Here is a 72,089-nt window from a genome sequence, read left to right as displayed (position 1 = left end):
GCAACACTGAAACTCCAGTTATTAGTCATATTCTTAAGGAATGGCGTAGTCACTAACACAAGTGCAGGTACAATATTGTGTGCACTATGCATGCACACCTCTAACCAGCTACAAACTATTGATACGCTCTTCTAAATACCCAGTTAGTACCTATGCAGAGTAGGAATCCTCCTGTCTGTCCCATGCATTTCTCCAATTCCCCATCCAGCACTATCTACTTATCCTATTACTCGACTAATACCTAAGCACTTATAAATTCACTATACACTCTGTTTGTAATACTCTAATTTTTCTAGTTACCAGTCATGAACTTATGGAATGGCCTAGCTACTAACACAAGTACAGCTATAATATTTTGTGCACTATCCAAGCAGACCTCTAACTAGCTACATACTATTGATACACTCTTCTAAATACCCAGTTAGTGCTCATGCAGTGTAGGAATCGTCCAGTTTGTCCCATGCACTTCTTTAATCACGTATCTACCCCTATCTACTTACCCTATCACTCCACCAATACGTAACCACTTATAAATTAAGTGTTCACTCTGTTTGCAGCACTGTCATCATTCCAGTTACTAGTGGTAGTCTTATAAAATGACCTAGGCACCAACACAAGTACACATAAAATATTCTGTGCATAATCCCTACAAATCTCTAAGCAGATACATACTATTGGTCCACTCCATTAAATACTGTAGTAGTACAAATGCAATTCTTTAATCACCCATCCAGCACCTTGTGCTTATTGTATCAGTCTGCCAATACCTAAGCACTTATGGAGCAGATTTACAAGTACCCTGCGCCACCAGTACATCACGTTTAGTGATGGCGCCAGGCACTCCTTCATATTTACAAGGAGAGGAAAAGCCACCCTGCATGGTTTTTCCTCTCCTTGTAAATACGACCCCTTCATACACAGAACTTTGCATTGAAGGGGCGTTCCATAGGTGTTGCTGTGGGTGTTCCCCACGCAACACCCCTAGAACAAGACACATCTCCAGTTTTATGAGAAATCGTAAATCTGGAGATGTGTGTGAATTCTGCACCATCCTAGAGTTGGTGTAGCAAGGCGCAACGAGGAGAATTGTTTTCATTTCTCCTCATTTTTTTCTCTTTCAATGAATGCTGCATTCCACAGCATACATTGAAAGAGGAAAATGCCTTTACTGATTGTTTTTGTGCAGGAAGGTGTCCCTTCCTGCACAAAACCAATCCCCGCACCACACAGACATCCTTGCACCATGGTGCAAGGGTGCCTGTGTCACTGCATGGCTGCAGTTTGTGTAGCAGTGCAGAGGGAAGAACCTTTGCAACCTATTCATGTACATATGTCACATCACTGTGCTTCTGAAGTGCCACAGTGCAGTGCAGCTAAAGAGCTTGCAGTGTCGGGGGGGCGGAGGTAGCCGAGCTACGAGATCACGGCGTTCTGAGCAAGCTCCTCCGGGATGCCCTAATAAATCATAATTATCCTGCATGAAGGAACGAACCAATCTTTCAGACACAGCGATCTACATCAGCAAACATAGCCCCACAATGAATTTAGGGCTACCAGGCGAACCTGTGCTTAGGAACGGCTGAGAAAGACGAGGACGCGGCTGGGGCCAGCGGCGCACGACCGCCATTTGGACGCCGGCCTCGATTGCAGTGTGGGGCCTTGACGCGGGGCACATTCTCCGGCAGTGGCGAGACCGGGGATCGCGGCTGGACTGCTGGTCCGCGGCTGGTGCTCCGGACGGCCCCCATAAGGTACAGCACAGTGGCAGATAACACATTTGCAGTGCTGGAAACTTAAAAACTGCCCAGAGGAACTAAAATGCTGATGCCCCTCTTGAGCGCCGCAAAGATATAAACCCAAACATAACGCGAGCTGAGAGCAATCTGCTGGGTCCCGCCCGCGAAGGTCACCGCATGTGGCGGGACGCTATAACACCTGTGTGCAGAGTGTCGGCCAGGTGAGGGAGTGTTCTCCATGGTCGTGTAGTCACTCACCTTAAGTTTGGAAACCCCTAAGGGTGGTTGGCGCTGGGATCCCTGATCAGAAATTTTTATGGCATAACGCTGTTTTGCTGCCTATACTGCGTGGCCTGGTGTGTATAGACTGCTGCACATGGCATTGCTGCACGCCACACTGATGCACAGGAGGTACCAGGCAAATGAGCCTCGAGTACTAATTGTACGCTTCTAGCTAATACCTGAGTACACAGGTTGGTCCATTGACTGCCCATGACAGGAACTACACTGCACTGCTGTGGCGGCTCCACTGAGGCGGCGTGGACATGCGGTGGATGTGCAAACGATGTACCACAGCTCTATAGCCTGAATACACAATTTGTTGTCACAGGCAAAGAATATTATACTCGAACACCGGCGAGAGGTAGACATTGACTGACAGGTGGGAGGCGACAAAAAATCCAGACATTGCTCAAACCTAGACAAACAGAACTCGTCTTATGTGGCAAAACCCAGAGGGGCACATAAATAATCAAACTACTGCCGTCCGAGTTCCAGGCAATCCTTAAGAGTGTAGACAGACCTTGCAGATATCATGGGCAAACCCAATGAAAATCAACCGAAAATAACCTTTGACCACTCCAAGAAAGCTCCCGACTTCTCTGCTGATGGTCAATCGGTGCCACCGCCTGCATCGACGACTCCCAGCGAGGTAACGAATGATGATGTCCAGGCTATGTTCAATACCATACAGGCCGCGCTGACAAACATTGATGGGAAAATTGATTCGCTAATGCACAGAGTGGGTCGTATGTCAGAGAGGCTGGACCGCCACACAGAGAGAATAGACATGGCTGAACGGCGTATTTCAGAAGTGGATGATGCCAATAACCAAGCAACCACTAAACAAACTAAGATGGACAAGCAGCTGGTGCCGTTGACAGCCATGGCAGAAGATTTAGAAGCGAGGTCTAGGAGAAACAATTTTCGACTGATGGGTGTAGCAGAAACTACGAATACAGGTCCCATGGAGAAATATGTGGAACAGCTGTTAATAACGCTATTAGGCAGAGACACATTCTTGGACGTTTTCATAATTGAAAGAGCGCACAGATTCTTGGCCCCTAAACCACCACTAGGTACCAGGCCAAGACCTATAATAGCCAAACTACTAAACTACAGAGACCGTGACGCCATGCTCCGTAAAGCCCGAGAACTGGGTACTTTGCGTCATGAGGACATGGAAATTGCCCTGTACCCAAATTTCACACAAACAGTGCAAGAAGCGAGGAAGAAATTTGGTCCAGCGAAACAGAAACTACGAGAATTACAAATTGCCTATACTATGCTGTATCCGGCCAGACTAAAAAATCACAGACGCGGGTTCAACGAAAATATTCCATGAGCCTAAAGACATCATGAAAAATCTGCAAATGCGACGAACCCAGGGAAAACACAGGAGATCGCCAAGAGACAGATTGCCTGATCGAGAAACCATGTCAGATGTGGAATGATAACACTAAACTCGGACACAGATGACCAACTGCCCCCCGGAATGGACATAACCACCTTAAACATAGCAGACTGCAGTGATGGCGGCTGTCGTACTGCAGGTCTATATATATATACACCCGGGACAGAACACTGTGAAGAGTTACTACACATAAAGATCAAGCCCTCGCAGATATGGTGGACTGAGAACGAAGCGAGCGCATGGAACCCTGATAAGTACACTGAAGAAATAAACTGTACCATATCAGCGCTGACTTTGATGCTGTGAAACTGGTAGATACATTTATATTAGATAGCGTGATTATAGCAATGTAATTGTTTAAGGAAATATGGTAATGGTTGCTCAAAAGTGTAACATTGAGTTGATAGGTGGCATCCCCCCTTCTAGAGATTTCTTGGAGGGGAAAGGGCTTGGCGGCTCCCGCCCACTTGTGCGCACCACACTAGTTAAATTTCTTTTTCCTTTTTTTGGTTAATGAGGTGGGAAGAGGTTGAGGGATATGTCTCATTTACAAGGGATTGTCTCTGTTGAGTTGGGAGCAGCGGAGTGGGAGGGGGTGGGAAGGGGGGAACGGGAAAATTACCAAGCAGCGACAAGAATGTACATAATTATCTTTCTATGTTGATATGACAACTAGGACATCAGTTGCTACTCTTTTTAATTTGTATAATGTATGGCTACTGATTTAAGACATGTTCGCACACTGACTTTCATGACCTGGAATGTTAGAGGGTCTCCAAAATCCGCAGAACATACGTAAAGTACTAGACTATTTAGACAGACACAAGGTAGATGTAGCCTGCCTCCAGGAAACACACCTCACAGCTCACAAAGAGAGCAGAGTAGGACACAGGTGGGCGGCGTTCCGTATGGCATCCTCCTATTCTAATTATGCCAGAGGGGTTATGATATTGATTAAACGTAACACCCCGTTCACACTTATCAATGCCATCAAAGATGATCAAGACAGATACACTATCATACAGGGTAACTTTGGTGGCACCGCTCTTACGATAGTTACAGTCTACGGACCGAATGCTGATGACCCATACTTTTATGAGCAAATCTGGGCCAAACTACGAGACTTGCGCTCTACGGCCATTCTATGGGTGGAGGGGCTTTAATACCTGTCAAGACCCGACCCTAGATAGATCGACCGGTAACGATAGATATGGTAGACATTCAGCCAAACACTAAGGGAGGGATTGGCAGAATGGTCCATGGTAGACGTCTGGAGACTTAGACACCAGAGGCGAAAAGAAGGTACCTGCACCTCACTGAAACATAACACTTGGTCTAGAATAGACTACTGGCTTACCACACAGGATGTTAGCACATGGATAAAGTCAGTAGAACACTTGCCCAAAACAATGTCAGATTATTCACCTGTACGCATTGAACTAGACATCCCCACTCATACCCCAAGACAATTTTCACGGTGATTACAGTACTCCGTGCTTCAAGACCAGGTGTTCCGTAGTGATTTACACCAAGCAATAGTGGACTTTTTTCAGCTGAATACTGGCTCTGTGGAAAGCTCGAGAACGCTTTGGGAGGCTTTCAACGTCACCACAAGGAGACACTGTATCAGTAGACACGCAGGGATACTTAGAGATATCCAGCAACAACTGGTAATGGCGGAAAGGGACATTCAACGATTAGAAGTAGAATTCACCAATACATTGGATATTTCCCTCCTAGCAGATATCAGACATAAAACAGACGCACTCCATGAATTTGCCGACACTGAGATCAAATACTTATCACGCAGATACAAAGCAAGAAATTATGGAGAAGGAGGTAGACCGGGAAGGGCACTATCGCATAAAATAAAGCCAGTACGGATAAGACTGCGATGCGCCCATATACGACACTCCCTCAATACTACAGCTTCATGAATTATTGTTCAAGGTTATACACTACACAATCCACAGCCTCCATACCAGCCTCCATACCAGAGATAAATAACTACCTAGACGATATTGGTTTGGCATGGCTGCCTGATACACTTAGGGAATACTTAGGCCATCACATAACCGAAGACGAATTCAAAGAAGCGATTAACTCTTTGCCAAATAATAAAGCACCTGGTCTGGATGGCCTCCCAGGCGAATTTTATAAAGAATTTAGAGATGCACTTGTGCCCCACTTGGCAGAAATGTACGAGGAGGCTTACGAGGAAGGCAGGCTTCCGACATCGCTTCGAGAAGCCCTATTGATAGCATTCCCAAAACCTGGCAAGGACTTAACAAAATGTGATTCGTACTGCCCATTAGCGTTAATAAACATAGACGTAAATATTTTAGCAAAAATAATAGCAAACAGAATACAACCCTTGCTAGGATCTTTAGTTCTACCAGATCCGGCGGGTTTTATAACCACTAGATCCACAGCACAAAATATACGTACCATTTTTGCAATGTACCATACCCTTAACCCAGATGTGCCTGCAGCCGCTGCCCTACTAGATGCGGCTAAAGCTTTTGATTTGGTGGAATGGGGGTTTATGTTAGTAATCCTGAACAGGATGGGGTTTCCAAAACCATTTATATGTTGGATCTCATTATTGTACACTGAACCCAAGGCCAGAATAAGAATAAATGGAATCACCTCCCAGCAGATAGACATAAGTCGCGGGACGAGGCAGGGTTGCCCCCTATCACCTATTCTATTCGCACTCACATTGGAACCACTAGAATGTAAAATTAGACAAAAACACCCGGAAGTGGCCTTACAATTTAACCTTCGCCCTTTCGGAATTTCATTATATGCCAATAACATGGTTATTTACACCAGGTATCCAGACACTAACTTAAACCCACTCATAAGAGAATACATTAGTTATGAGAATGACTCCAGCCTTAGAATAAATTGGGATAAATCGTTAGAGACGCCACAGCCAAATCTAGACTATCTATTACAATGGCACACTGATCCAGTAAAATACCTAAGAATCTGGATTCACCGGAATCCAGAAATAGTGATCAGAGAAACCTATGGAAAAGCCTTGTTAAAACTAGAAGAACAAGTGGAAAGATGGATTAGGATTCCACTCTCACTAGCTGATATAATTGCACTGCAGAAAATGATAGTGCTACCTAGATTTTTATATTTGTTTTGGAATATTCTGATATGGCTCACACAAGCATTTTTCTCCAGACTGCGTTCCGCGCTCCAATAGCTCACATGGGCAGGGAAATAGGCCAGGGTAAGCTGGAAGACCTTAACAAAACCATATTATCAAGGAGGATTTGGGGCCCCAGATTTCCAGTTATATTTCTACTGTGTGCAAGTGCAACACGCGCATTACTGGATACAACCACATGCGCACATCCCGCACATTGCAGTGGAGAGAGATAGTGTCCTTCCAAATTTGCTGACGAGTTACATATTGGATCCGATCAGGTTTATTCCTAGAGATACAATTCAAATGGTTTATTGAACTGGCATACACTGGCGGATCAAGCACAGAAGCTCCCAATATATGCCCCAGCACTACCGTTGGCTAACCATCCCAAACTCTGGGTCACACAAGACAAAAAATGCGAACAATATTAGGGGACAATGGGCTTGTGACCATGGGCAAGGTATTCCCGCACAACAAACTCATCCGGCGGGACGACCCATCCCTATGCGAACATCAAACGGCGTTAAAGGTGTTTGGCTACCTACGGCTACCTTCAGTAGTTAAAGACTTGTACACATCATAACCGGACGAACCCGAAAAATTGAACGCACTACAAATACTTTTGATAGCACCCATGCGCCACCACCTCGTGACGCGTCTATACAACGCATCCCAAGATGAACAAAATCTATGACAAAATATATCGCTCCAAAGATGGGAAAAAACTGTTGGTGAAGCAATAACCGAAGAAGATTGGAGCTATAGCTGTGCCCAACTACACTTACTTACATCCAATTGTAACCTACGCATAATTCACTTCAAGTTTTTTCACCAGACTTATTACACACAGGTTAAACTACATAAATACAGCCTTAAAGCAGACAACATATGTGTGTGCTGTAATGCACCCAAGGCTGACTTCTTGCACATGGCTTGTGCATGCCCACACCTTCAAAGGTACTGGCAAAAATCACAGACGCGTTATCGACTATGCTAGTTGAGCAAATTCCATATACACCACAGGTTTGTCTACTGGGGATCTGTAAACTTAAGAAGGCCAAAAGACGGAAGTCCATTAGCTGTGACACTCTTACTTGCAAAAAGGCGTATTGCTATAAAGTGGGGTAGCAAAAGATCGCCAAAATCCAAAGACAGGATCCCTGCATGACTTACTGTAAAGAGACACTAGGGGCATATGCAGAGGGCATACCACAGGCCTCCAGACCTAGAGACTTCTGGCAACCAAGTGGATTATCTACAGGCAACGCAAAAAGACTCTTGAATACATAAAAAAAGCTGGCAAGATGCGAACAAAGGGCTGATGTTGAACGGAATGGCACACACGATTGGACAATCTTGACACTTCGCAAACACGGAACGACAGATTATACTTATTTTTACACAAGACTCTGACAGATGATCATTTGATCGGTGTCTTATGATGTAGCTTCTGTATTATATACTGATGTTGGTTTTTCTTGTGAACTATTGTAACTCTATGACAATACAAGCAATATGCTTCTTTGGTGGAAAAATAAAAATAGTTTAAAAAAAGAGCTTGCAGTGTCATGCTGCAGTACTTCCTCATAAATCATCACCAATAAATTCACCATACACTACTAATGCATTCTTTCAGTCAATCATGCTGTATACATATATTCAACCAAACTTTCACACATTACCTTGCAATTGTAGATCTTTCTTTAACCAGATAAGGTAGTTCTGATAAGAACTTTTTTTTTCTTTTGTATTTTTTTTACATTTTATTGAATAATTTTGTATTTTGTTTGGTGCTTTTTTTAAAAATGAACAAAAAAAAGAGCGAATAAAACAGGAAACGTTTGGAATTACTTATCATTCCTCCCAAAAAATTAACAACGATGATTGCGGTGCGCAGCACAAACTGCATCCACCAACTGCTCACCGGAGCATATAAGTTTCTTACACTTCATGCAGTGTTGCTTGAGAAAGGCGAATTCTGGCCTAATGTCCCTTGCAGGTGTTCCTGAGGTTGCTCATCTTTCTCGCATTTACGTTCTTCTCTCCAGGTGGAAAAGTGAAGAATTTCCACACGACAGATTCCGGCCTCTGTGGACATGGTGCCTCCTGCAAGAATTCTTCTTCAGAAGATACTTCCTCCTGCTGCTGCTGCTGTCCAGATGCCATTTTGTTTGATATTTTTTGAAAACCACAAAAAAACAAGCAAAAAGGGAGTTCTTGTAGGAAAAGAGATGTCTCTCTAAATACGCTCCAACAAGAATGATTAAAATGGGTGGGGTCCTTCAATAGTTACAGTGGGAAATATTATGAACCAATGAAACCTTTTTTTTAGGTCATATGGGATCCACGCACTCTGCGCTCATGAAGAACGCACCCAACGCGACTTTGTGAATATACATTTAAAAACAATATAAGTTTATTATAAGTACAAATATATTATTTTTATGAATATCTTAGATAATCCCTTGCCCTAATATGTATATTAAAGACACATACATATCATTTTACATCATACTTTTTTTTGCCCCGGCACGTATATGACGTCACGCGGGACCCGCCACTGCGCAAGCATTGCGTACCGTAATGCGAATGTGTCGTGAATGCACGGGAGCAAGAGTCGTGGACTGGTCGCATACCAATCGCACACATCACGTAATATTAAATGTATATGATGTAACTGAAAAACACGCAGCCGTCGCACACTGTACGCGGATCCTTCACAACTTTTCTAAAATGGCGGCTAGAATCTGCGCACCCACCATGATGTGTACGCGACTCCGAAGATTTTTGGGGAAAATAATATAAATATATTAAAATGAAATTTTTGAAAAAAACGTAAACAATATTTCAGTTTGAATTTTTTTTTACATTTTTTTGCAATTTTCTGAAAAATATATAATATTATTTAATGAATATGTCACTGATGTCATTTGAGATGTCATCAGTGATGTTATCAGTGATGTCACTGACCATGTCATGAATGATGTAATATGTGACATTATCAGCAGTGCATTGCGGGTGCACGACTTATAGTTAGCAGAACTAAACTATAATGGAGGAATTTCTATGGTTTTGTACTAGTGAATTGTCCAGCTAACTATAACACCCCTGAAACCTATGGTTTTCCTGTGAATTTCTAAGGTTTTTTAAATGCTAATTTCTAACTATAACGTCTCTGAAACCTATGGTTTTTTCAGTGAATTTCAAAGCTTTTTTAAATGCTAATTTCTAACTATAACGTCTCTGAAACCTATGTTTTTTTCAGTGAATATATATATACATATGTACATTTACACAAGCAAAAGTAACACACTTGGCAAATGCAGTTGTTGATGCATGGATAAGAATATGGAATGAAACACAAGCAGATTATGCTGGACGTCCTGCAAGAAATCAGAAATATATATACACTAAATACATCACATGATTAACTTGGATGTTCTCACAGACACTCACACATCACAAAGTCAATACTCAAAGAAAACACCTGTGATGATTACGGCCACTGGAGGCTTGAATGTGCACACAGACACTCGCACATCACAATGGCAATAATCAAAAATAAAACACCTCATCGGCTGCAAACACTGCATCTTAGCCCACTCCAGACTGGGGGATTCACAGCTGGGGTTAGGAGCCTCAGTGAACTGGCTCCTGCTGATCCGAAGTAGACGCGTCCGTCCCCATTCGGATTCCAAATCCCAGTTTCTATGTCATCAAACCGCAGCTTTATAATCTCAAAACACACTAGAAGATTCTGAGAGGCCCTCCCTTGCGCCAAGGAAACTTGTTGGAGTTGACCACTTTCCATGGAAGCATTCCAAAGGCAAAGGAGTTCTCACGATCCTTCTGCATTCTCATGTGTTCCAGCCTTTAACTTATCGAAGCTTACGAAAGTCTCTGGCAATACATTCAACAAATCAACCTTGAATGTGAATAAATTAAGCAACTTAAGCAATCTGGGGGTCTGCCTGTGCGCACGAAAAGCTCAAGCTAGACAGAGTCACAATTCAAGATGACATGAGGGCATGTCAAAGCCAATAGGAAGAAATTAATAATACTTTCCAATGTACAACACAATATACATTTGAGCACCACATAACATTGCACTTCGAGACCAAGAAGTACATTCCACACCTCTCTCTAATGCTTTCAAATGCACATCCCACATGTTCTGTTCCTGGCAAGGCTGTTCTACTCTGTGAAAGCTCTCCCACTTTAAAACTGCAAGATTACACAAGAGACATCTTAGAGGAAACGTGCACTTGTAGGGAAAAATGATGTTGTACATTCAAGCTAGGGTACAAAAAACCCACCAAAACTCAATTAAAATAATTGTAGTCAAAGGTCATCACGTGGTTTCAAAACATGCCTCTGGCACTACACCGAGGTTGCAGACGGGGCTGAGCAGCCCCCTTTGCATTTTTCTGGCAAAGCGTCGGGAGGTGGCGGTGCCCAGGGCAGCCGGGCAGGCCATACGGCCTACAGCGCATTCATTTATTAAGAAGCCCCGAGAATGTGGTGGGCACTGGGGCACTATTAGGCCCCAGGAGTGGGGGCATGTGCCCCCTCCCATATTTAAAATATACCTCTGAGACCCGCCCCACCCAGGGGCGATAATTAACGAAGCACGGGAGCCTGCTCTTCATGTTTGAAAATATTTTAGGAGGTATCCCAGGATTTTGCCACACTGTTTTTACAAATAAAGCTTTATGTGCCTTGCAGGGTCCCTGTGATACTGCCCGAAAAGGCATGGGGGTCAGGGTATTACTACCCTGCCCCCTTTTGTTTTTTTAATGTTTTTTAAGGGACTCTGCTCAAGTCCAGTCCCAAGATGGCTGCCAACACTTCCTGGTTTAAAGTGTTGGCAGACAATTGTGATGCTGAAAGGTTTACTGTATAAAGAATCGAGATTTTATTAAAGACTAGGAGGCAAGCATTATGCATAATAACCTTTATTTGCCACCTTCTGAGCAGCAACCATTTTAAAGCTAATAGAATCTAAAATAACATCACAATAACTAATAGAATGTTCAGTCCCATTAATAGACTCTGTCCTCCATTTTCCTCCTCTTTTTGTTTGCTGTCCTTCTTTATTCCTTGCTCCTATTCATTATCCTCTTTTAGTTCTCTATGAGATACACATAAACAACAACACTATATACATTCTAATCACTTTACATACTCCACATTATATACTCCACAAATTAAAATAATATCCAACAGTATAGACCTAATCTACTAAATACCACAATTCCCAACACAAGGGTAGGGAGGGAGGGATAATGCTAGGCTCCTAGTCTTTAATAAAATCTCAATTCTTTATACAGTAAACCTTTTAGAATCACAATTTATTTCAAGACAGGAGGCTATTATTATGCAAGTTCAAAACTTCTGTAACACACATCTTGATACATGATCTATTGCCTCAAAATAAAACCTTCTGAAAGTTTCAGCTGAAGACCAATCTGCTGCTTTCATAATATCCTCCAATCTGCCACCAATCATACACGCTTTACTCGCCATAGCTCTTCTCACAGAATTAGCTTCCAATTTTGAAACATTCACACCTGCTTCTTTCATTGAATTCTTAACCCATCTTGCAATTGTTGCATTACGCACTGTTCTATAAGGTTTAACGTAGGAAATCAACACTTGATCAACTCTGTCCGCCCTATTCTCCTGCAATCTATTCTCGTACACTTTAAGACAACGTACTACACACAACTTAGGGTGATCCTCAAACAAAGGATAAAATACTGAACCAGACATGGTCTTGGTCCTGGTACATAGTTCAAAAACAACCCCATTTGGTTGATAAAACCTATAAGAAAGCTCCATTGTTCTCACATCAGAAACTCTTCTAATAGATATAAGGCATAACAAAGAAGCTAATTGCCATGACAATTCTCTCACCCCTAATTATTTATTAGTTGGTCACCCTTCAAACAACTTCAAAATCAACATTCCATAAAGAATTACATTTCGAATTTAGTGGTCTCCTAAGATGAATACCCTTCATCACGGAGGGGCGTGGCTTGAGCGCCGAGGGTGATGGCGGCGTGAGCCTAGAGCTCCGTGCCTCTTCCCCTCATTAATCCTGCTGAAAGTGGCGGAGAACCCGCGTGTGCCCCGGCGCCGCACAAGGACACGGTGGTGACCGGCGGGGCACATTTTGAGCAGCTGGCGGGACTGCCTCGAGGAGCCCGGCCGCCAAGCATAGCGGCCGCCGGGACGGAGAAGGGAGAACGGCGCACAAGATGGCGGCCGTGGCGGAGCTCTAGATGTCCGAGGGCTACCCGGCTGATCACACTGCTGGGTCGCTCTGAGTGAGCGCGACCGCCGACTTCGAGGCTTCCGGCGGTGAACCCTACTAGGGCGAGGGACACTCTTTGACCCCCCGGCTGCGGTGCGTGGCGGCCACGAGCGCTGAGAGAGGAGGCTGCCTGGGTGCGCCCTTACAAGCGGGGCTGGCAGACGGCTTCCGATGCGGGGAGACGGAATGGCGTGATGTAACCCAGGACCCGACCCCGGTTGTGCACGGAGGTGAGCGGGGGCAGACCTGAGCGGCGGACTGAGGAGGAGGAGACCCTGCGCATTACGTCCCCGGCCCCCCCCCCCCTGCGCTGATTGCGGGGACACAGTGGAGTGGCCCATAGAGCCACGGAGGGACCTCGGCGGTACCAAGCTCCCTGAGGCACGGCGGAACGGAAGCAATAGCCCAGGCGAACAGGGACGGGTTGGTGCAGGTCCCAGGGGGCACGCATCGAGGGGGACTGACCGGAGGCCCTGATCTCCCCCCCCCCCTTTTACCACGGCAGACGCTGCATCAGAAGAGCAGTACCTGCGCAACAGGGATCCGTTGAGCCTTGGTGCTAAACACGCTGCGGAGGCCCAGGGGGGGCGTGAGCCATTGGACGGACATAAGCGACAAGGCCGGCAATGGGGAAGCCGAGGTCCAAGGCGGAGGAGGCGGCGACATCTGATGTGGCAGAGGGTGGCCCCATTGAACAGACGGACCTGCAGCGATTGCAGGATCGCATTTTGGACGCCATAACGGCCACACGTGACACGCTCCACAATGATATAGCGCAGGTGGCGTCGGGGCTGGGCCTGCTCCGGGCGGACCATGATAAACTGAAGGACAGGGTCAAGGACACTGAGACTGCGATTAAAGACCTGGCGCCCGCTCACAAAGTGCTGGAGGGTAAACTAACGGAAGCCCTGGACCGCATACGCACCCTGGAACGGCGTGCGGAGGACGCAGAAAACAGGAGCCGGCGCAGTAATGTGCGAATCGTGGGCGTGCCGGAGACGGAGGGGACGAGAGACATGGTGGCCTATATGGATGAATGGCTGAAAACGGTAGTGGCGCCGGAAGGACTTTCGCCATTCTTCACTCTGGAGCGTGCCCACAGGGTCCCTTCCGGGCCTCCCAAGCCAGGGCTCCCACCCAGACCGATCATAGCCAAGTTGCTTCACAACAAGGACAGAGATTTGCTCCTGCAAAAAGCCCGGGAGGATGGCCCATTCCAAATCGCGAACAGCAAGGTCACACTCTTCCCAGATTTTACCTTCGAGATGCAGAGGCAGCGGGCCTCCTTCCTCACAATCAAAAAGGAACTGCGTGCTGAAGGGATCGCCTACTCCTTGCTTTTCCCTGCCAGGCTCCGGGTGGTGCTGGACGGCAAGACGCTCTTTTTTAGTACGGCAGCGGACGCCTGGGAATGGTGGGAGACGTACAAGGCTGGAACTGATGGTGCCAAGGTACGAGAGGAGAGGGAAAAGGAGCGGGAGCGCTCCCCAACCCGGCGGCGGAAATCGAAGAGGTTGTGGAAACGGAGGCTGGGGAAGCTTGGGCCGACGGCCTCCCAGACTGAAGCGGAACGGCAGGCTGCGTTGTTGGAAGTGGGGAAGCTGGGGCGGGCTGAGGGCCCCGGCTCTGGAGGTGCTACGGACTCGGACACTCATGTCTCGGCTTCAGGCTCGGAATCGGATCTTGCTGGGGTTCATCGGACCGAAGGGCCGCTGGTGACGCCGCAGACGGCGGATGAGATCCTGAATATCTGAACTGTCAGCAGAGGTCAATGGGTAATGTTTGGGGCGCTGGGAGGGGACCCACAATTACATGCCTACGAGGGTCGGGGCACACCGGGGGGCTCAGAGCAGGAAGATCATGGGAATTGGGGAGGGAGCGGGGAGGTGGGCAGCGCAGCCCCCCTCTGGACGAGGCCGCGCTCCGCAGGCCCTTAAGGCACCCACGGCTGCGGCTGTGTAGTTGAGACCTGGGTCAATCAGGCGCGGGAGTTTGGATGGGGACTGATATCTCGATATTGGGGCCTGTTCTGGGGGTGGGGGGGGTTCCACAGTTGGGGTTTGTTTACTCTCTTTGAAGTCATTGACCCTGGGTTTGCCATGGGCAGGACAGTTGGGAGGTTTTGTTTTGTTTGGGGGGGGCACCACCACCGTCGAAGGGCAGGAACTGAAGAGGGTGTTACAGTCGGATCATTGGGACAATGGCTAATGCGAATCGTTTGAACTGCATAACCTGGAATGTGCGGGGCCTACACACCATGCAGCGTAGACATAAAGTGCATGCCTTTTTAGTGCGGAGGGGGGTGCATATTGCACTGCTGCAGGAGACGCATCTCACAAAACAGGAGGGGGCGGCACTGCAGAGGAGGTGGCGGGGCCAGATTTTTCACACCAGCTACTCAGCCTATGCTAGGGGAGTACTAATTTGGATTAGGGCAGGCACACCTTTCCAACTCACGCGCCAATGGGTAGATCAGGAAGGGAGGTATGTGGTGGTGGAGGGGAAGCTAGAAGGCAGAGATATAGTACTAGCTAGTATTTATGCCCCGAATACTGACCAGCTGGCTTTCTTTGCGACACTGTCGGGGACGCTGGCTCACTCCCTGGCGGGCCCGGTCCTGCTGGGGGGCGACTTTAATTCCATTGCAGACCCCTCATTGGATAGATCCCACCCCCCACTGCATGATTCCCCGGTGCACAGGCTATCTAGAGGTAGGAGGGAGTGGCAGGAGAGTTGGGGATTGACGGATGTATGGCGAGGACACCACCCGACTGACCGAGATTACTCCTTTTTCTCTGGGCTACATGATTTGCATGTCCGCTTAGATGCGATACTCTGCTCCCGGGGGGGTGTTGCCGTACGTCACAGGGTCGGAATACCTGTCGAGGACGATCTCGGACCACAATCCACTCCTGATCCGGCTAGCGTGGGTGGCGGAGAAGCCCAGGGTCCCGACCTGGGAGCTAAGGCCTGAGACTCTGGAAGACCCCCTATTCGGGGCGGCCCTGGCGGAGGGGGTGGATTTATATTTCGCGGAGAATGAAGGGACGGCGACATCCAGGGCAACGGAATGGGACGCCTTTAAGGTGGTGATGAGGGGTATCTGTATCAAGGATTATGTAGGCGTGCGGAAAGTGGTGTTGAGCGATTTGACTGCGGCGGATACCAAGCTGAGGGAGGTGGAAAGGGAGCGGCCCGGGCACCCGGAACTCCAAGAGACGCTTTGCTCGGCTAGGGAGGCGGTGGCCACTGAAGTGGAGAGGCTCCGAGCCTTTGACTATAAGCGTTATGTGTTGCGCTCCCACGTGGACGGAGATAAGGCGGGCACCCTTCTGGCCTGGCTTTCGAACCCCACTAGGCGATGCTCTCCCATACTTCAGTTGCGGGATGCAGCTGGCATGGTGCAACATACTCAGTTGGGTATAGTTGACGGTTTCCAGAAATATTATGAGGGCCTGTACAAGAGCACCCCGGGGGATCGGACGGGACTGGCCGAGCCCTTCTTGAGCGGCTTACCCCTACGACAGCTAGAGACGGAGCAGGCGAAGGCACTGGGTTCGGACATCGAACTAGGGGAGATTAGGAAGGCGGTGCGGAGTATGGCACGTAACAAATCGCCGGGGATAGACGGGCTCCCCATAGAGTTCTATAGTAAATATTTGGACGCTTTGGCGCCGCGACTCCTGACCGTTTATAAAGAGGCCAAAGCAGCGGGCCGTCTGCCGCAGTCAATGCGGGAGGCATTGGTAGTACCACTGCTGAAGCCCGGCAGAGAGAGTAGCGACCCCGCGTCTTACCGGCCGCTCTCTATGCTCACCGCAGATTACAAGATCTTGAGCTCCATACTAGCGGCGAGGCTCCTACCGCATATGCCGGAACTGGTGCACGAAGACCAGAACGGTTTTATACCGACTCGAAACACCACGATTAATGTCAGAAGGTTTGTTCGCCTCATGGACGAGCTGAAGGGGGGGGTCGGGACCGAATTGGTGCTCTCGGTAGACATTGAGAAAGCTTTCGACAGCCTAGAGTGGGACTACCTCTATGCTGTTATGGAGCGATTCGGTCTGGGAGCTGGCTATATCCAATGGACGAAGGTCCTCCACGCGGAAGCGATAGCAAGAGTGAGAGTTGGGTCGACGGTGTCCCTCCGCTATCCGGTAGAAAGGGGCACTCGGCAGGGTTGCTCCCTTTCGCCGCTTTTATTTGCACTGGCTATCGAGCCACTGGCGGCTGAGGCCCGGACGGGGCGGCACTTCCATGGGGTGCGGGCCCGAGACGGGCAGCAGTTCATCTCGCTTTATGCTGATGATTTACTGCTATTCCTCCACGACGGTGCTGAGGACCTGCGGGGCGCGGAGGCGCTGCTAGAGCGCTTCGGCGCGATGTCGGGCCTGAGGGTTAAATGGCCCAAAACAAGTTTGTTCCCGCTATTGGAGGGGGCTGCTCGGCCGCAACACCGATCGGAGTTAGCCTGGGAACCAGCCTGTATTAAATACTTAGGGGTCTATATTTACCACAAGGCGGAAGACTTGCTTGAGGGCAACCTGGGGCGGTGCGTGCGAGGACTAAAGGGCTGTATGGCCTTCTGGGCCACGTTGCCGCTCTCGGTAGCAGGCCGGATCTCCTTGTTGAAGATGGTTGCCCTGCCGAGATTATTGTATTACTTTCGGACGCTCCCAATCTGGATACCTAGCTCCTTCTTTAGGCAGCTCCGATCTTTGATTACGACGTTCATCTGGGGAGCAGGGCGGTGCAGGGTGGCGCTGGCAACGCTTTCTCGCCCGAAGGATGAAGGGGGACTGGCGGTGCCGGACTTTGAGCTTTATTATTTAGCGGCCCAGCTGCAGGTCTTCACGCAGGAGGTGGCGCGAGTATTCCGGGGCCCGGAAGAAGAGAGGCTACGGGGGACGTCCAGGCATGTGTTGGCGTATATTACCCTCCAACAGCGGATAGATAATCGGGACTTGTCGTTGGAACAACGCACGTACCGTCAATGCTGGAACCGAGCTCAGAAGAGGGCGGGAACTAGGCGCCCATATGCACCGGAGATCCCTCTGGGCATGCTGACAGCGTTGCCGCATGGCGGCGACTGGTCGCATCTACAGAGGTGGGAAGAGGCAGGGGTGCAAGTGATCGGGGACCTTTATGAAAATGGTACGCTGCTCCCGTTCCAAGAACTACTAGAGCGCTTCGACATCTCGGGCGGGGGTTTTTTACTTCATGCGGCAGTAACCAGGGCAGTGCAGGCCCACTGGGGTACGGGGCTAGAGGAACCCGAGACGGCGGCTGCATGCCAATACACCATGATGTCAGCGGGTACTATCAAGGCGGTGACGTGCCTCTACAGTAGAATGGTGAGAGAGAATCTCCCTCCTCTTACATCGCTGAAAGCCAAATGGGAGGTGGACCTGGGTACAGAAATACCTGACGCGACGTGGGCACAGCTTGTCCGTAGGGCTCGCAACAGCACGAGAAACGCTAGATTTCAGCTTATACACTACTATGTACTGCATAGGGCGTACATGACCCCGGGAAGGACTGGAGGTATTTCGGCGCGGTAACAGCGACCTGTCCCCGGTGCCCGGAAGAGGGGGTCAAATTAGTGCATATGCTGTGGGCGTGCCCGGCCCTTCGGGACTATTGGCAGGACATAGGCGACGTATTGAACGAAGTAACTGAAAGGTCCATCGCCTTTGGACCGGCGGAGTGTCTTTTACACTGGTTCCCTCATACCCCCAAAAACAAACTCACGAGCAAGTTTATTGACATGGGGTTGATGGTGGCTAAGAGGGAGATCACCAGGAACTGGAAAGCGAGGGTGGGTCCGACTCCCCGGAGGTGGCGGCAGGAATTTCTGAAATGGGCGACGGCTGACAGCACACACAGGTACCAGCTTGCGCGCAGGGCCCCTAGCCAGAGAGCGGAGGATACTGCGACCTCATGGGAAGTGATGGTGCAAGCACTCAGAGATAGCGAGGCAGACGAGGGAGAGGAGGCCCCCGAGGCAGGAAGGGTAGATAGTGCAAGCTGATGACCTAGGGGCGGCAGGTATACAGGGGAGACGAAGACAGCACTTCAGGAACGGAGGAATGATCGTTGCAAGGGCCCTGGACAGGTGGTGGGGGGCGGGGCGGGACAGGGGGGGGTTTTAGGTTTTAGCGCAGGGGTTGGGAGTTGGGGTTCAGCGCGTTGTTGGGCAGAGATGTAAAAGTAGTCATACACACAATCCAGAAACCAGCTACTCCTTTATCTTTAAACATCAGGCGTGGGAGAGCCGTGAAATCATCGCCGCCCAACCCCCGGGTTGTGGGCACGAAGGCTGTGTATGAGACAACGAATCGTATTGTATAACTGCTCAAACTTATGTTGCTGAATATCTATGCAATGGCCTGTTTTGGTATGACTACAATAAAAATTATTAAAAAAATTAAAATAAAATGAATACCCTTCATCACTCTACACACCAAAGGGCCTCCCAATCGCTACACCATGTTTAGGTGAATGACCCGCTGAAATCGCCGATCTATAATAATTCACTGTAGTATAACACGAACCATTTCCAAACAATTCTGCTGAAAAATGTGCTATCTGAAAATCATCTGTTTCCAATGGTTCCAACCCCCTTTCCACGCACCAACTAAACCACACCTTCCATACAGCTCTGTACCTCTTTCTAGTCCCCGGTGCCCAAGATTCATTGAGTAATTCTGTAGCAGAGCTCGAAAGTTCTCTGAATGCCTCTGAACGCCTGATATCTTGCATACTACAAGGTTGAGAGAACCTGAGTTCACCATCGGATGCTCTCTCCCCTCTACATTTTTTAATAGTCCCTCCAAATTCTCTACCAAAAGAGGTATTTCCACCATCAACTCCATCACTGATGTAAACCATGGCCTGGTCTTCCAAAAGGGAGTAACCAAGACAAACTGACATTGCTGTCTCTTCACATGTACGACAACCCTTTGAATAATTGAAAAGGGGGAAAAGCATATCTTTTCATTCCTTTCCAATTCTGAAGAAAAGCATCCACAGCCATCGCCCCCGGATCCGCTCTCCAACTGATATACCTTTCCAACTGGAAGGTTAATCTTCTCTGAAACACTACCTCCTTCAATTTTCAATGTAATCTGTCAAATAAAGTGAGCTCCAATCTGCTAAACATTCTCCTTCCCTAGTAAATACTCTGCTCTTAATCCTATCTTCTGTTTCAGACAAAGCTCCCGAATTTCTTTTGCTAAATCTGCTAGACCTTTTGATCTCATTCCTCCTAACCTATTTATATATGCCATGGCACTTATATTGTCCATCCTTAAGAGAACAGACTTCAGTCCTTTCCTGACATTTTTCAATGAGAACAAGCCTGCCTTCATTTTCAGACAATTTATATGCCTCTCCTGCCCCTTCTGGTTCGAAAATCCCCCAGTCTCTTCTCCAAAGCCAAATGCTTCCCAACCTGTGTTTCTTGCATCTGATTCCAACACAAAATTTGGAGCAACTCCAAAAATCGCTTTTCCATTCCAAGCCTCTAAATTCATCTTCCACCAAAGCAACTCCTCCCTTGCCTCTTCCAAGATTACTATCTGATCACCATGACATAAACCCTTCGCTAAACCTGCAATCTTTAAACATTGTAAAGCCCTGTAATGCAAAGGACCTGTAAAAATTGCCTGAATAGATGATGTTAATAATCCAATCACTTGTGCCAAACCTCTCAATGTTACTTTCTCTTTCCTCAGTACAAATTGAACTTTCTGCCTTATCTTCTTTACCTTCTTCTCCGGCAGAATCAGCTTCCCTGATACTGTGTCCACCACAAATCGACTTTTCTAAATTCACTATGAAACCCAAACTCTCCAACAACTCTCTCACCATCAACAACTGTTCCTCCAAATCTCAAATCAGTTGATTCATTAGTAAAATATCGTTTAGGTACACAATAATTCTTACACCCCTTTCCTTTAAAAAACAAACTATTGGGTTCATCACCTTCGTCAAACACCAAGGGGCAGAAGATAGTCCAAAAGGTAAACTTAGAAACTGAAATAATTGGCCTTTCCAAGTAAACTGCAAGGATCTCTGACTCGTCTCTGCCATCGGAATAGTAAAATAAGCATCCTTTAGATCTAATTTCACCATCCAATCCTTTTCCTGAAGAATATCTCTTAAAAGATGAATCCCCTCCATCTTGAAATGTTGATACGTCACATACTGATTTAAATTTTCCAAATTTATTACCGGTCTCAACCCTTTGTCCTCTTTCTCCACAACAAACAAAGTGCTCACAAAACCTTTCATTTCCTCCACCACCTGAACAATCAAATTTGTTTCCAACATCTGCAAAACCTCCTCTATTTTTTTGTGTAAATCCTCCAGAAAACTCAATTCCTGTGGTTCATTTAGCTGACCCAGGTTCTGTTTCGAACTCTATTGAATAGCCCTCTATAGCCTTTAGGACCCATATATCTCCTGTTATTGTTTTCCACTTTTCCTTGAATTCTTTTTATCTTCCTCCTGCACCTTTAGAAATGGAAATAATCTTCGTACTCACCCTGATTCTGTACATTAGTCGTAAATTGACCTCTTGCTCTATTTGCCTGACTCTGTGACCTTCCTCTTTGATGAAAGAACTGAGAACTCCCTTGTCCTCTAAAATAGCCTTGTCCTTGATTGTGGTACTGGGCTCTGAAATTTGCATGGCTGATAGTTTGCCCTCTCCTACCAGCCTGTCCATAAAAACTAGAGTATCCAAATACTCTTTTCATCGAACTCTGAGCCTTATCAAGGCCAGTAAAAATTTTATGTACTTCGTTAATGACCTCACCATGCCTTCTCCAAACAACAAACCTCAGGCATCTACACTAGTTTCCCTGTTTGCCAGGTTGCTCAATTTAGGATTATTATGCATAAGAACTGTCTTCCTCCTTTCTGGTAACAGCCCCGTATTTGTGTTTCCCCAAAAACATATGGCCCTCTGGCATCATCCATAAAACAATCCAAATCCAGATTTTTAATATATGCTTCCTCCTCTGCGTCAACATTTTTTGCCAGAGGACCCAAAATGTAAAGAAGTTTATCCTGACATTGTTTCAGTGAATGCTCTAAACCCTTCCTATGATCCTTCCCCATCTTAAATAAATAAGTTATTAACTCAGGATCCAAATTTCCTCAATGATAGGTCTTGATCACTCAGCTTGCATTATATTTCTTTCTTCTTTCTCCAAAGTTTTCCTTAATCTAAATCTAATGTAATCCGCAACATGCTCTAAGGGCCACCAATCTTTCCGTCTAGGATGTCTAATCTCTTTTGGGTTAAAGAGAACCTCTCCAAAGGGATCAACCACCTTTTCACTACTCTTAACTCTACCTGTTTTAATCTCATTTTCCTCATCCAAATCCTCTTTATATTCAAGATCAAGAATATATTCATCCAAATCTCCATTATAGTTTTTATATACATCCTCAGATGTATCATCTTCATTATCATTGCTTGACTGACCTGTCTTTGTACCACGTCAGGTACCTTCTCGATGCGAGCAGCTTTGGACTCCACTCCATGAAGCAATATTCTCTAAATGCTTCCTCTTAGATAAACACTTCCCTCCTGAGCCCCTCCCATCATTCTCTTCAGAAATAGAGAAATACTCCTACTCCTCCTCAGGGATTTTCTTTTACTCAGAGCCTGTTTAACAGATTCCTTTATCACATCTTCAAACTACTTGGAGATAATATCCCTAATCAAGCTCTCTTGATCCTCTCTATTATACTTCATATTTTTATCTATTCTGTTTTCCCTCACAAAACAAACCTTAAAAGTGCGATTGTCTCCTCACCACAACTAATAACTTCATGAGTTCCCTTGGTATGGCAACCCTACAATACGATGGGATTTATCATAACATGCACCATATCCCTTAAAAAATAACCCTAATAATAACCCTAAACCTGGCCAATCAATACGCGAGTTGCGAGTTAACCCCGAGCAACCCGCGATATCACCACGTCAACAGTGACATGTTAGCAATTCCAAACGCTTGACGCAGCCTTATCTGATCCACACACCTTGCTCGCGGTCATAAGTCTGTACTACGAAAACTCAAATGCTGAAAAATTCTGTACCGCGCCTTACAGGCAGTCGGATTTTCCTGCGCGAGCAAGTCTCACTGGTAAGACATGCGCAGTTAAAAAATAAAACGGTCTCTTTAATTTCGTTTTATAAATAAGACGAACAAGCCCACATGCTACAAAAATAAACTACCTCCTACTAGCCTATTTGAACCTAATCAACTATTTATCCCATTCCTTAAATGGAGTGGTGTGGCTCACTGGTTAGAGGCGGCAGACCCGGAAGCAGAAGTCGCCCCGGGACCAGGGTTTGATTCCCGACGCAGCAGGGTCGTGGACCAGGGTCAGCGGACTCGATAATTCTCGCCTCGGTGCCTACTCTAACCAGGGGTCCCGCTCGGCAACTCTGGGCATTAGCTTGCCTAATCTCCACAACAGCCCCATCAACGCCGGGGAAGCCTGGCTCCACCTTGGGTATTCCCAGCAGGGACCATCCCACAGGGAAAGCCAGGACGGGTTCCCCAGCGGTATACAGCGCCAGGACGCCGGCTGGCAACAGTGCGCTTTACAAGTATACACATTACATTACATTAAAACACTACCTTTCTCTAACATTCAATTTAGAAAATACTGCTAATCATTTTAATGGCTTACATACTTCATACGCCCATATACTGGGTATTTTTGGACAAACCTCAAATAAGCAGTCAATACAACAGACATTTATCAATTATACATTAAACATATAAAGTAAGATTCATATACTTATCTGCCCAGAAGCAAACAAAAGAGGAGGAAAATGGAGGACAGAGTCTATTTATGGGACTGAACATTCTATTAGTTATTGTGATGTTATTTTTGGTTCTATTGGCTTTAAAATTGTTGCTGTTCAGAAGGTGGCAAATAAAGGTTATTATGCATAACGCTAGCTTCTGTCTTGACATAAAATCTTATCTCAGCACAAGATCAGAAGGGGTCCCCGATCCTTCGCGTCCCTATGGATACAATTGGACATTTCGTTTATTTACTCAGCAACTACCGAAAGGATTTACACCAATTTACAAAAAGGGTACTTTCTGGACCGTCGCCTAACTTTCTGCTAAATCTGGTGTAATTCCATTCAGCTGTTTGGGCTGTAGCTGTCTAAAGTTCCTTTGGAAATTACCATGGGGAAAACTAATGGTTGGACTCCCCTTTTTCTCAGCCAGCGCTTGACTGATCACCCCAAAGCTTATAAAACAGCAGCTGAAGTGAGCAACAAACTAGTTTTGACAATTTCAGCCCCCACTTAACTAATAACTCTGAAACTTTCAAGACAGCAGTTGAAGTAAGCGTCAAACTAGTTTTGAAAATCTCGTAAGGATTCGTCAAATGACGCCAAAGTTATTGGCAAATGAAAAATTACTATATATATACATTTCTTCGCATTGCTTGTGTAGCAGCCGCCACAAACGGATATATGACGGTACAACGCGTACCGTCACAACGCATACCTTTACAACGCGGCCGTGACAACGCAAGTCGTTACCACGACTTGCGTTGGGGGGGCGCGGATTTCGAATAGTTTAATTTACTATTCTAACACCAGTCCCCGTGGACCCTAGGGAAGGTGTTAGGATAGTAAATTAACTATTTTTAGACCTTGAGCGCCCTCCAGCGCAAGTCGTGGTAACGACTTGCGTTGTCACAGCCGCGGTGTAAAGGTACCGCGTTGTGAAAACATCGTTGTAAACGATGTATACCGCCACAAACTCCTGACCAGAGGGCGCCTCGTCTCGGCAGACCACCCAAGCTCAGTCCGTACTTATACAATTTACACTCCTCTGCAAACTAGAATTGATGATGCCGTGTTTGACAAATATCAGGCTTTATTTGTCCGCTGATCGGACGTGTTTCGTCTGTACCAGCAGGCTTGTTCACCAACCAGGTGGGTTGGTGAACAAGCCTGCTGGTGCAGGTGAAATGCGTCCATTTAGCCGACAAATAAATATTGATATTTGTCAAAACACGGCGGCGTCAATTCTTGTTTGCAGAGGAGTGTATATCATATATATATATATGTTGATGTCTACCTTTGTCTACAGATTTGTATTTAACCGGATATGCTAGGTATCGGTGAGAAACACTGACGAAGCCTATCGCCGAAACGTTTGTTTTGCTGACATAATAAAATCGCTGTCAAACTGCTGCTGTCGGAGTGCTGTTTCCTTTCTTCATGGGAGAGGAATTTTGAGCGCTATATATATATATATATATATATATATATATATATATATTTATATATATTCACTGAAAAAAACATCGGTTTAAGACATGTTATAGTTAGGAATTAGCATTTAAAAAACCATAGGAATTCACTGAGAAAAACAGGTTTTAGGGGTGTTATAGTTAGCTGGACATCTCACTCGTACAAAACCATTGAAATTCCGCCGTTATATTTAGTTCTGCTGACTGTAACTCGCGCGCCCGCAATCCACTGCTGATGATGTCACATATTACATCATTCATGACATGGTCAGTGATAACACTAATGACATCTCAAATGACATCACTGATGACATCATCCAGTGAATGTGGTTTGGTTCGTTATTTAAATATGTATTATTTATATATATATACATATATATATATATACCACGTAACTCCTCCTCGAATCTCTCGGCGTCTCGGACCCAGCACGGCCTCGCACGCACGCCAGCAAACAAAGGGAGACGGACCACAGTATTTCAGCATCAGCAGGATTTTATTCGATGCACAGAGCAGCTACGCGTTTCTGGCAAGTTATGCCCTTGATCACGCCGCAACATGCATATAGGACAGAATGCTATTTTTAAATGCAGTGTTAGAAGGGAACACCCCCTCACAGTGACGTAATGTGTCATGTGACATAAATAAAAAGTGGAAAGTGAAAACATACTGCCACTGGTAGTTCCATTAATCACAATAAGGCACCAAAATGTATTACCGGATAAATCCAGGATTACTAATTGTATACTGTAATAGGAGAATACATAACCTAACTAGAAATATACGTCAAACTGTAGAACAAATTCTCACTGTATAAATACAGAGTTCTCATAAGACGTATTAGTTGTAAACATATACAGTATAATATACAATGGGCCTATATGATCACAAATCAGTGACAGACAGTAAAGTGCTATGTGAGGGTGAAGTAAAGTGCAAACAGCAGGGGAAGAAAGCACATAGAAAATAGAAAGCTATATATATATATATATATATATATATATTACCTACTGGCGGTCGCCAGTAGGTATATATAGTTAGGATTTTTTCTCTATGGGATTTTTGAAAATTCTGTGTCTAATAACTTTGGCGTTTGTGGATGGAATTGGCTGAAATTTTCAGGAAAATGGCACATTTTGTTTCTGAGCAGCCCTTGAAAATTTGGGGGGGGGTTTGTCAAGGAGGGGCCGAGAAAAAAGGGGGGTCCCAAAACGTGTTTTTAACATTGAGTTTTCCATAGGGCGGTTGGCCTCACTTTTAGCCCGAAGGGCTGAATGGATTTGCACGAAACTTGGCAAAATTGTAGGGACTGGTAGCCCGATGTGCCTTTTGTAGGTCTCAATATATGTGCTTCAGTGGATTTTGAGAAATTAACGTTCAAAAAAAGATATATATCTGTAACAGCGGACCGGGCAGCGCTCCAGTTAGCGTACTTTTCGCGCAACGGAGCTTTGTGAAGCGAAGCTGATTGGTTCTCCGGCGTCTGTAAACATTCCAAACAGTCCGTAGCGGCCGCCATCTTGTCTCTCGGTAGGATCGAGAGACAAGAGGAGGCCAAAGCGAAGGGGCAAATGACCATAAGGGGGCATAGTAGATTCTCGCTGACCCCCTAGGTTTGATGTGGAGGTTTTAAAAGGGCCCCGCGGGGCAAAAAAAAAAAAAATAATAATAATCGAACGGCTGAATGGATTTGCACGAAACTTGGCAAAATTGTAGGGACTGGTAGCCCGATGTGCCTTTGCTAGGTCTCAATATATGTGCTCCAGTGGATTTTGAGAAATTAACGTTCAAAAAAAGATATATATCTGTAACAGCGCTCCGCTTCGGAGCTTTGCGAAGCTGATTGGTTCTTCGGCGTCTGTAAACATTCCAAACAGTCCGTAGCGGCCGCCATCTTGTCTCTCGGTAGGATCGAGAGACAAGAGGAGGCCAAAGCGAAGGGGCAAATGACCATAAGGGGGCATAGTAGGTCGTCCCTGACCCCCTAGGTTTGATGTGGAGGCTTTAAAAGGGTCTCGCAGGGCAAAAAAAATAAATATAGTTTTTTTTGTTTTTTTGCGTGGAGTGCGCCCGGTTCGCGAACCGGGAAGCGTTCTGGGGAGCGTACTTTCTTGAAAATTAGTGAAAAAAGTTAGAGTAAAATAATAATTGTGAGTGATCAGATGTAGGGTAGCTCTGAGAAGAGCTTTTGGGTTTATGGTACATTTAGGTACTTATAAGTAGGTACCAATGCACAGTCTTAAATTCAAAATGAAAACTCTATTGCCCTCATCTGAGAAGTGAACTCCATCTCCTCTGTAGATATCTTGCATGTAGTAACGCAAGTTATTGTTGTACAGGGAGCCCATTCCATGGTCTCTCATGTAAGCTGAAACAGATTTGTTTACATGCTTCCTCGACTTCTCAATTTGTGGACAAAATTGGTTTGACCACCTCCATTTCTGTCTTTGGCATATATTTGAATATACCAAGGCAGTCTGAGGAAAAAGTGCCATCAATTGCTCAAAGGTGTCCTTTAAAAGCATTTCCAGACCTACCCCAGTCAAAGTGCCCAAATCATTACCTCCACAGTGCACAATTAACAGGTCAGGTTTTGGCAAATGGTATCAATTGGTGACATTTTAATCCTCTGTGGCCAAACCACTTAATTTCCACATCTTGTAAATTGAGGTTAGGTAAATTCCTGTTCTCAGCATACCTCTGAGCCCAATAGATGTAACTATGTCCAACAATCCAGACAGAAAACATGGTGAGAGAAGGTTCTCCTGCAGTCAGATGAAGTGTGGCAATGAAATGGCAGTTGAAAAAATAAGAGTTTAAAATGAAAAAAACTGTGGAGTTTCTGTGTTAATGAAGCAGTAACAGTGATTGGTGGATTTTGATTGCTGAAAACAGAAAGTTAGGGTGCATGGATGAGTTGTTTGAAAGATGTATTTTGAGTGGTGAAGAAAAAATCATTAAATGAAAGAATGCACTGGATATGAGGTGCACTGAGAGTTCAGAGTTCAATTGCAACATTGTTGTGTGAACTTGCAAACACCAGAGGTCTTCCAAGACGTGGTTGCCATGCAGAAAAGGCATGAAATGGCAGAGGGGGGAAGGGTTTTCATTTGAAAAAAAGTGAGGGAAGAGTTTTGATTGGGTGACATGAGAGATATGTGTGAAGAATTACAGCATTTCTGTGCTTTTGATAGCTGCAGACTCTGGAGTGCATACCTTTTGCTCTGCTGAAGACAAATTGGTGTGTTTCTGAGACTGTTTTGAAACTCAAAGTATTTGCTAAGGTGAGAAAAGATTTCTTTAATTTAGATAGAAAATAGTGTGCTTTAAGGAGAAAATTATGAAGAAAATTGTGTTTTTCAAATGTTGCTTTGTCTCAAGTGTTTTACAAATAGATTTTGTTTCTTTGAGAAATTGTAATTGGAGAAAATGTGAAGTATTAGTACTGACAGGGTTTTTATGTGCATAGGAGCTGTGGAGTGTTTTCAAATTATGACTTGTAAATCGTTTTTGAGAAAAAGCAATGGTTTTAATATTGATGACAAGGACATAATGGTGTCTGCTTCTTTATAAGGTAATTGAGAGTCTCTGATGTTATTTTTCCCATTTCAATGTAAGAAGTTTGTCTGTGGAGCAAATTGCTTGTAAATATGCTCCCACCTGTGCATGGCAAATTTAGATTTTGAATGTTTGCGTTACATAGGCATGTTAAAGGTGACTGAAACATGCTGCAAAGGCAATCAAAAAACGCTTTTCTGTGTCTTAAGGACATTTTAAGTCATTTCCCCCATGTGCAGTGTTTTCAAATTATGAGTTGAAAATCGTTTTTGAGGTAAAGGAATGTTTTCAAAATTTATGTGCGCCATATGCCCCCAAATTTCTTTTTCAGGGGTGCAGCAGGGTGTTCTTGAGACACCCCTGCACCCTCGGAAAAATTCGTAATTTGCGATGAGGTAATTGCTAATCGCAAATTGCACCTTCATTCCTATGGGCCTCCTGCTGCATGGAAATGAATGGGTAATTTGTAATTAGCAAATAGCTCATCGCAAACTAGGAATGGTAAAGAATCGCTATTTATTCCTTGAAGTTCGCTATTTAGGAAATGCAAAAAACTTTGATGATACATATGGCGGTTCATCTCTAACAAGATAAGAAGCATAGGGATAGATTTATGATGACTGGCGCATCACCAGGGATGTGTTAGTCATTCTGTGCCGCTGTTCCGTCACCTATGGTGTGCTGCATTTACAATGCGGCGCATCATGGGGCAAAAACAGCAGAGATGCGTGACGTATCTGTGCCGTAAAGGTGGCGCATTGCTGGAGTTGTATCGCAAGTGTGATGAAGCTCCAGCAAGGCTCAGGGGTGTCCCTGTCGCAGGGTTTCTGTTCTCACACAGAACTGTGGACAGAGGATTGGAACCTCGGCGAATTAGGGTGCCCCAAAACTCACCTTAGTAATCAAAAACCCCTTAGCAAGCTAGGTACAGTGTCACATTGGATATAACAAACTCTCAATGTTTAGACAATCCAGAATATGAACTTATAGTACCTCAGGATACGTGGAACTCATGAACAGTCGGTCGTTATATATTTCTTAGAAACCAGAACATGGAGTTAAGAAGAACACATGTGTATTTGAAATGTTTATTTACTAATGCCGTCTTCTCAGGCGTAGTATCTTAGATAATAGAAGTACACATATTATCAGTAGCAAAATTACCAGCATAGTTACTAGTACATAAAAAGCGAATGGTGACAGTATGTTAACATGCTGTAAATGAATAAGAGTTAGCAACACTTATAAGCAGCCGCGGGCCATGGAGGGAGTTACGGTGGGGCAGGGAGGCGGGGAGGGGGAGGGGCAGGGTGGAGAGGGCTCCACCCTGCCCCTCCCCCTCCCCGCCTCCCTGCCTCACCGTAACTCCCTCCACGGCCCGCGGCTGCTTATATCTGACCCTCCCTAATACACATATTATATTATTTGCTAAGAAGGTCTCTTTGTGTTGGTTTAGGGCGTGCCCATACTTTAGTGTCTTAGATTTGAAGGAATCACATCAGCATACACCAGCTCTCTCTTCATGTGAACCGCATCAAGTGTTGTGTATGTGTGTTCGGCAAAGCAATATAAAACCCGCCTCATGCCCAGAATTGGCAGAAGCTGCACTTATGTTATGAGTATGAAGTCGTGGAGATCAGACCTCATAACAATTCTGTATCGTGTTGTTCTTGAAACTTCAGCAGTCGCTGTACAGATATAGTTTAACAAGCAAAGCAGATAGTAGAGCAATAACATATTATTCTCATGTAAACCACGATGAACTACTAGGTTGAAAGCTAAAGCAACAACTAAGTGTCGTGTGCAGAAGTTGCAAAAAAGGAAAAATGGCGTTTAAACCGGTAATGAGCCCATGCTAACTTAACACGGTGTAAAGATATCCAGGATCTAGATGACACTTCCCCATGATCCGGAAACAAACTGAATAAGATAATAGAAGTGGCATCTCATGAGAGCAGATTGCAACTTTATATGTGGACGGTCCGCAAGGTAAAACATTAAAAACTAGGAAAATTTAATGCTAAAGAAAAATAAAACAGCCAACTACTTTATCGAGGCTTAAGCCAATAGGCAAGCTAAATAATAAAAACTTGACAAATAAGTCAATGAATTGTCAATGAAATGCTAGTACTCAGCATATCAAACATGAAAAAGGTCTATGACATAACTGTGTATGCAAAATAAGCTGCAACAGCCTCCAATAGGAAGTCACCGTCTTCATCCGAAAAGAGTTCAGCCATCCAATTTAAAAGCGGAAAAGAACATACGTGCTCTCCCAGCACCGGATCCTCTATCACCATCAGAGGACAGCTCGGTGGGTTTTCAAGAAAGCTCTGTTCCAAGAAAGACTGTGTTGCCGCCAGTAAATTCCAGGGACCAATTAGTCCATGCATCAATGCCACAGCCATAATCCTTTCGCCAGGACAAACCAACTCGTGAGTAATGATAGGAGTCATCAGCTGATTAAAGTCGACGTCAGGAGAAACCGGTCCGCAGAGACACAAATCAATGGCCCAATCGAAATCACAGGTCAGGCAGTGAAATACAGGCTGGACACAGGTGAAGTAGGAGAATCGAAAAGATAATCCATATGCCGTGCTTAATATCGCCAACGGCATTGTGCCATAATATTCAAGCATGCGATTGCAGAACAGCGTCAGCAGCTGCAGGGCGGGAGCTTGCACAGGAGGGACATCCATATTTAAAAATGTAAAAAAGCACAAGAGCGTCCGCTGGTAATGCAAGTAAAAATAGGAATCCACCAAGCACAGTGGAAAAAATAGAATGAAAGAAAGCAGGGATGACTCCAAAGATTTTCTCAAATGAAGTCACGAGACCACTGGTAACAACTTTAAAAAAGTGCGCCAGGCCCTTTGTGGAGGACGCGTTAAAGATAGTCCGAACCATCTTGCTGAAATGGAAAGGCAAATCTGTATTTAAAAGGGTCTGCACCTCTGTACGGGTGTTCGCTATGTGAAGCACGAAAGTTTCACGGGCCGAACTCAAGGCCACCTCTCTCTGAGACAAAAGAGTTCTTATTCTTGCCATGCCGTTGAAATCTGTTCCCAAGGTTGGTATTTGTGGCCAGATTGAAAACTCCCTATGTTCATGTGTGGGAGGAAATAGAACATTTCTGCAGCAAATAACCCGTTCACTTACTGTTACGATAAAAGGAATACTTTTAATTAACCCAGAACAATCTTCATTATTGAGCATCAAATAACTACCATTTTCCAACAACTTGAACGTGGGGATGATAGCAGGAACTGGCGTGCCTTGCAACACGCAAGCCATATTTGGTCGGTGTTTGTTGCATGAACCGTGTAACTGTATGTGCCTACACATTAGTGAATGATCTCGCGTCTCAGTGCATTCCTCTCCATTCAGATAAACTTCTTGATCATCTTTGAAACATCTGTATGTGTATGGAAGCGACCAGACCTCATGAAGAAAACCACTACCTAAAGGTGCATAACGACCTATTGGTATATATTTCATACAATTTGAAAACTTATATAAAGCAAAAGGCAGCGTTATTAAACCGTGGATAAGGCACGTTGCCAAAGCAGCCAACCTTTTGGATTTATACTGGAAATGTTAAAGGAAGAATTATGGAGTAGGGCCTGTAAATCTTTAATGGACAACCGAGTAAAATTACTCCAACCATCATATTCCTCTAACTCCGGGATAGTAGGGGTGTTTAATTTTTTAGAAGTAGCCAATCCAAAGCATTTGGTCTGGGAAATTGTTTCATTCACAAACAACATATGATTTGGGATGAGATATGCACGGTGCAAAGCCTCAGTGCCTTTTACCTGCCAGGTTCGTGAACCCCAAACTGATGTAGATCCTGGATATCTTTACACTGTGTTAAGTTAGCATGGGCTCATTATTGGTTTAAACGCCATTTTTCCTTTTTTGCAACTTCTGCACACGACACTTAGTTGTTGCTTTAGCTTTCACCCTACCTGCGTCAAGATCTATGCCTGCTTCAAGCAGGCGCAGGGTTTTGATGCAGCTTTGTCCTATCTGATTGTAAATGCGGCAGACTGTGGGTGGTAGAGCAGCGGTGCACGTTAACTGGTGCATCTCTGGGGATGTGCTAGTTAATATAAATCTGCCCCTTTCCATACATACTGAGCATGTCATGAATGATGTAATATGTGACATCATCAGCAGTGGATTACGGGTAATAGTATCTCTAGTTTACTCCCCTATAGCTGTCTTTCTTTTAACATAACTGTCTGTTTCCTTCCCTTATACTTACTGTTTTTTTGGTTCGCTTCCGGTTCGCGTACCGGCGAGCGAACTGGGAAGCGAACTAAGAGAAATAGAGGTTGGCACAGTTCCAAATATTGTACCAATTTTTTAATACCGGGGAGGTAGTTCTGAAAAGAACTTTTTTTTTATTGTTTTTGTTGTTTTATATTTTTTTAATTATTTTTCTGAACATTTTTTTACTTTTTTTGAATTTTTCAGAACAGTTTTATATTTTTTTGTTTTTTTTTTGGAGGGGGCAACGAAAACGATTCATTGTAAAGGGCTCAACAGGAGCAAAAAAAAAAAAAAAAGAATTTATTGTTTGGGGCGTTTCGGACAAACATGAGCATGATTGTCAATAGCTCTGTTAATCAGAGTGATGCTACTTTCTCCGTAGCAAATGAATCCACTGCAATGTACGCAGACTTGTTTTACTTCACGAAATCTCGTTTGTATATTTGGCACCATCTCCCTGCCCTCTGGTCCCGTTACTTCCGGTACAACAGATCTTCTGGCCATAATAGGGAGATTATCTAGGTCGTTACGAAACTGTGCAGCACTGTAGTTGTTAGGATGCCACCTAGTCATATGGCGATGCATTGTGTAGTTTCCGAAACTGTATTTTTTGTCGGTCCCTCTGGACAGTCTATCTTGACATATAAGGCAAGTTACGTATCTTGCATTTACTTTTTTCTGACCTTTGGGAATTTTAAAAAATTGCCAAATGAAGTTTTCTTTCCGGTGAGACGTCCTGGGCTCCTCAGGCAAAAAGTGCCTCTCTTCGTGCTCTTCGTCCTGTTCCTCTTCTTCCTCTTCTTGCTGAATTATAACTTGAGCAGGTGGTCCACTCTTCCTTGGATGTGGTGGAGGTGGTGGGGAAGCACCAGCTGAAGCTACTAAAGAAGCCATTGCTCACTGGTAACAAAGGGTCTTTCTCTCACAATGATGAAAGTCAGAGTGAGGAAAGAAGGAGGGATTTTCATCATTTGGGAAAAACAATAGTTCTCAACCAATGAAAAGTGTTCATTTTAGATTATATGACCTAGTCTTACATCATTAGGAAACCAAAAGTGAAATGAACCAATGAAAAGTGTTATTACCAAGTCACATGACCTGCTGTGTTTACGTTACGCGCTTTGCAGGGCCTCCCGGTTTGCTTCCAGAAACCTGCGCTTTGCGCCTCGCTTCGCGTACCAGTTCGCTAACGTAGCACGTCATATGACGTATCACGCGACAACGCGAAACGTCATGTGGACGGGAGGCGTCACGATGTTGTTTTCTAACGCGGCAGTTGCGGTAAAGAAACGTTTACCGGCTCGCGGTCTATTTCGCGGCATCAAGGTCAGCTAACGGGAAGTTTCCCGATTCGCGAAGCGGGAACGAAGAAAAAAATATATTTTTAAAAAAAATTATTAATAAACATATAAAATATATTTTTGGATTTAAAGAAGAATACATTTTACAGCTACAGATATTAGCTGTTAAAAAACCAATGAAATTCACTGAAAAAACCATAGGTTATAGACCATATATAGTTAGGAATTAGCATTTAGAAAACCTTATTTTACTCACACAAAACCATTGAAATTCCATATATAGTTAGTTGCACTAACTATATATCGCGCACCCGCAATCCACTGCTGATGATGTCACATATTACATCATTCATGACATGGTCAGTGACATCACTGATGACATCACTGATGACATCTCAAATGACATCACTGATGACATCACTGATGACATCTCAAATGACATCACTGATGATATCTCATTTGACATCAATGGTCACATCAATGATGATATCATTAATGTGACAATACAATGCATCTCCTCACACTTTAATATAACCTCTGTTACACCCAGTGTTAAATACAGAGTATAATTTTTGAAACCATTGACACACCAATACTAGTTACTACATACGCACTCACTGATTCCTACGTCTACACACACATTCACTCATTCACCCATACAATCATTCATACATACAATCACTCATCTTTACAACACTATCATATGCACTCATACACCTATACAGACACTCACACTCTGCCACTCATCCATGGAGTTACTCACACACCTAGTCAGTCCTGAAAAGAATCAATCACACTTCCATTTTCTCATCTATACAGTTAAACACAGAACACCTTACATTTTTGAAACATATACTAACACATACTTACTCTCTTATAGAATCACTGATACAAGTACACATTGATCTGCACAGAGTCACACACCTCCCAGCCAGCCATACACACACTCAGTCTCCCATACAAATACTTGTGCAACCAATCAATAACCCATATAGCTACTTATATAGCTACTGATCAACACATGCAGCAGCTTGCACAACAACAGACATACTGATGCACACTTTCAGACAGTTTAGTCACTAACCCGTGCATTCAGTAAGACGCATTTAATCACTCACTCATACAGTCAATCACGCACCTACTAAAACCTTCATTCAGACACTTATACATCCACTCATTCTTCAATATGTAAAACATATTTAAACTTTACAGAAACACATAATCACTGGATGTTGTCATCAGTGATGTCATCAGTGATGTCACTGACCATGTCATGAATGATGTAATATGTGACATCATCAGCAGTGGATTGCGGGTGCGCGATATATAGTTAGTGCAACTAACTATATATGGAATTTCAATGGTTTTGTGTGAGTAAAATAAGGTTTTCTAAATGCTAATTCCTAACTATATATGGTCTATAACCTATGGTTTTTTCAGTGAATATATATATATAAGTGCAATACCATTCATTATGCAAGGGACAAAATATCATGACATGAGGAAGTTTCACAGTTCCCTGGAAACATCTAAATATACAAAATTTTTATGAACATGATTGATCACTCTGCAATAAATAGCATAAAATAGTATCAAAAATGTATTAAAACCCAATAAATACACCTAAAACTCCATTCAATCATATATATACACGCATATAAAATTATACATACGTATATATAAAAGAGAATGAAGCCTATAACTAATTTAATATTATATATTTTCAAATCAGGCCCAATCAAGGTAGAAAAATAGAAAAATAGAAGTATATATAGATAAACATATAAAAGAATATATCAATATCTATAAAATTACATGTACATCAAGGACTAATTTACAAACAGAACCACTCCTTATACTCTAGGATTTATGTAAACAAACGAGTCAAAGAATTAGTCAAAGAATTCATCACCAAATTCCATCAAAACATTAATATTCCGGATATTATTATTCATAGAGTGTGAGGCAGCTACTAGGTCCGGCCTCAACCTCGAAATAGGGAACCTAACTAAGAGGGAGTGGATGTAGTATGCCGGACAATAGAAACTTACAGAAGCCAGAATTGTTTAATAAAAAAAGGGGGGGTATCACAAAAAATGATGCATTTCATCAATGTTGTTCAATCCATTCGGCCAACGGGTATCTAGTTCTAAAATCATCTTGGTTTTCAACTGTCTTAATAATGCCTCCCTATCCCCACCTCTCTTGAGGGGGGGTATGGTCCAATCACAAAATATTTCAAGCAAGAAAGATTATTATTGTGTGCTCTTTTGAAATGACGAGCTACGGGGTAAGCCGGGTCACTATGAAGTATAGCGCGTAGATGCTGTAAAATCCTGACGTGTACCTGGAGCTTGGTACTACCAACATATCTTAACCCACAGGTACACGTCAGGAAATACACGGCAAAGTCTGTCTTGCAATTGAAATTGCCGGTAATGGTTTTGGGTTCTACATCAAATGGAGTTGAATAATGTAGAGTATTTATACCGAACCTACACGCGCGGCAGCTGGAACATTTAAAGAAACCTTTCGATGGTTTTAACCATGGAGTTTTAGATTTCAATTCAGGGGCTGCTTTATCCAAAGCTGAGCCCATACTTCTGGCCCGTCTAAAGGTAATAGTTGGATTGGCTGGCAGCCTAGTGTTCAAAATGTGGTCACTGAGAACAATGGGCCAATTCTTTCTCAATATGGCTTTTAATTTTCTGTCCTCACTACTAAAGGCAGTGATCATTCGTGGACTATCTTCCTGAATTTCTGAGATGCTTCCCTGATCAAGTTCTAATTGACATTCAGGAAAAAGGCTTTGTCTGGATCTTATTTTGGATTTCTCAACTGCCTTGTTCAGAATAATATCTGAGTACCCTCTGTCTCTTAAACGCGCCAACAATTCTGATAGGCAACGCTCATAATCAGTGGGGGAACTGCAGATTCTTTTGAGCCTGAGAATCTCACCGTACGGTATTCCCATGATGGTATGTTTGGGGTGCATACTTGCCGCATGAAGGGTCATATTTCCGGCGGTGGATTTTCTGTGTAATGTAGTGTTGAGTTTAGAGTTAGCTACATACACCTCCACATCTAAGAACTGCATCCTGTGTTGGTCAATATGTGCAGTGAAGTTTAAATTCATGGAGTTGTTATTCATACTCTCAATAAACAGTAGTGCATCCTCCTTAGACCCTTTCCACACCATTAATATGTCATCTATATACCTCAAATAACATATAACCTGGTTATTCATCACATTGGGGTGTAGTGCTGCGAGGACCTGCTCCTCCCACCAGCCAACGTGCAAGCACGCATAGCTGGGGGAGAAACAGGCCCCCATCGCCTCTCCTCTTAGTTGTCTACAGAGGTCTTTGCCAAAGGTAAAGAAATTGTTGTACAGACACCATTTAATAAGTCCCAAAATAACTTTGTTATGCTCATAAAAAGCTATAGGTTTCTTGTCCAAATAGTACTGGATAGCATTAAGACCTTGTGTGTGGTCAATACTGGTATATAACGCTTCAACGTCTAGTGAAATTAACCACATACTGTCTTCCCATTCAATGTTAGCGATTTTGAGCAAAAAGTCACTGGTGTCACGTACATAGCTAGAAAGGTTTTTTATAATATCTTGGAGAAAAAAGTCAATGTATTGGCCAACCTTTTCGCCCACACTTTTAATGGCGGAGACTATAGGCCTACCAGGCACAGGTACAACACCCTTATGCACCTTTGGAATCAGGTAAAGTGAAGGCATAATAGGGAATTCTGTGTGCATAAACTTATATTCCTCGGAAGAAATAAGTCCTTCTCTTTTCCATTGAGCCAGCATGTGTTGTAACTCTCCTTTGGCATTTGAATATTCCTTTTGGGTAGACATTTTGTAGCAGAGGGGGTCATTGAGTTGTCGTTTGGCCTCTAGTATGTAGTCTTTCTTTGGCCAAATAACCAGGTTGCCCCCTTTGTCTGATTTCTTCACTACTATTTCATGATTTTCTCCAAGTTTTTTTATCAACTTCACATATTCTCTTTTCATGTGTGTGACTTTCTTTTTCGTTTTAGTGTTGGTCTGTCTGTATAATTTTTTAATGTCATTAGTGACACAGTCATGGAAAACATCGATGGCATCTTTAGGCATCAATGGTACATATTTGGATTTGCTTTTAAATGGACTTAGTCCCGCTCCTTTTTGCAATACAGAGATCTTGCTCAAGCGTGCTTGTGTAGGAGCATCAGGGTCAGCCTCAGGGTCATAAGTGGAAGTATTCAAATCGTTAGCATCCAGAAATGTGTGCACATCTGAAGCTGCCAATGCACTGATATTGTCGTTATTAGATCCATCAGATATGTAGTTGGTATTGGGAGGTTCCTTAGTGGCTTTTAGCGCAAAATGCTTTTTTAACTTGAGCTTTCTTATATACAAAAATAGATCCACTCTAGTCATGCAATAGTTAAAGCTTTGAACTGGACAGAAATTCAGGCCCAGAGATAATAATTGCTGTTCTGCCTTTGTTAATGTAATATTGGAGAGATTTATTATAGTATTATCGTTTAGCGGCGCTTCACCCATGTTTTTTTCTTTCTGTTCTGTGTTTGGGCATTGTGGTTGCCGCTTGCGGCGCCTTTCTTTTCTCTGCTTGTTCTTTCTTTGTTTGTTTGCAATGATTGCTGCCTTGGCCTCAGAGTCTGTAATCTTTCCTCCACAATAAAATCCATTTCTTGCTGCAGGCTGAGTTTTGTTAGTCCAACCAAGTTTAAATCCGAATTAACTGAAGATGAAGAGGTCAGATTTTCACTAGAATCACTCCTGATTGAGCCTGTGTCTGAATCCAGGCTGATTGTTTCGATTGCTCCATCATTCTCCGCATCAGCAGGTGAAATTCCAGATTGCACATTGTTTCTGTGTCTAATGCTATCTGAACTAGTGCTTGGCATGGCGGTGGCAGTGACATCAGTGATAACTTTCTTTTTGCTGAAAGCCTGTCTTTTGGCTGAATCATATTTTCTAGAAAATGTGAAAATTTTGCCATCACGATAGTCATTGGCATCACGAGTAAATTTAATTGCCTTGCGAGTTTTGATTTTATCTTCATGTTTTCTTACCCGCTCATTCATAATATCTGAAAGTTTTTTTATCTCTTCAGCGTCAGTATAAGTCAGTAACTCGGTTTCAATGAGTTTAATTTCATCCAACAATCTTCTCCGATCTTTTGCCGCATACTTGATTAAGATACAGACTAGGTTCATCGAGGCCGCCAAGTTACTCTCCCCCCACTCTTGTAACATAGCAGGATCGGGTTTTTCAAAACTAGGGGCTAAAAGAATGCGTAGGCCGCGTGGGACACAACCTACTTCCTCGTACTTGCTCAACGATTTGTGCTCCCACCACTTAGTGCATTCCATTTTTTGTAACTTTTCCAATTCCTTGAAAATCGTTTTTAAATTTCTTGTTTGTGCATTCTGAATTTGTTCAGTAGGCGTTTTGGTATTGCTACTTTCATCAGTTAAGCCGTTAAATAAATTAACTGCAGCTTCTTCCCGCAACCTGTCTAGTTCATCAGACATGTTGTTGTTCTCTGTGCAAGAGTGATTTAGATAATAATTGCGCGATTACTTCTCGGTTGTGTTCCGTTTTCCGTATATCGCAATGCAATTATATGGCTGATTAAACTTCCCCTCCTGGAACAAAGCTCCGTCACTCACCGAAACCACAAACGACAGGATCCGCTTGGTGTGCCGCGTCCGCCGACACGAGCCCCCACCGCAGTTCAACCACCGAAGTGTTCCGGTCTTGTATAGTTTCTCGCAATCCAGGGGGTAGCTGCCAGAATTCCCAAAGGGACGTTTTTTACAAAGGCAGATTTGAAGGCAGCTTCCACTTCACGGGGAAGGGGTCCGTTACGGAGACAAATCAACCTCCGTTGAACATACACCACGTAACTCCTCCTCGAATCTCTCGGCGTCTCGGACCCAGCACGGCCTCGCACGCACGCCAGCAAACAAAGGGAGACGGACCACAGTATTTCAGCATCAGCAGGATTTTATTCGATGCACAGAGCAGCTACGCGTTTCTGGCAAGTTATGCCCTTGATCACGCCGCAACATGCATATAGGACAGAATGCTATTTTTAAATGCAGTGTTAGAAGGGAACACCCCCTCACAGTGACGTAGTGTGTCATGTGACATAAATAAAAAGTGGAAAGTGAAAACATACTGCCACTGGTAGTTCCATTAATCACAATAAGGCACCAAAATGTATTACCGGATAAATCCAGGATTACTAATTGTATACTGTAATAGGAGAATACATAACCTAACTAGAAATATATGTCAAACTGTAGATATATATATATATATATATATATATATATATATATATATATATATCGCTTGCCACCAAACACAGCGTCCGCTGTGTGTATGCAACTCCACTCCAATCAATTCAATCCAAATAATTACCATTTAGACAGCGCATTTTGCTGATGAGAAATTTATTCCATATTCAGTTCCAGCATGTAGTACACGGCTAGTGTAGACCAACCCAACGCGTTTCGGCGATACCTCTCGCCTTGCTCACGGGTGACCCATGAGCAAGGCGAGAGGTATCGCCGAAACGCGTTGGGTTGGTCTACACTAGCCGTGTACTACATGCTGGAACTGAATATGGAATAAATTTCTCATCAGCAAAATGCGCTGTCTAAATGGTAATTATTTGGATTGAATTGATTGGAGTGGAGTTGCATACACACAGCGGACGCTGTGTTTGGTGGCAAGCGATATTGACAGGGCGACCTCCGCCCCTGGATTGCACCGCGGTTGAAAGGTCCCAGCGTAAATGGAGGAAGTGGACTGATATATATATATATATATATATATATAGCAATCTGCATTGAAGAATGAGTGGATATATAAATATCTGGATGGAGGATTTAGTAGCAGTGTGATTGACTGTTTACTTGACTAATTTATAGTGTCTCACTAAATATTTTGGATAGTGACTAAACTGTGTGAATATCTGTATCAATTTGTCAGCGATTGTGCAAACTGCTGCACCAATTGGTTACTAGCTATGTGAAGTCTATTTTAGTTATTGATTAGTTAACTGAGTATTTGTATGGGGGAGTGAATGTGTGTGTGGTTCGGTGGGGGGGAGTGTGACTGCCCAAAGATGTGTGAATAGCTGATTTAGCAGGTATATGACGTTAAGACTACATGTTATAACAGTTGTTTGGGTGAGTGAATATCTTTATGGGTGTGGTGATGAGCAAATATATCTCTCAATGGTACATGTCCAACAAACTAGAAAATAAAAGGCTGTGTATGTGACAGTTGTTGTACATAAATAAGTATACATAAGAGTCAGTGATTGTATGAGTGACTGTATGGATAACTGTATACTTGTAATAGTGATTTAAAACACACTACGTATGAGTTACTATCTAAATTAATAAATGAAGTGGTGTTTGTATAAGTGCGTAGCTGAGTAAATGTAAGCATGATCCATTGTTTGCATGAGTGAGTAGGATGACTGCAAAAGTGAATAGGATGTGTGCTGGTGTGTAATGTTGTTATAGGTGTATAAGTATATTTGATAGTGTTCTATTGCTTATTGACAGCATGTATGAGTGAATCTATAGGTAAGTGATTAGATATGTGTGTAGATCTAAGAATCACTGAGTGGGTTTTTAGGAACTTGTATTGGTGTGTCAATGGATTCAAATAAGGCACTCTGTATTTTACAATGAGTGATGAAAGGTTATACTAGTGTATGATGAGGTGTATCTGATTGTCACATGGATGATGTCATCAGTGATGTCATCAGTGATGTCATCCGTGATGTCATCAGTGATGTCATCAGTGATGTCACTGACCATGTCATGAATGATGTAATATGTGACATCATCAGCAGTGGATTGCAGGCATGCGAGTTATAGTTAGCAGAACTAACTATAACAGAGGAATTTCAATGGTTTTGTACAAGTGAAATGTCTAGCTAACTATAACACCCCTAAAACCTATGGTTTTTTCAGTAAATTTCTAAGGTTTTTTAAATGCTAATTCCTAACTATGACATGTCTGAAACCTATGTTTTTTTCAGTGAATTTCAAAGGTTTTTTGAATGCTAATTTCTAACTATAACATGTCTGATACCTATGGTCTTTTCAGTGAATTTCAAAGGTTTTGTAAATCACAATTTTTAAATGTATTAATTGTTATATTTTTTTTTTTTTAACTGATTTACTACAATTTTTTGAACTATTTATCTTCAGATATTTTATTGCATTGAAGAATGAGTGGATATATAAATATCTGGATGGAGGATTTAGTAGCAGTGTGATTGACTGTTTACTTGACTAATTTATAGTGTCTCACTAAATATTTTGGATAGTGACTAAACTGTGTGAATATCTGTATCAATTTGTCAGCGATTGTGCAAACTGCTGCACCAATTGGTTACTAGCTATGTGAAGTCTATTTTAGTTATTGATTAGTTAACTGAGTATTTGTATGGGGGAGTGAATGTGTGTGTGGTTCGGTGGGGGGGAGTGTGACTGCCCAAAGATGTGTGAATAGCTGATTTAGCAGGTATATGACGTTAAGACTACATGTTATAACAGTTGTTTGGGTGAGTGAATATCTTTATGGGTGTGGTGATGAGCAAATATATCTCTCAATGGTACATGTCCAACAAACTAGAAAAATAAAAGGCTGTGTATGTGACAGTTGTTGTACATAAATAAGTATACATAAGAGTCAGTGATTGTATGAGTGACTGTATGGATAACTGTATACTTGTAATAGTGATTTAAAACACACTACGTATGAGTTACTATCTAAATTAATAAATGAAGTGGTGTTTGTATAAGTGCGTAGCTGAGTAAATGTAAGCATGATCCATTGTTTGCATAAGTGAGTAGGATGACTGCAAAAGTGAATAGGATGTGTGCTGGTGTGTAATGTTGTTATAGGTGTATAAGTATATTTGATAGTGTTCTATTGCTCATTGACAGCATGTATGAGTGAATCTATAGGTAAGTGATTAGATATGTGTGTAGATCTAAGAATCACTGAGTGGGTTTTTAGGAACTTGTATTGGTGTGTCAATGGATTCAAATAAGGCACTCTGTATTTTACAATGAGTGATGAAAGGTTATACTAGTGTATGATGAGGTGTATCTGATTGTCACATGGATGATGTCATCAGTGATGTCATCCGTGATGTCATCAGTGATGTCATCAGTGATGTCACTGACCATGTCATGAATGATGTAATATGTGACATCATCAGCAGTGGATTGCAGGCATGCGAGTTATAGTTAGCAGAACTAACTATAACAGAGGAATTTCAATGGTTTTGTACAAGTGAAATGTCTAGCTAACTATAACACCCCTAAAACCTATGGTTTTTTCAGTAAATTTCTAAGGTTTTTTAAATGCTAATTCCTAACTATGACATGTCTGAAACCTATGTTTTTTTCAGTGAATTTCAAAGGTTTTTTGAATGCTAATTTCTAACTATAACATGTCTGATACCTATGGTCTTTTCAGTGAATTTCAAAGGTTTTGTAAATCACAATTTTTAAATGTATTAATTGTTATATTTATTTTTTTTTAAACTGATTTACTACAATTTTTTGAACTATTTATCTTCAGATATTTTATTTTTTAAATTACATTATAATTACATTATACATTACATTATAAAATATACTTTCTCAGAATGAATTACTTTAGTTTAAATACTTTGGAAATAGGCAATAGGTTTTTAAGTACAGTAGTTATAGTTGTTGCAATGGGCAACACAATTTCAAACACAATGCAACATTGAGCTCAATGGGAATTTCTAGTTAAATGCAATTAGTTACTTTATGGATTACTTTTCTAACCACAGGACTGGATCCTATATTCAGTCCTGGGACATCTCCTGTAAACAGTTGAGTAAAACCGTTTTGGTTACAGTAGTGATTTTTAAGGAATATTATTGTATTTTAAAAGTTGACACTTAGAAACTTTTTCACATAGAATCACCAATGTTATCCTATGGGAGGAAATTCACTTAGCAGGTAAGTAGTGTTATCGTTACTTTTTCTCACTCAGTGGTGGATCGTGAATCCAGCACTGGTGCATCTCCTGTAACAGTTGAAAGAATGTGTTTAGATCATACAGGCGATTTTTAAGGAATATTTGTAGTTTGTGAAAATCTACACTTAGAAACTTTTCTGGTGAAAACCACACAATGGATTCCTAAGGAAGGAAATATAAGTTACTGGTAAGTACAGTTAGAATTACTTTTCAGGGTCAGTGCTGGGCTAAAAGATGCATCACTAGGTTCTCTCCTGATAATAGGTGAGTAAATCGGAATTCGTTGTTCGGATGATTTTAGGTGAATTTTTTAAAGTTCCGAAACTCCACACTTAGAAGAATTTCCAAGTAAAAGCAGTCAGTGTTAGCCTATAGAAGGAAATTCAAGTTACTGGTAGAATTACTTTTCAGGATCAGTACTGGGCTCAAAGATAAAGCACCAAGGTCTGTGCTGATAACAGGTGAGTAAATCGGAATTCGTTGTTCAGATGATTTTAGGTGAATATTTTCAAGTTCCAAAACTCCACAGTCAGAAGAATTTCCAAGTGAAAGCAGTCAATGTTAGCCTATGGAAGGAAATTCAAGTTACTGGTAAGTACGGTTAGAATTACTTTTTAGGATCAGTACTGGGCTCAAAGATGCAGCACTGTGGTCTCTCTCATACCAGGTGAATAAATCGGAATTCGTAGTTCGGCTGATTTTACTGTGGTCCACTATATATAGAGGCACTTTCCTACACCATCCTCTCCCTTCACCACTGTGTAAACGCGCCCTGTGTCCGTTTTAATTTGGTTGATTAAGTCCCCTTGAATCCTGAGGGTCCCTGGGGTCCAAGTAGCCCACTAGGTACCTCCAGTAAGCGCCCCAGAGCTGCGTTGCAGAGAGGTGTAAAATGGGGCACGGCCTAGGCCACCTCTCTGCAATGCAGCACAGTGGCGCTTACTGGACGCGCCTGGTGGGCTAGTTAGCCCCCAGGGGCCCTCAGGATTGAAGGGGAATTATTTCTCCAACTTAAAACACGCCACAGGGCGTGTTTGCACATGTCACCTCAGGCCCCGTCCCCTCCCTTCGCCCCTGTGTAAACGCGCCCTGTGTCCATTTTAAGTTGGGAGATTAAGTTCCCTTGAATCCTGAGGGTCCCTAGGGTCCAACTAGCCCACTTGGTACCTCCAGTAAGCGCCACAGAGCTGCATTGCAGAGAGGTGTAAAAAGAGGCGTGGCCTCTGAACACCTCTCTGCAACGCAGCTCCCTGGCGCATACTGGAGGTACCGGGTGGGCTAGATGGCCCCCAGGGACTCTCAAGATTGAAAAGGAATTAATTACTCAACTTAAAAAGCACCACAGGGTGCTTTCGCACAATGGTGAAGGATGAGGGCGGGGCCTGAGGTGACATGTATGCAAACACGCCCTGTGGCACGTTTTAAGTTGGGGAAATAATACCTCTTCAATCCTGAGGTCCCCTGGGGCCCAACTAGCCCACCAGGTACCGCCAATATGCGCCGCAGATTTTTGCGTTTGGGGCCTGTCGGAGCCATTGGTGATTGTGGGCTTGAGAAGGGACAAACGGGACTCTTTGATTGTTTTTATTCAGGGCATCAAACGTACATTATTTTACCTAATGGTGAGTTATGATTGTTTTGCAGGGACTACTGTGACCAGGATGCATTGCATGATTACTTAATCTTCTGCAACATGTAAAGTGAAGTCACCTGTGTGATGCACAGTAGCCGTTGACTCAGCCATGCCCGTGAACAAGACTTATTGTTGAAACGCGTTGGGAGGCAAATCATGTTTCTTGCTGCTGAAATTATTAAAAAAGATGTTTTCCACTTTGGGCGTGCCACCTAATGCTTCCCGGGGTTTCAAGGGGAGCACTTTGGAAATATATATATATATATATATCAAAGCTCCGTTGCCACTTAGTACAAGCAGGCGGGTGCTGGTTGCGGTAGTGACGAACCGCTAATTATTAACACTCCGTTCCTCCAAAACTCCTCAAAGATATTACCGCACTCACGGGGGGGGGGGGCTCAATTAAACTTTTATTCGGCAGACTAAGAAACAAAGGTTTCGGCATAGAGCCTTCCTCTGTGTTCACAATTCATTCCAAAGAGCATGTTAATAAAGCATTATTCAAAAGGCATTGAAACAGAGAAGGGACACAATTCCATTTACCTTCATGAATGCCATTTTGAAGTGTACATATGACTTCAGATTTCATGCGGAAAAGTTTGCTTCTCAGTCTGCCGAATAAAAGTTTAATTGAGCCCCCCCCTCGTGAGTACGGTAATTTCTTCGAGGAGTTTTGGAGGAACGGAGCGTTAATATATATATTGTGATCAAGATCGGGTTCCCCCGGTCGAAACGCGTCATGCTGCCAGATAAGGAGGAATAAAGCACTTTTTTCACTTCAATGCACTTAAGTGGTCTGTACCTGCTGTTTGTGCACTTCTTCGCTACAGGATTGTGGATTTCATATATATATATATATATATATATATATATATATATATATATGAAATCCACAATCCTGTAGCAAAGAAGTGCTTTATTCCTATATATATAGTACCAGCTGGCAGTCGCCAGTCGCAGTCGCCAGTTGGTAGTTTTAGTTAAGACTAGCAGCCTGATTCATGAAGCTAAATTGCACTCGCAAAGGGCAAGATTCTCAGAATCTTGCCTTTTGCGAGTGCAATTTTGGCATTTGGGATTCACAATCCCAAATGCAAAAATCGCTAATAAAGAATTAGCAAATATGCGAGGATTAGCATTTAAGGAATCTCTATTAGAGATTCCTTAAATGCTATTGACCTCTGTGCCTCTGGGCCGGTCACTCCTCCACGCACTGCGCACACTCCCCGTGGGTGTGCCCTGCTGCCCGTTCCCGCCGCTGCTCGCAGCTGTGCCCCTGACCACGAGGCGTGGTCTCTGCTTCTGAAGCGCAGCGCCGCCTCTGCTGCCTGCGTGACCTTTTCTTTTCCTGCCTCTGCCTCTGCACTCTGGTCTGTCCCCCCTGTGTTGGGACTGCTTTCCCCCGCTTTGCCCAGCTTTTTTCTTCCTGCCAGTCTCTTGCCCAGTCCGCCGCTTTTCCCGCCGTTTTTCCCGCCGTTTTTACTCCCGCTGTGCCCCCGCCACATCCCCGCTCCCCGCCGCTGATCCCCTGCGGCCCCGCCCCCCTCCACCAGGAGCCTTCCCATTCGACGCCCCGCTCCCGCCTCCCAGCTGCCCCTCCCTCGCTCCGCCCCCCCACTCTCCTCTTATGGCAGAGTGGCCAACGCGCAGCGTGCACGCGCAGCGGGCGCGCCGATTGTGCGCCGAAGGCGCGCCAAAGGTAAGCCCGTCTGCGCCCGTCCGCGCCTGGACGGCGCCCAGTGCCAGGAACCCTGGCCCTCGCAGACCCCAGCCCTCCCGCCGGACCTACGACGCCGCCACCATCAACGCACTCAACACCGGCCGAATCCCAGGCTGCTACCGAGCCACCCCGAAACGGACCCACGGACCCTTCAGCTGCCACGCCTGCAAGTTCACCTGCATCCGGACCTGCCCCGCACCAACACCCGCCAAGCCGAACAGCAGCAGCAACCACCTGAAGTGCATCCTCCTCAACACCCGCTCCGTCCACAGACACGCCATCGAACTCTGGAACCTCCTCGACACCACAGCTCCTGACGTCGCCTTCCTCACGGAAACCTGGATGAACGACTCCTCAGCGCCCGACATCGCCATCGCCATCCCAGAGGGCTACAAGATCATCCGAAGGGATCGCATCAACAACACAGGAGGAGGCATCGCCATCATCCACAGGGACACCATCCGCATCACGACCAACACCGACGACACCCTGACAACCGCCGAACACCTGCACTTCCAGATCCACACCGACCCGAAGACCACCCTCAGAGGCACCCTGATCTACCGACCCCCGGGACCACGCACACAATTCAGCGAGGACATTGCCGACTTCATCAGCCCGCAGGCCCTCCCCTCCGCTGACTACATCCTCCTGGGGGACATCAACTTCCACCTGGAGAACAACAACGACCGCAACACCATCACCCTGCTCGACAACCTAGCCAACCTCGGCCTCAAGCAGCTGGTGTCCACCCCCACCCACCTCGCCGGACACACACTCGACGCTGTCTTCTCATCCAGCAAAGACATCGCCTTCAGCCACGCCACCGGACTCCACTGGACGGACCACAGCTGCGTCCACTTCACCTTCAAAAGAACGACGATCCACCACCACCTGCAACAGGTTGCTCGAAGAAGCTGGAACAAGATCACAGCCGACCAGCTCGCCGCGTCCCTGAGCCAGCACCCTCCCTCCAGCTCAGTGAACCCCAGCCAGGCCGCCGACAACCTCACGAAGTGGATCAGCAACTGCGCGGACGAACCCGCCCCACTGAGGACCCCGCCCAGCAGTCCCGGCAGCAAGAAGGCCCATGGTTCACCGACGAACTCAAGAGCTCCAAGAAGAACTGCCGAGCCCTCGAGAAAGCCTGGAGAAGAGAACCAACACCGGAAACATGACCACCCTCAAGCTTGCCACCCGGAAGCACCACCAACTGATCCGCGCCACCAAGAAAACTGCATTCAAGGACCGGCTGGACAACAACGCACACAACAGCAAGGAACTCTTCAACATCGTGAAAGAGCTCTCCAACCCCAACGCCGGAAACAACGACATCACCCCATCGCAAGACCTCTGCAACTCCCTCGCCTCCTACTTCCACAACAAGATCGCGGACATACACAACAGCTTCAGCACCCAACCGACGCACGCCACGACCGATCCACCGCCCCCCACCACCACCCTCCGCGCCTGGACTCCGATCAGCACCGATGACACCGTCCGCATGATGAACTCTATCCACTCCGGATCTCCAACTGACCCATGCCCTCACCACGTCTTCAACAAGGCCGACGCCGTCATCGCACCCCACCTGCGGGACATCATCAACACCTCCTTCGACACCGCCACCTTCCCGGAGAGCTGGAAGCACGCCGAACTCAGCGCCCTACTCAAGAAACCTACAGCGGACCCCACCGAACTCAAGAATTACCGCCCCATCTCGCCCCTCCCGTTTCCAGCCAAAGTCATCGAGAAGACCGTCAACAAACAGCTGGCCGCCTTCCTCGAGACGAATGGATCCCTCGACCCCTCCCAGTCTGGCTTCCGAGCCAACCACAGCACCGAGACCGCCCTCATCGCTGCCACCGATGACATCCGAGCCCTGATGGACAACGGAGAAACAGCGGCCCTCATCCTCCTAGACCTCTCCGCGGCTTTCGACACTGTCTGCCACCGCACCCTAGTGCAGCGCCTCAGCAACGTCGGAATCCAGGAGAAAGCACTGGAATGGATCATCTCCTTCCTCGACGGAAGAACACAGAGAGTCCGCCTACCACCGTACAAGTCAGAGGCCACCGAAGTCATCTGCGGCGTCCCTCAAGGATCCTCGCTGAGCCCCACCCTCTTCAACGTCTACATGAGCCCCCTCGCGGCCATCGCACGCCAGCACAACCTCAACATCATCTCCTACGCGGACGACACCCAGCTGATCCTCTCCCTGACCAACGACCCCGCCGCCGCCAGAGCCAACCTTCACGAAGGGATGAAAGACGTAGCCGAGTGGATGACGACCAGCCGCCTGAAACTGAACTCAGACAAGACGGAAGTCCTCATCCTGGGCTCCTCGCCCTCCGCCTGGGACGACTCCTGGTGGCCCCCCGCCCTGGGCACCGCACCCAAACCGACAGACCACGCACGCAACCTGGGCTTCATCCTGGACTCCTCCCTCTCCATGACCAGACAGTCAACGCCGTCTCCTCGTCGTGCTTCAACATCCTGCGCATGCTACGGAAGATCTTCCGGTGGATCCCCACCGAGACCAGGAAGACGGTCACCCAGGCCCTCGTCACCAGCCGTCTGGACTACGGCAACGCCCTCTACGCCGGAACCACCGCCAAGCTCCAGAAGAGACTCCAGCGGATCCAGAACACCTCAGCCAGACTCATCCTCGACATCCCACGACACAGCCACATCTCCGGACATCTGAGAGACCTCCATTGGCTCCCCGTCAACAAAAGAATCACCTTCCGTCTCCTCACCCACGCACACAAAGCCCTTCACGATCAGGGCCCGCGCTACCTCAACAACCGCATCAACTTCTACGCTCCCAAACGCCACCTCCGATCAGCCAGTCACGCCCCCGCCGCCGTTCCCCGTGTCCGAAGAGCGACAACAGGAGGAAGGTCCTTCTCCTACCTGGCCGCCAAGACCTGGAACTCCCTCCCGACCGACCTGCGCCTGACCCAAGACCACCTCTCCTTCAGGAAGAAGCTCAAGACCTGGCTGTTCGAGCAGTAGCAGCACCCCCCCCGCCCCCAAGCGCCTTGAGACCCTCCGGGTAAGTAGTGCGCTCTACAAATGTCTTGATTGATTGATTGATTATTCATGACACTTTTAAAAATTGCGAATTTGCAATTTTGGGCCGCTATTTAAATAGCAAAAACTTAGAAAAATGCTTTTAAAAGCATTTTTCTAAGTTGCATGTTGCACACACACATGTCCTTTGGACATGTGTGTGCGCAACACCTGTTCAAATGTGCATTTAAGGGGTGCTACAGGGTGTCCTTTGGACACCCCTGGCACCCTTAAAATCGCTATCTTATTTGCGAGTAGGAAATTGCTACTCGCAAATAAGGGATACACCCCATTCATTCCTATGGGCCATTTGCGAGTAGCAATTTGCTACTCGCAAATAAGGAATGTGTAGGAATCGCTATTTATTTAGCAATTCCTACATGAATACCGTTTTGCGAGTCCTCAATAGCGAATCGCTATGAATCGCTATTAGGGGCTCGCAAAACGGCCCGTTCATGAATCAGGCTGATAGTTTCCATAGGAAAAACTAAAACCATTGATGCCGTTTGCCGCATCTTCACAAAATTTTCAGAATTAGTTTGCCAGTCACTTCAGCTGCTATCGGGGAACATTCGGCCTGATTCATCAAGTAGGGGGCCAAGGAAAAAGAGAGTTCCAAATACTTTATCAATATGCAGTTTCTCATAGGGATCTTTAATATGACTACAACCGGAAATACTGAAAGGAATTACACCTCATTTGGCAGAAAGGTAGGTCTTGGTTCAACAAGTGACCTTTTTGTTATTAGGTGTAGATTCTTGCAGTAGTTTTGGGGATATTCATAAAAAAGCAAATTTGTACATCTACATCTAGAGATGCGACCCCTTCATGAATCTTCCCGCTCTCGTGCAGAGATCTGATTGGCAGGCAAAACTTAAACCAGGAATTGTTGGCAGCTATATTTGGAATCGGACTCAGTCAAGTCCCAAACAAACAAAAATGTTTAGAAAAGATAAGGGGGCAGGGTAGGAATACCCTGACCCCTTAGGCGTGGTGCTTGTGTCCCCCAGGGACCATACCTGGCCCAAAAAGCATTTTGCTTTACATTTTTGCAGCCAAAATCAAAATTGATTAGTGAATTTGTGTTGAAAATTAAAAATGGTCTATCTTGGACTTGAGGACCGCCACCTCCCCAGAGCAGGCCGATTAAAAAAAGCAGAGGAGGTGCGAAAGGCCTTCTTCCCTAGGCACTTATGAGCCCTGGGGGCCACAACCTCCATGTGGCTTTCTAATAAAAAAGGAGGGGGTTTCTCTGACCCCCTCCATTGCCTGTAAGGGCCCTGGTGACCACCACCTCCCATGGGCCATGAATATATTAGAGGGAGAGGAGCCATGTGGCTCCCCTCCCCGAGCCATGAATGTCCTTTGGAAACACCACCTCCCCCCAGCTTTATTATTATTTTTTTTAAAGGAGGAGGGCCATGCAGCCCCCCCTTCCTGGGCAGTTCTTAGACCCTGGGACCTCCACCTCCCCGGGGTAGACTGATTTAAAAACGCAGATTAGGGCCCCATGGTCTTCCTCTTGAGGCACTCATGAGCCCCATGGTCCACCACCTCCCAGAAGTTTTACAATAAAAAAGGAGGGGGGCTATGTTGACCCCATTTCCATTGCATGTAAGGGCTCTGGGGACTACCACCTCCCCAGAGCCACGTACATAAAGAGGGAGGGGGTCATGTGGCTCCCATCCCCAAGAGCTCTCCTCCCCAAGACACGTATGGCCTTGGGGAACACCATCTCCCACAGGGATTTAGTATTATTTTTCTTTTGAAGGAGGAAGACCCTGCTCCCCCCTTTCCCGGGATGTTCTTAGACCATGGGACCCCCACCTCACCGAGCCAGGCTTAATAAAAAAAAGTAGAGGAGGGCAGTGTGGTCTTCCCCCTGAAGCACTTATGAGCCCTGGTGGCTACCACCTCCCTGGGTTTTAGTAATGAAAATGAAGGGGGCTGCACTGACTACTCCTCCATTGCCTTTAAGGTCTCTGGGGACTACCACCTCCCCAGGGCAGGCCTTTGAAGATGAAAGTAGGTGGGCAGCACAGCCCTCCACCTGGAGTCATTCATGCCCAGAAGACTGCCACCCCTCAGGTCCAGGTCTCTATGTCCTGTTATCTCCTCCCAAGGGACATAGCTGTTTGCTGTTGCTTGCTTTGACAACTCCCACCAAGTGAGAGCAAACAGCAAGTCTGCCCCTAGTAGGAGTGTAGTTTTCATCTGTTTTCCTGCCTGCTGTCAAGCGGGAGGAAAACAGATAAAAGGATTGCTCCCACAAGCAGGGAGCAGCTTTCTTTCTTCTTCCTATGTGTGGGACCAAATCTGGCTCCCACTGGAGGTGGAGAACAGGCAGGGGCCATGGGGACATTGAGGCTCCCCCCACGGTCCCCAATGTAGTACTCTGGGTACCCTGGGTGGCATTCCAGGCACCCTGGGGTTCCACAGGGCGGAAGCTGGGCCCTGGGGTTCCACAGTGCGGAAATCAGCCCGGGGAGAGGGGCTGCACTGCCCTGTTCCCTATTAACTTTTATCCAGGCCCCAGGGATAGTGTCCCCTGGGCAAAATCAGCCCAATGAGGTGCAGCACCACCTTCCATTGGAAAAATATAGAAAAGAGAGACAGACCATGGTTCTCCCTTTTAATTACCTTGACTGTGCAAATGCCCAAAATCATCTGCCACCTCAGTTAATTTGGTCCCGCCCCATTTTCCTTAAAAGTATGCAGCGGTCTGCCCACATTTTCCTACATTGATGGGACAATTTACCAAAAGGCCCTCAAGCGCATTTCCCATAGATGTTTGTGAAGCATTTTTAATGAAGAGGAATACAAGGGCATCTCCACCAAACTAACAGGCACTTACTTCATATATCTTAAATAAAGTATGTCTGTTTGGTGGAGATTCACCTCCTTGTAGTCTCATCCTCTTCTCTTGAGGAGGATTCATGTTATCACAGATCTGTGGATAAAGACACTGCAGGAACAATCATGTTGCCAAAATTACATGCACTCAAGGTCACTGATGACATTACCTTGTGGCCCTATTAGCATCTGTAGTGTAGAATATGCACTAGACATTTACCCAACGAGGTAGCAGTTACTAATTAGCCAGTAGAAAGTATTCCCATTGTGTAGACATTTTCAGCAGAGCTGTGGACTCTTCTTGGAAAATATGAGGTTTCATTCTGGCTCTGATGCTTATTTCACAGAAATGAAACCTCAAGGGTAAGAACTTACAAATATAAACATAGCAGGTGCCCCAGTTGGAGCTCCACTTCAGTAAAGTACAATCAATCTTAAATTCTTGGGATTCCAAAAGGCAAAGCAAGTGTGTTTCTCTCATATTCCATGTTGAAAAACTATATGAAATCCTTTTTGGAGGTGAATGCATCATTGATCTATTGGAGCGCCATCTGATCTGTAGTGACTGTGATGATGTGGTTTCTTTCTTGTCGTCTCCTGGTGAGAGCAGAGTCTATGGTTCTCTCTTTTAAATGCTGTTAGGGCCTGAATACGGGTTTTGGCGGTGGATGAGCAGGTGGCATGCCACCACCAGGCTCCAGCACTGCAGAGACTCACTTATGCCCTCCTGCCAGTTTACACGTTTTATGTGGTCCGATGGGCAGGCGGCGTTGCAGTCCTCTGGTGGTGCTGTTTAAAAGGCTCTTTGTGAGCCTGAAACAGCACCACCATAGGACCGTCAGTGCCCCTTCCTGCACAGGAAGAAATGCACTGTGTCCTGAATTTCTTCATGTGCAGGAACTGGGGATGCAGACAAACAGGAGGACACAACATGTTCCCCCTGCAGGTACCCCTGTGCACAGGGCAATAGGAGGCCCTATAGAGGCCCCTTTCTTTCTTCACCACCAGTCTTTTCATGGTGGAAGAACCTCCATGACAGTGCTGCTGGTAAGGAAAGTCATAATATTCTTGGTTGTGCCTCAGGGCACAACCAAGCATATTTTGACCCTCATCCCACTGTGCCACTGCCAAGGAACAGCAGTTCCCTGACTGCTGCAGTGGTACAATGGCAGTTCGACTGCCTAGCTCATAATGGGGTGGTCACACTGTCGGTGTGGTGATAGCTAAACTGCCATCACCACACCTCGTGAGTCAAATCCATAGACATCCGCTCACAGATACAAAGGCACTCACAGAGCCATACAGGCACTCACAGACTAATACAAGCACTCACAGACCCACTCACAGATCCACACAGGAACTCAGAGGCAAATTCACGGACTGACACAGCCACTCATATACCCACACAGGTACTCTTAGACCCACACAGGTACTCACACCCCTATCGACACATCCACATACCCACTCACAGACCCACACAGGCAGTCTCTGTCCTACTCACAGATCCACACAGGTATTCACACACCCATTCACAGACCCACAGACACACTCACAACCCCACTAAGACACTCAAAATACCCACTCACAGACCCATACAGCTACTCACACACCTAGTCACCAACTTTTACTGCTACTCACAAACCCACTCACAGACCCATACAGCTATTCACACACCCACTCACAGAACCATACAGCTATTCACACACCCACTCACCAACCCACACAGCCACTCACACACCCATTCACATACCAATTCACACACTCACTCACAGACCCATACTGTCACTCACATATCCACTAACTGACCCATACAGCCTACGCACACACCCACTCTCAAAGGTGACAGGTTACATTTAGGAAATAGCATTTTACAGTGACATTATTTTAAGAGAATAAAAATAAAAAAACGTACAAATTCACTACAAAAGCCAATGGTCACAGGGATGTTATACTTTGGCTCAGATTTCACTCGTACAAAACCATAGAAATTCAGTAGTTATAGCTAACTATAATTTACGTCCACACAATGCACTGCTTATGACTTCATATAATAAATCACTCAAGACATGGTAAGTGTCATCACTGATGATGTCTCAAATACATCACTGATGACATCACTGATGATATCATCTGCAGAGCTACTTACACACCCATTCACACCCCTATGCAACCTGACATACACCCACTCACACAGCCACTCATATACCAATTCACAGACCCATACAACCACTTAGAAACCCACTCACTCAACCATAGAGCCACTCACATACCCACTCACTCACCTATACAGGTACTCACTTACCTAATCACTTACCCATACAGCTACTCAAACAACCACTCACTCACCCATACAACAACTCACAGAGCCACACACTCACCTGTACAGGTACTCAAACACACATTTATTCAAAAATTCATGTACCCATTCACTCACCCATAAATCTCTGAACACAGCCAAGCACATACTCATACAGCTACTCATAAGCCCACACGACCACTTACATATCCATCCACACATCCATACAACCATTCACACACCCACTTACTTACTCATACCGAGATTTACACAGACATCAATCTACAATATACCCACTCACCCATCGACTCGCCAACCCATACAGCTACTCATAAAGCCATTCACCTATCCATAGAGCCACACTGATTCAGCCACTCACACATCTACTTACTCACAAATACAGCCACTCACACAGCCACTCACTTCCCTATAAGCCACTCACACACCTGCTAATTCACCCATACAGACACTCACACACCTACTCATTCATGCATACAGTCACTCAACAAGCCACTCACTGACCCATGCAGCCACTCACACACCCACTTACTCACCGATATAGCCACTCACACAGCCACTCACTCACCTCTATAGCTACTTACACACCCAAAAAGCCACAACATATCCACTTGCCTATGGATACACACAGTCACACAGTCACTCACATAATATATGTTAGAAAAATTGTATCACTCATTAGTAGTACACAAAGTATACTAATTTAACTTTTGTAGTAACTTAGTTTATATGTTTAAGACTGATAAACTATTTTAAAACACTCACAATCACTGCATGATGTCATCAGTGATGTCATTTGAAATGTCATCATTGGTGTCATCAGTGATGTCACTGACCATGTCATGAGTGATGTATCTCTCACTTTCTCAGTTGTTCTGAAAAATTAATACAATTCTGTGGGTGTACCATAATTTCCTGGATCCTCAGAACTTTTCTGAAACTCAATCACTGCCTTTCCTTTGTCTTGAGTTAAAGGTTCTGACTTTGAAAACATAAATTCTTCTTTTTGAGTCGTACCTCTGTTCTTCTTGATTTATTCTCTTCTTGATACTGGCTGGTCAGAAACATGTTGTTATCTTAAATTCATAATATGTCTGTGGCATCATCATATTCAATGCTACCTTTTCCATATTTGTCCCATAAGTTCTGCCTGTACTTCTGTCCCTTTACTAAGTGTATCAGTTTTCTTTAGTCCTTTAGTGCTTGTCTATCACAAAGTGAAAGACAAACATCCAACCATTACAAACACTTTAAATTCTTCCCAGATTATGTCAATCGACATCCTCTCTAAAATGTGGAACCCAAAAAAGTCCTTAATTAGATCAGTCGTGTTACATCTTGTGTTGATATCATTAGAACGAGTCACATTCTTCTTATAGATTTGATTAGCAGTTATGATATTATGAAGTTCACAGTTGAACGAACCAAGGCCTCTTCCCCAATCTTCTGGAGACTGTTTGTTACCAATGGGGATCCGTAAACTTTCAGGAAAGGTCCACCCATTTGTATATTGATCTTGGGGCTTGTTACAAATAGTGGCCCTGACCAGTAAGCTTCAGAAGCACACTTACCCTCCTCACACCACAAATTAGCCACATCCTGCCACTGTAAACCCAATAAATATAAGCTTACATTTCTTGAGAAATACTCAAAACTCCATCCTAAGCCCTATGCTTCAATATCTCCCATTTCTGGTCTCCACTGCTCAACAATATATTGTCATCAAAATATGAGAGAGGCTTTAAGACCCTACAATCAACCCTGCACACACCTTGTGTCCCAACAACCTATACATTCAATATCTAGTTAAACATTACTGTTTTACAGCATCCTCTTTGTGTTGCATTTCAAATTTCACAATTTTTTCAAGGTAAATATTTTTTTAAAATATCAGCCCCCCCAGGGCCCTCATAATCTTTCGAATACTGAATTTGTCAAATTACAGAATACCAGGCGAAGCGACAACGTATAAGTCCATCGATACTGTAATGAATCAAGACGAAGTTGTCAATTACCCAACTGAATTCTTGAATTCACTGGATTTGCCAGGTATGCCACCGCACATTTTAACATTGAAAATTGGCGTGCCGATCATTCTTCTCCGAAACATCAATCCACCACGACTTTGCAGCGGTACAAGACTTTCGGTGAAAAGGATGATGAACAATGTCATCGAAGCTACAATTTTGAATGGGAAATTCAAGGGGGAAGATGTACTGTTGCCACGTATTCCAATGATCCCAACAGATATGCCTTTTGAATTCAAACGTTTACAGTTTCCGTTGCGACTCGCTTTTGCAATGACCATCAACAAAGCACAAGGACAATCGCTGCAAGTGTGTGGACTAGATTTGGAGAATCCGTGCTTCTCACATGGACAACTGTATGTGGCCAGCTCACGCGTCGGAAAACCTTCTGATTTATTCGTGTATGCACCAGACGGAAATACAAAAAATATCGTGTATCCACAAGCACTCGAATAAATAAATAGAATTAAAACGACACTTTGAAATGTTTTCCACATTCAAATGAATACGTTTCAATAAAAATGACACAATGTAAATTGAATTTTATCATAACGAGTTTCCTTGAATTTACTTTCTTCTGAGATCGCAGCAACGCACGACGGGTAAGCTAGTACTTAATAAAAACGTAGTCATTTGAAACACTACATGTTTAGAGATCACTGGCACATAAATGAGAAATGGAAAAATGGAAGAAAAAAGCAAATATAGTTGCAAATAGTGAATATAGCAAGCCATACAATCAGAATTAAGTTCTATGCATTCACTTGAAAGTTAAATATATTTTGAATGAGAATGTTAAAATAAATCATGACGCCCCACTTATATAAAATCAAATACAGCACCTCACTTGAAGGAGTAGGTTGTCTGAGGATCCAATCTGCATGAAATGTGACAGTAAGATCCACAGTATATTAAGTAAAGGAGCTCAACAGATCTGCCACAGTACAATGTCCAGTACTATATTAACTACTGGATTAGACAGTAATGAAAGAAAAAGGTATCTTTAACTGGTGTCCGTAGCAATAAGGCACCTCATTGCTCATGCCAATTAGGTGAAAGGGTATGCATTGTCTTGTCTATAGGTCTGATTACGTGTTTGGAAGTCCATGGAATCCATAGGACTGCCAAGCATGTGGTGGAGGTGCGGCGGTGGTCATGGATTACCGCACCAGTGATTCAACCTCCTTATTACGAGTACGGTAGTCAAACTGCAATAGGACCGCCACAACCACCAGGGATCCCTGGCAGTGGCGTGGCAGTCAGAGGGCAATACGCTGGTGCTGGTGCTGCCACAGCTGCACCGGTAAGCATATTACTAGTTTCCTCACATCCACCCTTTTCATGGCCCCCGGTTCCCTCATGGCCATGGTATGCATGCAGGGGGGCACATGGTGTGCCCCCTGTCTACGTGCACCCCTTTCCCTGCATGGCATGGAAGTTACAGTTCATGCCGTGCAGGAATAGGCTTTGGCACTCCCATTGCGATGCGTTTTGGGAATGCCAAAGCACCGTCCTCCAGACCACAAGCTAAGTCATAATCTAGGGGTGGCTGGTAATGAGGGTTGGCAGTGTGAGAAGGGGGCAGTGGCATGGTAGTCCACTCCCACACCACCAAACTCATAATCAGGCCCTTAGTCTTTGTATAGTTTCTATTAACATTACCTTTTCTGATGTTTCAAAAAAATTACTAAGTAGCTCCTCAAACCTATGCCTGCATCTTATGACTACTCAAAGAGCTTATTCTACCTAGTAACTTCAGGTTTGTGGAAAAATAAATATAAATGTTAGGGTCAATTCACATAGCCAAGACATAACTTATCCATAAGACGTTTTTGCTTTCTGACTACAATGGGAACAATCAAACATAGGGGGCCTGATTCACAAACAAAGAAATGTGTGGGCAATCTTAACGACTCCATAAACGTATAACCCCTGAAAGTGCTTTAAACTTTCAAGTGCACAAATTCACAAAAGCTGTACTTGTAGCTTTAAGTTAGGAGACGAAAATATTCCAAACACGATTTACATTTTTGCTTTACGCCTGGGACAATATCTGTCTAGTTTTGAATTCCGAATATTAAGACCAAAAACATTTTGCATCCCAAAAAATGTGATTTGTTTTAATATTACACCTGCATCACAGTACTATAATATGTATGTTATGTAGACGTACTTACCATAATGCGTGATTGTTTTATACGCAGAGTGTGCATGGAAGAAGGTTGAAGAGCTCCCACAGCGGGCGACCATAGCAGTGAACATAGCATCTGCCTACTCCTCGCTGAAATTTGTCATCAGCTTCATAGGTACTTACCACCATCTTAAGAACGTGTAGATAGGAATTGGCTCAATCTTCTAAAGTGGGGTGTGCACAAGGCTTGGACAAAATTAGCCAGTTATGAGTTTGTGTCTTGGATTGCTTTTTGATGAGTGCAATTAGTGTCGGATGTGGCTTTTTTCTGATTTCTTATTCATAATCTTCGAGGAGGCTGTGTGTCTTGAGGAGCCATGTAGTTGTTGCTTTTAAGGGGCTCTATTTGCCAAGGGACCCTGCTGTGTTCAATATGTGTGTGAAGAAACATAAAAGCATTTTCCACTAGTCAAAATCTGTATCATCGTGAATACAACCACTGGAAAGTGACATATCAACCCGTACACACATGGGGGCATATTACCAACAACTAGCGATATTTATCGCTAAATGGGCTTAGCGACTATTTTTTTTACGCCAAGCATCGCTGGATATTATCGCAGAGATAACGTGCTATTAGCAACGTTTATCTCTAAAGCGATAAAATATCTGGCGTTAGCGGTGAAATGCGTGAATATCGCTGGTAATCCAGCGATATTCACGCATTATCGCTAATGAGGACTTGACCATAATATCCAACTCCCATTGGATATAATGACTAAGAACTGGTCTGAGCAGGCGTTAGTTTTTGGAGATATTCGCGCTTAGCGCAAATATTTCCATCGCTACACCTGCCTTGCTAATAGGCGATAGCGACGTTAGCGACTGCTTTCAGTCGCTAACAGGTTGGGTACACCCACTTTGCATGTCACTAATGATAAATAACGCTGTCATGCAAAGCGGATCCCAAACCGCTCGCTATCGCGTATAAGCTGTCGCTAACTGCTGTTAGCGACAGCTTGCTAATAGGGCGATAGAATTATCGCCGCTTAGCGGACGAAAACGGCCGCTAAAGCGCCGATAATCACATATCGCCCGCCTTGGTAATATGCCCCAAGGTCCCCACAAAATTGAGGCCCTTTTTGTCTTTAGGAATAGGGGTGAATCAACATGTACCCAAATGAACACACTTGCCACGCTCTCATGTATGTCACACAAGCACCTGTGAGAGACCCCCAGTACACTCATCAGACTCAAAGTACTGTTGTGGAGGACACTAAAACGCATACAAACACACATTTTACAAAACTATAAATGTCTACCATAACAGAGGAGACAGAGATGGTGCGCATGTGTCAGTGTGTTTGTAGGTCAAACATCCCTGGTGAAAATATACAGACACTGCCCCACTGCACTTCACCTGACTGAAAACACTCCTAGTCAACTGTGACCCACAGTATAAATCAATAATGGGTTTCACACACTGCATACCCCCGAAGCACAAAATCATGGATAAGGCTATGGCGTTGAATCCCTGGACCAAACAATTCTAGTGGGTCCTTGTTTGTAATATCACTGAATGTATGTTCCCATCACATCTGCATGGTTACACCTATGTCCAGATCAGGGACAATGTACAGCCACACACTCACAAAATCTACATACATAACTATCAGAATCTGTTGAGACATTGATATTACAACTGTATGGATGTCTTTGGCAAAATGTAACCAACTACACTGCAAAAGCACTGTATTGCCCTTTCTGACATCACGCAGCTGAATATGATAAGTCAGATAAATGGGATTGTCAAAAACTGCAGTAATCCAGCAGATGTGAGTATCCAAACCAGGGGAACAATTGGAAGGCAACAGTCCAAGAACACAGTCCAGGTTGCCCCTGCATTAATGTCACCATGTGTAAGTGCGAGTCCTTAAAACAACGCTACAGCAACAGCACTAGTCAGACATCCATGAGAAGCATGTCAAAGGAACACACATGAGAAGGCCTACATGCACCTCCAAAGTAACAAATACCTATCACAATATTGCACATCCCATGTGTGGTGTAACAAATACCTGCTTAACACATGTGTAACACATATCCACCACATATCTCACCTAGTACAGCAAACCTGAAGATATGGACATTGGGCAAGACTAGATACAATTCTTACCGTAGCAGACGACACCCAAATCAATTTATGCCACATTTGGATATATCGCTATCATGAAGCCATAGAACATTTTTCACTCCATAACGTGTTCCAAAGTTTGACTAGACTTACCACCTCAAATGGATCAGCTATCATGGGGAAACAAACACAGCTGTTGTTTCATATCCTAGAAATGTAAGGAACAACAAATAGCATCAGTAGAAAATGCAGGACAAAGGTCAACATGAACTATTCAGTCTTTATTCAGGCCAAGTTTTCAATGTGATGAAACAAAGGCCAATGGCCAGTCCAAAATTGTCCATGTGGTCCAGCACACTGCTGTGTCACGATATGTCTCAACCAGGTCACTGTCAGGGAAACCTTCCCAGGAGAGGGGCATCCAATGGGCAGTCCTGGTACCTCTGATAAGTCATTGGGGTGGGCTGGGGTTTGGATTGGGGGTCTGGGTTGGGCCTTGAAGGATTTGGCTCTGGATTAGGAGCGTTGGGTAGGTTGTTGAGAGGGATGGGCTTGTGATTGGGAGGTCTGAATTCTGGTGTGGGAGTGCTGGCCTTGGGGTTTCGAGGACTGGGCTGTATCATTCATGGGATTTTGTACCCTTTTAGTGTAGTGAGCGTAATAGGGAGGGTGGGAACAGGTGGATGATTCTTTTGCTTAGAAGCTTTGGGGTGTGTAGCGGAATAGGACCTTTTTGTTTTGGGAGGGTATCACTTGGAATCAGGATGAATGGGTTGGTGGTTTACCCCCTTTGGTGGTAGTGGGATATTTTGTAGTGGAAGGGCCAGTTTTTTTTTGTTTGACATGGAAGAGTAGGGCAGGGGTGGGAAACCAGAGCTTTTAGGTTTGAGGTGGCAGCTGTGGCAGGAAAAATATCAAGAACACACAGTTTAAGAGTTTTGGGAGACTGGGGAGGAGGAATGGGAAGGGGTTTGGCCTAGGAGGTAGAGGGATGTGAGGTCTGAGGTGTTGATGTGCGTGCAGTATATGCATGTCTCTGTGTATCTGATTTCTGTTTGACTGTAGAATGGTTTTGGTGCTTGGAAGTGTGTGATGTCTCTGTGGCTGGTGTTGTAGGTATGGTGTATGTCTGTTGGATGATGGAAGTGTCTGTGGCTTTGACAGTAGGTGTGGAGTCTGTCTCTTTGATGGTGGACTTGTATGTGGCTGCAGCTGTGGTGCGGTGTCTGTCTATGTGATGGTGGAAGTGTCTGTTGCTGTGGTGTCTGTTTGATGGTGGAAGTATCATTGGCTACAACTACGGCTGAGGCTGTGGGTGTGGTGTCTGTCTGTGTTTTGGTGGAAGTGTCTGTGGTTGGCTGTGGTATAGTGGTATCTGTGTGTATGTCAGTGGATGTGGTGGTGAGTGTGGTGACTGCATAATGAGTGGGTGTGCTGGTTTTCAGCATCTTATGCTTGTCTTTGCATGTGCTGCATGTGACTGTTGATGCAGATGCGTGATATTTGTGTATGCTTTGGGCAGGTAGGAGCAAAGGGATAGTGGCTGGGGAAAGGGCAGGAGGTAGGGTAGAAAGCTGGGAATGCTAGACGGCTGCTGTGAATGTGGACCAGAGCCTGAAAAAAACTGTAGGCCAGTCATGTCAATGTAAATGCCTTCCACATATGACACTATCAAGTTTAGCTGGGATGTTTGCACCTGGAGGGCATTCAGCACTGCTGTCTGACCAACAGAGACCTGCCTAAGGAGGTCAAAAGCCTCCACACTCAAGGCAGCAGGGGAGACAGAGGCAGGGGGTGAGGTACCTGGGAGGAAGGAGACTCTCCCCTGCTTAGGGGAGCAGGCTCAGACAGCTGGTTGGGGAGCAGCAGGCAGGGTGGTGATGGTAGGGGATAGCAGACAATAATGTAGCGGACTGAGTTACAGGGCGTCCACTACCACCACCTGGGAGAATACACTGGAGATTGACAAAGATGCTGCTGTAGTCATTGTGCTGCTCCTCCATGAAACTCCCACCACCTTCTGGGCTCAGACACACTACATGTAGGAGAGTTGGGCCACTGCTATAGAGAAGTAGATGTATCTTGTGAGGAAAAACCATGACATGGAAGGGCGTATTCCACAATGTGCACACTTCACAAGTGACACATACTTCTGTCCACTACCAGATGACTTAGTTGACATATTCACAAGAATAACCTAGATAGGTGTCACGTATAGTAGATAATAGTACTATGTAGACAAAGTGGCTCCATTTGGTTTTAGTTAGCATAACAAATGTACATTGCACATGAGTCTGCTTAGGAACATCCCTTGTCTAGATTATCTCATGTGGGCCCACCATTTAAAATAACTAACTCAATGACCATTGAACATTTGTAACAAATGAGGAATAGGAAATGTGTAGTCCTCAAAGAGGTCCTACTAGTATCCACAAAGGAAGTGGATTCACTGAATATTTCATGTTTTGTTATCACAAATACCGATGTAGCACTGAGTGGTGACACAAATATGTGACCACAACATACCACTCCCTGATACAAATCACCAGCCTCAGAATGAGCCTATACAGTAAACATATACATCCCTTCCGACTGAATACACAGTTCACAATGACATGCAATGGAACATGGCCAGAAAGTATTGGAAGTTTTACAACCCTGTGCGTCATTGCCTCCACATTTGACCTGGGTAATGATTTCCATCAGTGTCAATAGGTATGTGTGACTCACCCATGTCTAAACACTACAGTATGTGGCAACACATACTCTGTATACCCATCATTGACTAACATTGTCGTGTATACATTAGCCAACATAGAAAATAATGTGGGATAATGTCAGAACAACTTGTAGACCCGCATTATCATGTATGGAGCAGTTGTACATCTGGCAGTACAACACATAAATATATACATGCCAGCCTGTAGACAACAACATATATGCTAACAGTGATGTTCACCAACTCATGTAACCTACATTCCCCTCTTTCCAAGGGATTTTCGTGCTTGATGTCTACATCCAAAGTGCATTGTGTCACACGCCATAAGTGAGTGTTCCACCATCAAAAGAGACACAGTAGTGCAGAAATATCACTCCAGACACAAAGCTGATAAGTGACCTATTTGGGCTCACTGTCAGACATTACTTCAAAAGATGAGGTTATTCACCTCAACAAATAAATAGGCAGACAAGTGGCTGTTCAACAATTGGCACACATGTGTAACTTCTGCATGCTTAGTTCAAGGTCACATGTGCAATAGTCAAAGCTGCACACCATGCTCCAACTGCCAGACCTACACATGCAATACATATCCCATTGTGTGGGAAATGGGTCATCTTCCACCTAAAATGGACAATAGCTGCTTGTATGGAAAAATAGATGTTATGCATAATTGAACACTCAGGGAACTGCTCACCCCCTCCGAGCTGCTGTTGGGCTCTCCACTTCTCATCAAGGTCTGGGTATGCCACTGCCAGTATGAGGGCCATTAGGAGTGTCAGGGTTCGGTGAGCGTCCTTCTGCCTGGGGAGGACAGACCCAGTTGGACCTCAACAATCTTCCTGGTCTTGCATCTCAGGTCCTCCCACCTTTTCTTGCAGTGAACATTACGCAGACAATGGGCCTTGACCTTTACGGATGCAATTAATTAAGAGAATGAGTGGACACGCAAGATATAGGTTATCAGCTTGGGTGACACAGAGGAACTTCACAGCTAGCATAGACATGTAACTACATTGCATACATGCCATGTTTGAAGTGCACTTGCTGACCTACAGAAAATCCTTAACTGCTCAGTTTAAATCTCCTCTGCGTAATACCCTCCACCCTGATCATGGCCATACTCACTACACCAGACTCCTGACATCACATACCCATGGCCCTCACCACATGCTATGTGAAAGGTGTTACAGCTTAACACAGCACACCAATGTGTCCTCAAAAAAGGATACACTTGTATTGAAGCCAGGGACGGACACCTGTACAGTCAGGACAAATAATTTCAATCTTACTGGCTGAAACATCACTACTACCATTACACCGAGTACAGGTCAAGTGTGGGCTCTCAAAAAAAAGAGGGTTGCCATACATGTAAGTAATAATTTAAAGTCAGTGGATCAGAGAACATGTTGATTTCTGGTGTGAACCTCAGACTACATCTGCATGTGTCAGTGTTGTAAGTCCTGACATTACAGAACACACAGTATGCCATATGTGGCAGGGTGTGTATGGGAGAACATCTACATATCATTGTACATACTGCAAAACTTCACATATCCACACAGCTGGTGATACACTTTGGAACAACACTGCAGATGTGCCAGACTATCAGTTGTGACATTCTTTGTCATGAAGAGTGTTCCTATACAATTGCAGCATCACTCTTATGTCAGGTAAAATCCAAGGCATGTGGCATTTAAGGGCCTGTGCTAATGCAATGACAAACAGTGAGACAATGGGCCCATGGACAGTAGTCTCTGTTGTCGGGGTCTCATCTTGCACCATACCCAATCTAGTATCACTAGGTGCATCAATGTCAATTCATGGTCCTTTAACATGTTTGCAGCGTACATTTGAGGATCTGCAGGTCTACAGGGGTAGTACTGTGTGCATCTGTTGCATTGGGGAATGCACTATGCCCCAGTCTGGGCCATGTGGCATGCAAGGCGCATTTCAATGTCAGTGTTTGATCTTAGCATGCTGAGCACACTGTGCCCACATGACCATGACATGGCCACATATTCCATACCTTAGAGAACACCTAGTATCCATCCTATACGTCTCATTAACATAGTGGGTCACTGGGAAGGCATCTGTGAGGTCTTGGTACCTGTCTGAAGACAGGTTGGTAATTCCTTGTGTGCTAAGCACTTGGTAGGACTGTACAACTATATCACATGTCCAATAAAGACCCACTCACAGGACAAATACTCAAATTTTAAAGTAAAGCCACTTATTATTTCCTGTAAACTGCCATAACATGATAAGCAAAGTCAGCATTGTAACATAATAGATCCATACATGCATTGCTATGTGCATTCAACTGGTGTGTGGTTCAGGAGTATATGCACATCACATTGAACCTGTTGGGTCCACAAATATCAGTGCCACATGTACCATAACTGTTAGAGTCCTATGCTGTGGCCCCAACATCATAATTACAATTCATTGATATCACTATGGGAATCTGATCCACAATGTGGGTCATGGGCTTAGCTAGGTCAATCCATACAGTGTAAAAATTGTATCAGCAGTTCTTACCTGCTCCTCTCGTGAGCCATTAGAACTGGTGGTACAGGGGAAGGACCACTTCTACCAGTGGCTGGAGCTCCTCTGGAGTGAAGGGAGGGCGCCTCTGCCCTGTACAGTGTGTTATGACAATTCACAAAGGTGGCAAATAGTAGTTGGAGATGAGGAGGTGTAGTAAGCAGCAGTGGCTTGAAGCAAGCATTTCGTTTCCCATCCCGCAACGTTTAAATACACCACACAGCTTGTCTTCAGTGTGGACGCCACGTACATTGAACCGCGGCAGTTGCATTTTACAAGGTTAACCAATGGCTGTGACCCCAATGGTAGAAGACGCCTACTGCATAGTTCAAACCAGACGGCGTCACTGGTTGGGCATGTCCCATTGGTGAACTTAGGCATCATCTTAGGCAGTCACCTCTGTCTGCAAAAACATCATTAGAACCGCAGTGGTTACATTTTACAAAGGTAGCCAATGGCTGTGACTGTCCTGTTGGCTGTCCTGCATGTCCCATTGGAGAGCCTAGGACTCCACATTGTTAGTGTTGAAATTTACATCATAAAATGTTTTTCTACATACATATTCAACAATGTATGTATGTAGTAACCTCACACATGATGTATGACACTATTCCCATGCCTATACCTTTGCTCACACGTCTGTGTTGTACATGACTGTGCATGTACACACGTTTACCACAGGGCTGTGTACAATGGCGGAAACTGTAGTAATGTGTGCAATGCAGTCTCCGCTACATGACGAAGTCCACCTTACCCATGCAGTGTGCAAGATGTGCACATTGCAGTTACAGACATGTGTTTTCCAGATTGGTGAAGATGGCTGCAAGTTATATGTAAAGTAGTGCATCTTAATCATCCTACGGACTCCAGTAAATATTTTAATACTAGCAGCCCATCCCGACGTTGTCCGGGTATGAAATAGAATGTGTGTATTTGGCAAGGGCAATTTATTTTAAAATCTCGTGGTAGACAACATTTTTTGTTTCATTAGAATAGGGACGGAGAAGGGCGGCTGCAGCCCTGGTTGATGTTAGCAGGTGTAATTGGTGTAGTGATCCGCTGCCTGAGCCCGGCTACAGCCCTGGTTGATGTTAGCAGGCGCGTGTAATGTCGTTGAATGAGAGAGTTATCAGCCGCGGGAAAATCTGTTTAATGAGAGAGTTCAGTGACAGCGAGTAGGAGAGGCTGCAGTAATTGTCCCCGGAGACACGCTCATTTGCGTGTACCCCCGCTTGAGGCCCAGATGCAAGCCTGTTTGATGTTAGCAGGCGCGTGTTCCCCCGCTTGAGGCCCAGCTGCCGCCCTGGTTGATGTTATCAGGCGCGTGTAATTAGTGTACTGATCAGCCGCCTGAGCCCGGCTAGAGCCCTGGTTGATGGTAGCAGGCGCGTCTAATTTCGTTTAATGAGAGAGTTCAGAAACAGCGCGCAGGAGAGGCTGCGGTAATGTTACTTACCAGGCCTCCAGCTGAACGTGTTTGTCATGCCCCCAGCACACGGCCACAGCAGACAATCTTCTGATTAATGTACGACACACATGGCATGAAGGGCGGAACGTAGCACACGCCCCCAGCGTTTCTCACGCCCCCAGCGTGCCCCTTGATGCGGTGCAATTGCGTTCACATGGCATGAAGGCCGGACACACGCCCCCAGCGTTTCTCACGCCCCCAGCGTGTCTCACGCCCCCAGCGTGTCACGCCCCCAGCGTGCCCCTTGATGCTGCGCAGCAACGTAATTGACGCTTGTATGTACAACTCACATGGCATGAAGGGCAGACACACGCCCCTAGCGTTTGTCACTCCCCCAGCGTTTGTCACGCCCCAGCACACGCCCACAGCCCACGATGTGATGGCCGTACCACACGCCCCCCAGCGTTAGTCACGCCCCCGGCCCACGCCCACAGCACAACGCAGACACGCCCACAAGGGACTACTTTGCTGGCACGTTCTTTTACCTTTTAAAGGTATATGGTGTTCTACGGTACAATTGTATGTCTTGCACTGTATGATTGTGATGAACACCACTGTTTCTTGAAAAGTTAATAAAAACAATTAAAAAAATGTATATGGTGGCCCTCTGCATAGCCTATGTCCTTCTGCTGCAACTACCCTTTCCAACGCTGTATTGGGTGTTGTGATTGGTGCTGTGGTTACTGAGATTATCCGCCTCAAAGGTTTCGGCTCTCTCTTTATAATAGTAGTATGGATATGGATGTGATATATGTAGTGACATTTTTGGCTCTTTTCAACATGGAATGGCCTCTCCCACTACAATGCCGAATGGTGGAAATGTAGCATCCAGCTGTGTGTAATGCATCTCATTCAGTTTCATCATACAATAAGTAACATTCCTAAAAGTATTTTGTTGCACATAAAGTGAAGTAAACTGCTGTGTACTGCTCACATATGAATTAATGTATTTTCCCATCACTTTTGGGTGTGTTTTGGCAAATGTTTGTGTGGGCACCGTGACCTGTATCCATATGTGCATTTAGTCCACATATAGGTTCTGTGTCAGAGGGAGGAGACCCGCTTCCAGTGTACAGGCCATCCCCAAACCTCCTAACTATGGAGGAAAGAGATGTAATCCAGAAGTTTCATCTTGATAGGCAGACAATACAAGATTTATCTGTGGAGATGGGACCAGACTTATGTCCTCAAAGACACTATTGCATAACTCTGACACCAATGGTGACAGCCATGGCAGCACTACATTTCTGTTGCCACAGGCTCTTTTCAGTACACTGTGGCCTTATCTGGAGGAATGTCACAACCAAAGTTTAGTGGCACACTGCATGAGTTGACCAATGTGAAAGGACACTTTTATGGATTTGGTTGCATCCCACATGTGATAGGATCGACAGATGGCACGCGTATTGCCTTGGTGGCACCACAGGTGGCACCACAGACCAATGAACAGGTCTATCGGACCATGAAGTACTTCCATTCAATCAACTTCCAAGTGGTTTGTTTAGCAGATTTTTACATATTACAAGAGTCTGCTAGATTACCCAGTTCTGCCCATGATTCCTTTGTACTTCAGATCAGCACCGTTACCCAGCTGATGTTACAAAACTACTGAAGAGGGCATAGCTTCTTGGTGAGTCTGATGTGCCTAACCTTTGTGTGTGTGTGATGTCAGGTCGCATGATCAGAAAGTGTGTTAAACTTTTAAGCACTTCTATCTGTCTCCCATCTAGGAGGCCCATGGAAGAACACAGCAGCCAGTGGAGCGGGCTTTTGGGCTCCTGAAAGCCAGATTCAGATGTCTGGACCAGAATGGTGGGGGGCCAACTCTGCTCACCCGAGAAGGGGTGTCAGATCATCGTTGCCTGGTGTATGCTCCACAACCTCGCACTGAGACGGAACATCCCTCTCATAGCAGAGGATGGAGACCAGCAGGAGCCACTGGGTGAAGAGACTGAAATGGTAATTGATGATGATATGATGAAGAGGAAGGTGTTGACATTCGTCAAGTGGTAATCAACAACTTCTTCTCATGAGTGTATGATGTGCACTGTCATAGCAGCAAAAAATTGGGACCCCCCTCTATTAAATTCTTTTAGCCAGGGAAGAGAGAGGACAATATTAACAATAACAAGAGAAATTCCCCTATGGCCTTATGTTTTCATATCCGACATTGTTCAAAGTACATTTCATAGTGAAGGAAACCTTCTAATCAACACAAATAACATAGATTTATATCATTTTCATTATTTTCTTTATTTTTTACAAAAAGACTTTTTTTCTTCTTTTTTGTTGAGCACTTTCACCATATCGTAAATTATTTTTCAGATTTTATAAACATTTAAAAATACAATACATTATTCACATATCTAAGAACAGGCAAATCATTTGAATATACCCTGATAACCACACATCAACCAACAAACACTCTCTACTCATACATCCCACATAGCATACTCCACTTAACATCCAGTACATCCATTCATTTCTGCGATTGAGGTAGTCCAGATGGTACAAGTGACTTAACACGCCAGGTCAACGCATTTCGGTGGGTTAATACCACCTTCCTCAGGACCAACAGAGTTTATCTTCCTACACTGTTGGATACAGGGTATCTTGTATATCAGGGAACTGACAATCGACAAAATACAGGCGTGGCTCGAAGACACCAGAACAATTAAATACAAAGATGGTCACTGTGCCCTTGTGTATAAAGGGTGCTGCACAAAGTTTGTAGTTCCGTGGCCACCTAATAAAGCCATGCTTTATAAAATCGTGCGCTCCCAATTGCAACGACAAGGTCATGATGACTTGCTCTTATGCAAGGAAGATTAACAAAACCTTTTGAATTTGAATTACAAACTTTGTGCAGGCTGCATTTTTAAAAGCTGTGATGGACATATAATAGCTGTTGATTGGTGTAGGTGACATTTAGACATGTACTGTGTACTCCAGAAATGGGCTCTGTTTGCTGTCATATGTATGGCTTCCTTGCTAATCTCTATGTATTGGTTTTTTGTAGGTGTCTTCACCATG

Source organism: Lissotriton helveticus, chromosome 12, assembly GCF_964261635.1.
Source record: "Lissotriton helveticus chromosome 12, aLisHel1.1, whole genome shotgun sequence".
Taxonomy (NCBI): domain Eukaryota; kingdom Metazoa; phylum Chordata; class Amphibia; order Caudata; family Salamandridae; genus Lissotriton; species Lissotriton helveticus.
The sequence above is the reverse complement of the archived record's forward strand: the minus strand, read 5'-3'. Positions refer to the sequence as shown.